General features: G+C 45.8%; 1 protein-coding gene across 3 annotated transcripts; it reads right to left on the reverse strand.

Moving 5' to 3' along the window:
- Positions 1 to 7,443: 7,443 nt before the first annotated feature.
- On the reverse strand, positions 7,444 to 41,298 carry LHX1 (LIM homeobox 1). Of its 3 annotated transcripts, none has more exons than XM_069614689.1 (5): positions 40,352 to 41,298; positions 36,344 to 36,570; positions 34,093 to 34,367; positions 13,843 to 14,008; positions 7,444 to 9,181 (listed from the first exon to the last, which is right to left on the reverse strand). In XM_069614689.1, the coding sequence occupies exons 1-5, from the start codon at positions 40,519 to 40,521 to the stop codon at positions 8,802 to 8,804; spliced, it is 1,218 nt and encodes a 405-aa protein (XP_069470790.1). In that variant the 5' UTR covers positions 40,522 to 41,298; the 3' UTR covers positions 7,444 to 8,801. The 3 variants fall into 3 exon arrangements, with proteins under 3 accessions (XP_069470790.1, XP_069470791.1, XP_069470789.1); XM_069614690.1 differs by having other exon boundaries at positions 34,093 to 34,328; positions 36,332 to 36,570; XM_069614688.1 differs by having other exon boundaries at positions 36,332 to 36,570.
- Positions 41,299 to 72,089: the final 30,791 nt, after the last annotated feature.

Raw genomic sequence — 72,089 nt, forward strand, 5'->3', positions numbered from 1 at the left:
AAGACGGAGGTTGGCTGTCTTACATATTCTCTTGGATACCCACATAGATGGCCAATAGGACTGAATGTATTGGCAGTAGTTTTGATATTAGTGTTTGTGTCATCAGAATAATCATCATGAAGTGTAGAAAGACAACTAAGAAGATTTTAGGGATTAAAGTCCTGAAAGACGTAGAGACTGAAGATGAAGAAACAAAAACACAAAATGCACTGAAATCACAACTGACACAGTGTCCCCTGTTCCAGACATGAATGGTGTTCCAGTATCCTTACAACACCTGTGACTATTGGGGAAAATGGGTTTGGTCAAAACCTGATGGGGACTGCAGCTATGAGATATGGAGCCTGGATGACCATGCAAAATACTATGGACCTCTTGGAGGGATAACAAAGGTGAAGAACGGTGTAGGTAGTGTGGTTGACAGGTCGACCAAAGGGGGGATTGTAGATGGGGGGCCAAATCTAACCCTCATGCCCCCCACATTACCCTCAGCACGAAGGCAGAGACACAACAGATGTTCCTCACTTCTAGGCCCATCACCACAAACTTCAATTTATCGCAGATGTGAGAAGCGTTATTCACTCAGGCAGCCATTCAGACGATACCCAATGAATGACTTGGACAATATGGAAATTACATCGATTGAGCAAGTTAACTGACTACAAAGCCAGAAATCATTGATGTCATCACTGACATCACGATGTAGCCGCATTATACATGAAGTACATATTTATCCATTCATGAGGTTACATGAACATGCACTAGTTTATTACATATAGGCATGAAGCACATGCTTATGACCCACATAGGTAGAGGACGGACACACATACATATCTCTTTATATCCATATCCTTTGCCAAAGCTGAAAATGCAAGATGCAGAAAGTTCATATATTTAGTTTGCACATGCTTGACTGCTATTAACATGCAGAAGCCATAGGGAATGATATAGAAGCTATAGACCTCTGAAATGGATGGCAGAAGAGAGTCTGGCTTGGAGTACATGGAAAACCTGACATGATCGCCGCAGCCAGATGCGAGAAGAAACGAAGCACTCAACCATGAACAAGTGAAGATGGAAAAGTTCCAGTTATGAAGACAATGAGCCACCTGCAGAAAGTCAGGCTAAAATCCTCATAATTATAAGCAGGACAGCTCTGTTTTGTGGTCTCCAAACACGTGACCCAGCCAAACAGGACAATGCCCTTTCAACCAAGGTAGAAGAAGAGGACTGGTCCTGTGGAACCAGAAGGGAAAAAGGCTACAAGTGTTTCCCGCAAGCTGCTGACTTCTTCTAACCAACTCTGGGAGTCCCTGATCAACCATACACAGACAGGTAAAGCAATGAAAACCAACCCAATAGTGCATATGGGGAAAGTTTCATATAACTATAATATATTCTAAGGGGTAAATAAATATTGCCCTTTCTAAAACTGTACTCCGACTCCTACCGTAAGAGTTTTTCCTACCTAGTGTATTCCAGACAAAAAGTGAAACAAGGCTATGGGATGAATAGAAAAATATGTATTCATCCGTCAAAGTGCTTCGTGCAATATACATATATGACATAATAGACAAATATACTAAATAAATCCAAAAGACAAAATAATACAACACTGCTTAAGAATTAACATCAGTAAAGTGAATAGAACCAATTCCATTAATACATATTGATAAAAACAATTGTTGTAATATCAAGCCTACTACGTTGGGGGCACTTTAAATACAAAAATGTATCTTCAGACATGGATGGCAATCCCAAAGAGCAAAGTAAGAACATTATGAATTAACCCTGCAACCATACAGACAAGGATTGCTTCTTTCGTCCGAAAAAGAAAAAAGGAATAAGAAAGCAGCCACACATGAGGGAACGTTCGAAAGCAGTATAATAGGTTCAATCCGAGGACCTTCATGACATATTAGAAGCATCATACAGTTTCTTTGTATAAGCACAGGGCAGAAGTAAACCCTGACCAACGCTGCAGGCCACAGTACCATGAGTACCAGAAGTTAGAACACCAGACCTGAGGACGACGGACATCATACATCAAAACTAGCACCAGTTCCGAAAATGTGTCTATTAGAACTGAACACAGCAGAAAGTACCAAAGAGCAGTAGCTAGTAGGCATTTAGACAACTCTAGGTACCTCAACGGCACTCTATGTAAATAGAGTAAATCGAGGCCTCTTGTTATGCCACACAAGTTAAATGGGACAACACTTATGGATAAAAGGACAACTATGTTCAGATAAACTTGATAAATTGTTGTACCTAAAGTGACCCCACCTTAGTAGGCTTGATGTACAGATATTACAATTGTTTTTATCAATATGTATTCAGGACATTGGTTCCATTCAGTCTACTGATGTTAATTCTTAAGCATTGTTGTATTATTTTGTTTTGTGGATTTATTTTGTATATGTGTCTTTTATGTCATATATGTATATTGCATGAAGAACTTTGACAGATGAATACATATTGTTCTATTTATCCCATAGCCTTGTTTCACTTTTCGCTTGGAATACACTAGGTGGAAAAGACTCTTATTATAAGAGTCGGAGTACAGTTTTAGAAAGGGCAATATTTATTACCTCTCAAGATACATTATAATTATTAGGAATTTTCCCCATACCCACTATTGAGTTGGTTTTCATCATGAGCTGCAAAATGACTGCACGCTCTCAGACTTAGGTGATCAGAGATTGCAACGTTAGGGAACACTTCACACCTCCATGTTCATTCCCATTGCCTTGAAAGGGTACACTCAGTCTGGTAACTGTCCAGGATCCTGGGGATGTGAGGACACATTCTGACCAATCCGGATCCATCTTTCACGTGGGAATAATTTGTTGCAAAGGCCAATGACCTCTCTGCGACCCTGCAGTATTGTTGATTGACACTAGTAGAGGTAGTCCTAGGAGGGGCCCCTAGACATGGCTATCCAATTGTAGAACTAACACATATAGTTCCCATATATATCCTACCGAAAATGACCAATATAAATGTGTGATAGGTTTCTGGGATGGAACCTAAATATGTGACGTCACATCGGGATCAAACCGGGTGACATATGCTTACAAGAGGAGGGCTCCGGAGGATACTTGTTTTCCTGGTGTGATACATGTTATTTTGATTACTAAATAAAAGACAGTAGCTTTGCCTCATAGCTGAGTCTTCCGTTCTTGTGGCGGGGAGTCTTTGATGGGCCAGAGCGTTCTATGCTGATAATTGGGGTGACTGCTAGAGAGCCCTGCCTTCCTATACACCCACCTCCTCCTTGGATTACAAAGAAGGAATCGCATAATAACAGCATTGAAGCCTCTTCGCTGATGCACTATCATGCAACGGATAAAGTTCAAAACACTGAGCCTTGAATACTAAATATTACATGGTTTGAAACACATGAATGCACCTAACCCACCGAAAGTAAACATGGGTGGACATGTATGATTGTTCAAGAGTCAAAGAAGACGCGTAACCAGAGTGTTAGAAAGGTGCAAAGCAGGAGGTTTGCTGCGGTTTGGGTGCAAGACCAATCATGCCATGCAATTTATGGTACAACATAGTATAGAATACCATGAACAACATACTATTCTATGCTACAATGTACCTAAAACCATTAAATTCCATTCATGCCAGTACGTACCATAATACAGAATAGTATAAAATAATATGGACCATTAAATACTATATCAGGGCACTACATACCATAACAAAGTATAACATAATTCAGGGCCTATCATACTACACTATACAGTATGATACAATATTACACACTATGGCACACAGGATTTTGCAATAACATGCAGCAACTTCACATACAGGGCCTGCTTTCAAACCCTCCCCTCTAGTGCATTGAAGCTACCTTTAACGAAAGCATTTAGAACTGCAGCTTCTCACACGATTCTCTATCAATCTTGATCAACACAACCCACCCCTGTCTAGTTCATAGTTTACCTCTGCTGCTCCCATCCACACACCATTCAGACATGGCTGACAAGCAGGGTCTTGGCCACCCTCACATAACTTTAATGGCTGGAAAGCACACATGCATAATAGCACCTCCCAACGTCTCCCAAATTTGGACTCCGGCCCCTCTGCGGGCGTTCAACCAACAGCACATTGGGACGATAATTATGATGAAAGGCGGTATACAAATGACAAACTGAATGAATGAATAAAATGAATGGCATGCCATACCATACTATACCATTTCCATGGCACACCACAGTGCAACACAACATAGCCCAAAATAACAAAAACTTTCAAGAAAGTATCACTTAATATACCATCACATATTATACCCTACCATCAGCCATGGCCTACCATACTAAACAACATACCATGTCATAATATAACATACCATTAACTACATACCATACCACCCTATATTATGCTATGTTAATATGTATGTATACTGTACCACATCAATACCCTAGTAAGTAAAGAGTGACTAGGCTTGTCCATGTAGTGGTGTACTGTGTGCCAGCCAGGGATATCCAGTCTTAGGACCTCATTACGAGTTTGGAGGTAGCCATGGTGCTATTAGCGCCATGGCTGCCTCCAAAATCGTGTCCGGGTCCGGGTTCCTTGAATGAGGAATTATCGGGCCATTCCAACCTTGGAGGATCCGGTAATTCCTCATTCAAAAAACCCACCCCCATTCCCATTTGAGCCCCCATAGGGCTCAATGGGAATGGGGATGGGGCTAATAACGGGCCTGTTAATAACGGCCCGTTATTAGCTCCTTGGTCCCCTTGCAGGACCCACAAAGGACGTCTGGTCTGACCAGACGTTCAGAGCGGGTCCCGCAAGGGAACCTCGTAATAGGGCGGAATGGGTTTACCGGCACCATTACCGGTGCCGGTAAACCCATTCCGCCAACCTCGTAATGAGGCCCTTAGTCTGTTGTAGGAAAGAACTGTACCAAAATAATAGACATAACATAAAAAATTAGATACTGTACCATACCATAATATACCATAGCATAAGCGATGACATAGTTCACCATAGCAGAACATAAAGTGCCAAACCACAATACAGCATATCATAATGTGACATACCATAAACCATGAAATACCACAGCATAACATATGATCACAAAACATACACCAGGACATACCATACTTTTTCATAATGTACCCTAGAATAAACCATGACATTCTGTACTATGCCATAATTTACCATAACAAAACCAATTCATACTGTGCCATGAAACATACTATAACATTACCATTAAGCGGAGCATAGCAATTTATGTATACAAAATCATAACATAACATTCCACAGGCTGCGTATCACACCATGGTATGTCATACAATTCAATAAACTAGCAAGGCACAAAATAATGTAACATAAACCATGACATACAACATCATAGAATAACACACTATTACAACATAATAAAACCAGGGAATACCACGCCATACTATACCATAACATACCATTAACATAAACCGTGTTATATCATAATATACAATAGCATGTCATAACATATAATCTAACACCCTAAACTGTCTGTCATACAAAGCATAAAGCATGATCTGCTGTACTATACCACAACACAGCATAGTACAAAACACATAAACCATGAAATACAATATCAAACCTATTATAACCGAACATACACCAGGACAAACCACAGCTTACTACACCATCATATAGCCTAACATAATCCCCGAAATGCTATACCATAATATACTACAATAGTATCTATCATCTACACACAGTACACCAAACCATGCCATACAATTAACCATGACATACCCAGCCACAGCATAACATTCACATAATATATCATAGGCTACCATAACATACACAATTGCATAACTATTATGCACATAATATGGACTATATGGACATAACATACATCAACTAAGACACCATACAATAACTCACAGGCTACAATGAAACATAAGCCGAGATATACTATATCATACCACATCATACCCTAACATAAGGTGGCATGTTGTAATGTAAGGTGCCAAAAGACAACCCATACAATAGCACAAACTAATTCAGCATCACTGGATTGGGCAGTACAGACTTTAAAGGAGCCCTGATTTGTGTTCCATCTGAAAGTCCAGATTCCCGCATGAAAGCGATAATGCACAGTGCTCTTTCATTTCCAGCGTGCTGGACTTACACGGAACAGAGCGCGCGCGCAGCTGCATCACTGCAAACATAATCAAACGCGAACCACTGGAAGGCTGTTTCAAAAAAAAAACCATGAAACGTGTTACCAGTAACACGCACGAGCAAAGTCACAGGCGGCAAAGAAGGTTTCTTTACAGGTGGATACATGTGTATGCATCATGGTTGCATGCCTGCATTCGCGTGTTTAATTAAACAATCTACAAGGACAGTTAATACGAATGTATTGCCATAAATCTATGCATGCCCGTCTATATACGTATCGATCAATCGGTATTCCAGTCTACCTCTCTACAGGTACAGCTCAGGGCCATAGGGAAAACGTTTTGGGTCCCCCATAACTTTGACAAAAAATGTTTTTTTTGCATAACTACTTTTATTTGACTAGCTATGGTGCAAATCGATGGGTAGTGGGCCTAAACAAAAAACGTGCATTTGCATGAAATCCCCATACAAGCAAGATTGCTTGAATTCGGTGTGTAGCGTTTGGACGCCACTGCTAGGACCTCGAAGCACTGCGGCAGACTGGGCCCGCATTGCATTATGCTGGAACCCTTCAGTTGTGGGCTGCTGTTTTGTCCAGTGATAATCCTCTTGCTCCGAATCTCTTATTCTTAACACTCTAGCACATCACAATAACATGCTGCTCTGCTGTATTCGGGAACCGTTTTATTAACAGAAAACTATGCCCAAAGGACAAGCGAAAATATTACAACACCCCCCCCCGCCCCCCTCACCCCCCGACCTCCCCATCCCCTACGGTGAGCGCTCACACGTCAGGTCTCGCAAAGCAATGACATTGTTGCAGAGCTATAAAAATAGGATTTTTTTTAATGCAGACATAATACTGTGTCATTACAAAGTCACAAATCAGGACACAGCATCACCTGTGTCCGTCCAGGAAAGAAGACGACATAACGCCACCTCGATCTCTATACAGTATGTACAGTTGTCTGGCATGTTTACAAGTGCATTGAATGTACACATACATATTAAAAAAAACAAAAGAAGCCATTGTTCTTCCTTAAAACATAATTCCAAAATAAACGGTATGTCCCACAGTTTTGATCGGGTGAGAGTCGAAATATGTATCTTAATTAAACGTGGTTGGTTCCATACCCATGGATAATCAAATATGTTTTTTCAGTTAACGTGGAAATACAACAAAAAATGGCATTGCTAAATAAATAACAACAGCGTTAAATACGTTTTGGATGTAAGTTCGCCACTACGGACCAAAGAAACTGACCTAAAAGAATTTATGTTTTACAAAATTGAGGAAACGTAATGAACTGTCCAGGAACTTCAAGGTTTTATTAAAAAAAAATCACAAATATATTTTTGTGTTTGTTTTACTTTCATACAGTGGGTGGTCTAAATACGCTGCAGGACACAAAATGATCAGGGTTATAGATCAAGGAAAGACAGAAGAAATTGGACATATAACGGAAAAAATGTTCGCAGCTGACGACTGCATGTTTGACAATCAAATTTAAATACGTGGGCCTTTTTTTAATCCTTTTCAGACACAAAAATAAAATATATTCAGGATATTTCCGAAAGCTCGATGGGTTGTACAAAGATGGTTCACCGTTTACACCTTTCTCCTTTTTAATTACTTCCGGGGTCGCGGCTGCCAAGCAGCTTATATTAATTGTGCTATATATATATAAATATATATAAATAATTGCTTTTTTTGGCAACTGTCAGGTCCCCTCCTCCCCCTCCTTTATTAACCTTCCTTGTAAACAACACTTTAAACAGACGAACTACAGCGCAACCAGACGACCTGCACTCTGACCTTTCACATTTCACAGAAAAAAAGTTATAAAACAGAAAAACAAAAACGAAAACAGTTTTGGTTGGTTGCTCAAAATACTTTGCTTTTTCCTTTAACACCAGGTGTCTAAACAGGATTATTACTAAAAGGTTTAACTCCTGAATCTTTAACATTAGACGTAAACAGTCGACTGTATTTTTGAGTTCTGCAGTCTTTGTTTTTTTCTAGTGAAGGTAGAACATTTACTGTTTTTTTTTTAATGTTGTTTAGTTGCAAGTCTCGTAAGTGAGGCGGTCCGGAAAGACCTTTTGCTTTGAGGATTTATTTTTTGTGAGTAGCTTTTTTTGTGAAGGTAGAAGAGTTGACGTTGAGGGCTTTCCTGTTTTTTCTTTGTATTTCGTTTGTCTGTTGGTTTTATTTTGGCACAAAATGTTAAAAAATAGAAAGAAAAAAAAGAACCAAAACAGGCCGTTTCCTTCCCCACCTGTTGCAGTGTTCCAACGCAGGTGCGGGGTGCCGTTGCTGTTCTGCCTGGCAGCGCAGGGGGGAGTCGTGCACCCCGAGAATCCGGGTGGCCCTGTTCTGATGCGGGGCTCGATTGCGCGTGTCAGGGCCTTGAGGGGGTCACCACTGAGTGCTGGCGTCCTGACACTCTTTGTCCGTACACAGAAAGTGTTCGTCGAAGTTAACAACCATCTCTTCTCCTCTGAAAAACGCTGCCCGCGAAATCCAGCACCCCAAAAATAGGGCGCTGCCAGGTCTCGCCCAGGAGGAAGAATGGCTCCGGGACAGGAGTGAGTTTTGTCCACCATAGCAGGTGGGGTGTCGAGGGGGTGGGGGCGCTCTCTGCCCCCTAGTGTCTAAGCAGCTACCAGACCGCCGTCTCGTTCATCTCTGAGGGGTGCGACAAGTGGTTGCCGTAGCTGCCCCCGCCGTTGACCGAAAGTGAGGAGAAGGGCGGGCTGGGGCCGAACACTTCGGCGGACATGGAGTGCAATGAGCCCGGCAGGTTGGGTTCGGGGCTGGGGGAGTCTCCCGGGGGGTGGGACATGATGTCAGTGTAGCGCTGGGCGTCGCTTGAGGGGTGGTGTCCGGGTAAGGGGTGCTCCATGCCGCCCAGAGGGGTCCCGCCAGGCCCGGAGGAGGGCACGAACGGGAGGTCCACGGGTGTTTGGGCTTGCGAGGATGGGGGGCCTTGAGGGAAGAAGTCATAGTTGCTTCCAGGACCATAATATTCACTTTGATAATCTGCAAGGGAAAGAAAAGACATTGTCATTAATATGGGTATTGATCATCTTTTTGATATTAATACAATTGCTAATTAATATCACAATCATCTTCGTCGTTATCATCATTACCAATATAATTGTTATTGATTAGAATGCAATGCGTCCTTAATATTGCAATTGGTGTAATAGTAATACCTTTCCGGTTGCTTCTTGATTATAATATTAATAATAATAACAATAATAAGGATAATAATAATAACGATAATAGGTCAAGTAGGCACTCATACTATTGGCAGAGAGCAGGTTCTCTAATAAGCTTTGTTTTATAATCACAATAATAGAACATATGTATACACATGATACTGCAATTATGCTTTCATTAAGTGTTACAAATGAACACTAATAACTATGGTACACGTGGGATTGCACATTTTGTCTTCAACATCTGGGGAAGCAGAGTGGACTTCTCTTCCTGTCCGTTTAAAAGACGTAGACAGCCATCGGATGGTGCCAGAGGCACCGACCTCTCGTTTTCCCGGGGGTGCCGGCACCTGAACGACTCTGCTTTAAAGGTGCAGACTGCATCTGGAAATTGTTCAGCGGGCCTCGCCCGGCCGGTTGTGGGAGCGTTGGGAGTGTGTGGGTCCGGAAATGGCCCTCTGCGTCGCAGGGCAGCGGTCCGTGCTCTGGGAACTGCCTTCTTATAAGCCATGCCGGTTACTGATCAACCCATCTGCTCTCTGGTGCCTTTCATCGCTAGCAGGGCTCTCCAAGCGGAACGGGCAGGAGTGGCGGCGGCGGCGTCCTTTTCAACTCCGATCACCTTTCCTGATATAACCACAGGCAAATAAGGAAGCCCGAACCAAGAGATGCTTACATTATGAAGCGCCTTCAGACTATTCCCATAACGGCCAACCAATGACAGGGGTTCCGGAAAAAGTTGCCTCGGCTGAAGGACAGTATAAATATTAATGTACCCCACCTAAAAAGGCCAATTATAAAAGAAACTTCAATCTTAAAAAAAAGGCTGTGCTTGTATGGCAAAAAGGTGTCCGGCTACATGCAGCGCCCATTTGAAGGAGTGCTTAAATTATAAGGCTCCTCACCTAAAATAGTCATACAAAATAAGACACCCGAAGTGCTGGAAGGGCGCTGCTTACATTAACCCCCAACCTCAAAAAAGGCGTCGTTGATAAGCAGCTCCCGCGCAAGGAATGCTTGAGTTGTGAGGACCCCCACCTAAGAGAAGTAACATATAAGTAAGCCCAACATTAAAACGCCATACTTCTGAGAAACCAGAGCATGTGTTTGAATAAGGAACACTCCAATACCAAAATAGCTTATATAATACAGTACCCCAAATAAAAAGGCTTACACTGCCTAAATGGTGACCCTCTGCGCTGTTTGGTCAAAATTGTATATTCCGAAGCAGCACACCACGCAGTGGGAATTGGTTAATATCTTTGAGAGCCGTCCATTCTTTTTTTCAGGAAAGGTCTCCTTTTCTGAGCTTTGCCTCGGGTGAAACAATGAACTCTCGATGAAAACGTGCATGACCGCCGCAACTCCTTCCCGTGTCTTCATGTTGAGGTGATGAGGAATTTTTGAACGAAACAGGTGCGGCGTGTGGTGTATATTTTCATGGGTATAGCACATTTGTATAATATCTAGTTGGGTGTTTCTTCTGTTTCCCCGGAACCCCGTGTTCAAAAATGAATACAAATAGAGGTGTTTTTTGTGTTTATCACAATTCTGGATTAAAACCAAGTAAACGGCCTCTGCCAGTTCATTGCAGGCCTTTAGTTTTGACGTCAGAGCGTCAGACGCGTCACGTGGCTGAAACCGGAAGTCCCCCGCGTCGGCGTGTAAAGACGCGCGGCCGCCATTTGCCTATCCGCGGCCAGGATCTGATGGCGAAGGGTGCAGCCACAAAGTTCTGACGCGGGCGGCAAGGGGTATACTTCAACCATGTTCGCAGCCACGACTTTACATTTTGCTTCCCTCCTGCGTGATTTATCGAGCCGTAGGTGAGGCCTGAAGAGAGTGGAACAGGGCCTACCTCGCGGGCCCTACCCACAAACACCGTGGGAAGCACCGCAACGTTAGATAGGTGTGGTGTCCAGTCCGTGGTTTACTCGGGCAGCCCCTGTAACAATGGAGTAACTTTGTTGAAAATGTTGGGGGGGGACAGGACATCTGAAGAAAAAGTGCCCCAGCCAAATGAATGGGGACAAAATGGTGTGCCATGAAAGTTGGGAGAGGGGGGACAAACACCCCTGCTCCCCCCTAAAATTACGCCCATGCTCTGTAAGAGATCATGGGCGCTGTGGCCTCGTATCAAGAATTTATTATGCGAGCTACAAGTCAGTGTCACTGCTTTCACAGCAGACATTTAAGATTTAAGGGACTATGCCTCCTCCGACATTAAAGGGAATATGGTGCTCCTTGTGAAAAAGACATGTATTTATTTTTTGCAATCTTGTTGGCATTTTAAGGGCACTGAACCCCCATTTATGAACACAAACGATATGTTATAGTAGTTGTAAGTAGGGGGTTCTTGTTAAGGCTTATCTTGTAATGTATTACAACTGGACATTACATGATATATCTGTGACAAATAAAGCCCAGTGCTGAAGGCATACATCTATCCAACATTTGAAAAACCTTAAGAGAGACAATTTGCAGGTTTCTCCACCCCACCACTGACTTACACGGCAGTAACGTTTTTTTTCGGTGTGCAAAAGTTACAAAATGTTGAAGAACAACACTTTGAGCTGGATAATTGGGAGTGTCACTCAAAAATCCAGCGAATTGGTGGGGCTGAAAGCTGTATGATCTATACATGTACGGAATAAATTGACCTGTAATATTCTTCACGTTTACCTGACTTGACTGGTACGTTATTCTAAATGTACATGGTAATAGGTATCGTCACTAAAGGATCATCGCCTAGTTTTGAAGTTACAACTAGAGAGGACTGTAATGTAATCGCCCATTTTTGATGTCAAAAGTAGAATATTACAGGCAACTGTGATATTAGAACTATAACTTTACAAAGAGATATCTACAATGGAATTATGTTAGTATGACCTTTGTAAGTCACTGGAATATTGTGCCTGTAGAAAGCTCTTGCCCTGCTGTCTATTTATATTGCCCCGAAATTGTCAGTGCCTTTTTAATATCTTCAAAATATGCATTTCAGTATAAAGTGCTTGCACATAACACAAGGAGTACTACTGCATAATAATAATTTCTTAGGCATACAAGAATCCAAATCACATGAAGCCTTCTTCCCTCGCTCTTGTTACATCCTTCCCTTTCTACATTTACCATTATTACCTTGATGCAATGTTAGGACAGCATAAGTACGATATAATCACCCAAAAAGCACAACATATCACTATTTCGAAATAACACGATCTTTGTAACTTCATAAGGAGCCTCCATATCTTTCAGGGCCTCACATTGGCCCTCCGCCACAGATGGCACAAGACATGGAAAGCGTCTCATGAGAACTAGCACTTACCCCGAGGTTCTCCTCTTTGGCTCCCCTTAGCACTTCCATTCCGTGCTCTCCTCCAGCACTTGTCCACTCCCCCCTACCACCCGCATCCCCTGCACTTCTCAATCCACTTGCACGTCGGAATGCCACAAGGCCTAGTAGGACCACGACTGTATATTTACTATTTTTTGCCATTGTTATTATTCCCCCTGTTCCCTTCCCATTTAGCCTTCTGGCGCTTTGAAACTCAATTCTGATGTATAATCGCTTTACAAATGCACAATATAATAAAATTAATAAATAAGAACTGCCATGCAAGCGTTAACAAGACTTTCTTCTAATGTTTCATACATGTGGCTTTTCTTTAAAATCCCTCCCGTCATTATCTGATACAGAAACATTAGCCAGGATAGTAGAGAAAGAATCTGTAGGTCCCCACCAAGTCATCTAGCTTTGTATGTGAACAGCACTGGAGCTCTTTGAGCATTATTGCACATTGCTGTATGTTGTTTTCACAATTGTATTTCCCAATGTTTTGCACATTTCTGCCCGGAAGTAACCTTACATTAGAGGGAACATAACATAAGGGAGATGGGCCCTCATTACAACACCGGCGGTAATCAATGGCGCTATTAGCACCATGGTTGCTGCCGGTATTGTAACGAGTCCACCATGGTGCAATGGGGAATTACCACCCCATTCCAAGGTTGGCGGGGCGGTAATTCCCCATGCACCATTGGCCCTTCCTCATTCCCATTTTTGCCCCATAGGGCTCAATGGGAATGGGGAAGGCGGTAATTACGGTACCGCAAATTGCGGTACCATAATTACCTTCAAGGTGCCTTTGCGGGTCCCTATTTTAACGGCTGGTCCAGACCAGCCGTTAAGGTCGGGAGCCGCAAAGGGGCCTCGTAATTAGGCGCTAAGGGGTTAACCGCGTCGCAGCCTTTTACGGCACCGTTAACCCCTTAGCGCCAGGGTCGTAATGAGGCCCATGGTAAGGGCAGGGAAAATGTGACCAAAAATAATTGAAACTTATCTTTAATTTTCATGACCTCATTAAGGAACTCCTTGTTGATTTGCAACAGCCTAACAACATACACCAGCATAATTAATTCTGTACCGTGCGTGCCGCAACTTGTGTGCAATATGCATGTGTGTACTGCTGCACCACTCACCTCCATAGAATGAGAAAGGCCCATTGGGTATGAGCTCCCCGGGTTCTAGTCTGTCCACCAGAGGCCTCATCCTGCGTGGGCTCCTGAAGAAAGCGTGTCGGCGAGCCCCAAGTGCACTCAACTGTTTCATTCGCCTCTCCTTGGAGCGTCGGTTCTGGAACCACACCTGTGAGAAGCAAAATGCACTCGCATGAATCTACAGCACTCAACCTATTTAAATAACTAACTTCAAGACAGATTATGCTCATGAATATTAACAATGATTTGAATACAAAGCACTCTAAAGTATTAACTTGAAGACATTTGACTCACATAGTATACAGTACATATCAGTCAAATGGATACACAGCAGCCATGTCACCATGCAGCCCTCAAATGAATATGAGAACTTGCATATAGTCATCCCACTCATATGGGCATATATCTCTCATAGCAATAAACAACCCTCGTGAAAATACACTACTTACATTAATGCAGCATCCATGAAAAACATGCAAGCACACATAGTTGTGTACATTAGACAGTAAGGGTCTGATTTACAGGATTTGTTGCATGCTGAAAATTGCTGGTTTACTGTTCAGCACGCAAAATTCATTCTGTCGATTCATGGTACTGACTTTGTGTGCCTTTCTGGGGCCTTTCAGGGACTCTGCGCAGGCCCGTTTCAGTTTTTCGTGCAGTGAAGCTATTTGCGCGACACTACACGCAAAGTGTGGGACGGGCCTATGCAGAGAAATAAATACGTGGCGGCACATGCATATTCCTCATTTTCTCAGCAAACTGAGGAAGAACGTGGGCATGTTGAGGGATCAGCCACAAAGTGTAATCGCACGCCCAGTCAATCGCAAACCAAACCGAATTCATGGCACCTAAGCGCAATCTCAGGTTGGGAAAATATACACGCAAACCTTGTGGACTCAACGCCACATGATAGGAGTCGGAGAGCACTGTGTACATAAGATCCAATGCACAAAGGTAGGGTTTACGTAGCAATTTAGGACTGACAGCATGTAGTTGAGGTGCTGATTGAGGTTAGGGGTGCGGATGTGCAGATTGACAGGTTGCAGTCATTTACGGGGGTTTGCAGTCATTTACGGGGGTTTGCACACACATTTACCAGGGGCCGACTTGAGGTACATAACACATTTTTTCAGGGTACAGTTAGGAGTTACAGGGGGGCATTTGCAGCGCTGCCGGGGTGCTGCCTTGATTGCAGTTGGACAGCCTGCAGTATTGATGGGGTACATGATGGCGGGTATGCGGACTGCGCAAAGGTTGCTATATGTGGGTGGATCTGCTTTGCGAGGGGCGTGTCGTGGTCTTTCCGGACGCTACTTGCGCCTGTGTGCCATGCAAATTAACCTGCGGCTCTCCAGACATTTGGACTACAAGTCCCATGCGCTGATGGGAGTTGCAGTCCAAAAAAACTGGCGAGCCAAAGTTTGTAGGCCGATGTGGACCTAATGCATACTGTACACGTTTTATAGAGTCTCTTTCTTGCATTCAGCACGGACAACAAGTATGTTTGAGACAGTTCAGCCTATCCATAACTACAGCAACTGTCACCAACTTTACGATTGCATATATGTAATATGTAAGTATTCCAGTGTATAAGCTCTGAGAGGGCTATATGGGAACATTTATTTGTGGAAGTACACAAAACACTAACATATATATTACCATTCATGCATGCATTATATATGCATGTGTATACAAGCAAATTCGGTATGCAACATTGCATTGCTCGTGTGAACACCAGGAGCCATCAAATGCATTCATTCCTAGCCATCACATGTAGCATTTGCACATTTTAATGAACATGACTATTTTGAACTTGAACAACTTAAATGCAACACACCCACACAGATATACACACTTACACACACTGAAACTAAATCTCTAAAGCTAATGACATTGAAAGTAAGGTGCTTGTTAGATCACATCTAGCATGGGATCTGAGCCAGATTAATGTGCACATGTTATAGGAAACGTTCTGTTCAATGTCATGATAATTTCAATGCGCTTGAGGAAATAGTGAGGACATCTCGGTTGTCTAAATAGCTAGCAGTATACAATGCTGTGTGCCATTCGTAGAGGTCTATGCGACATCAGAATGCATTGTTCCCCTGTCCGCAATGCCTTAAGAGTTATAAGAAAATGCAACCAGACAAGAGTACAAAGAATGGGTGCATATTCATCAGAAAGGCGGGTCCAGCTTTTTCATGTCTGCAAACTTTGGCGTGAGGACGAGCAACTGCAATGTGTTGAGGTCTAGGTGTATTAATTAGCACATGGAAATTATTATTGACCTCCTCTCAGACAATAAGAATGTTTAGAGTCCAGTGAGTAACTACGGGTATTGGCTGTATTCTGAACACCCTGTCTTTAGAAGCAGACTGCATTCTGATCATCCTGTCTTCTTCAGAAGCACACAGGGAAACAACAATGCAATTTTTAGGCACGATTTTTATCAACAAGAAACTTCTTCTCTGGGAGGACCTTTTTTGGCTGAATAATGCTACTTAACAAACAAAAGAGAAAACTGAAACATTTTAAAATACTTTCATATTCTTGAGAAACCATTTACTTTTACATCACACCTAGTGCATGCTCATGTTAAACGTGTTCCAGTTCAACAAGGTTGCAATTAAAATGCTTAACTTATGAAGAAAACCATGTTATTTAAATACTAGAAAATAAAACCACGTTTAAGTTACTGCTTCAGTTTCTCTATTTACTTCACCAACTCTTAAAGTAACATTTTTTAACTCACCACCAAAACTCCAAAACCCATCGGAAGGGGTCATTATCACTTGGGATGATGACCCTTCCCCAACTTATGTTCCTTGGCTTTACTTCAGCCATAACTTGGAGGAAGCTCATTATCCTGTGAAAACAACTCCTCCCTCAGTCTACAGGGCTATATGATAATAACCGGGACTCCATAGGAGCCGACTTTGGGCCCGATTCACAGAAGCATTTTATAATGGCGCAATCCCATTGGAAAACGCTCTGCTGTAGAGCATGGGTAGTGAACCGGCCTTAAAGCAAGAGACCCAAATTCTAATCCTGACTTCACCTTATTGTGTGACCCTGGGCAAACCAATTTGTCTCTCTCTGCCTTTCACTTTTCTGCACCGAAAAAAATACAGGGACTATATATAAAGAAAAATCCATTTACATTTAGATTGGAATAATCCTAGCTAGAAATATTGTATTCAATGTTGAACATATTGCATAACAAGATTAGATTGGAAAGAGCGAGAGGCAGAGATCACATCTAATACAATTCTTTGGCTTTTCGCAAGGGTTTCTGTTGCCTCATAGTTATCAGCCACAAGCTCGTGCATTGTTTAGGAGTCTTGCATTAGATTTGCAAATTTTCTTCAGTGCTATATTAAGGTTAGCAGATAGTAGAGCTCAGTTTGACAAGTTACCAAACAGTACAATCCTTTCAGGTTTTCTGGGTATCTGCAATAAATCTGATAAAAAAAAAACACTGAAATACAATTAATTTCAAGGCAGGTTATTTGTATACTCAGTCATTCTGGGAACCTGATGGAATGTTGCTGTTTTGGTGATTTCGTGGATAAACCAGCCTAACCATAGGTGGCAGTCTCTGTGCAGGCACATTGTAATTTGTGACGTGAATTCATTAAGTTTTAGAAGGTAGACCCTTCCTGCCAACATACCAATATGCATCAGAGAAAGGCCTTGTCTAACCTCTAACACCAGTTGTGAGCGAGCTTTAAAATCCTCATTTGGAATCTGTCAGGCGGGCAATACGGTATACGGGCCGACCAGCAGCGCTGCATACAGTCTACCACTGATGTCACGCACTGGAAGTTCATAAGGCCTGTGAGAGAGAGCGCTCATGACTTGCAAAATGCCCGTTCCCGTCCGATGCCCTGAGTCATGCCGCAGACCTACTCCGATTTCGTCCACCCCACTAACCAGTCCCGATCCTCTCCTGCACTTACCTTCTTTACCTAGGAGGAGGGGTCTTTACTGAATGCAGGTTCTGGTGACCACTCTTGGCATACGTGGTCACTGCCTCTCACTCCCAGATCCCTGTTCTTTATCTTCTCCACTTTATTTCACAGAGGTGCTGGTTATGGAATACACAGCTGCCTTTTCTCATTCTGTTGTGATACTGAGACGGTTATCTTTCTTCTCAGAGCGTTTGTCACACTATACCAGAATGAGTGTGATTGAACGACATGCCTGTTCTACAGACTGGGTGAGTTTGTGTGCTTTAACGGTGCTTTCTGTTTCTTGACTGATAGGCCCTTTCTGTATTAAGTTTTCTGGAACCCTTTCCCTACTCTTGCGTTGTACTGTTCTGTTACTACAAAGGGAGGGTTCTGCTTCCTGTATGCCAGCTCTGTTTCTGGGATGATCCGTGACCTTCTGATCCTGGGGCTGATCAAGAACTATCTCCAGTAGTGGTATCAACAGCCAGAACTGTCCATCTCATTGTCTATGCTCCGCAGGGTGGTCGGGTAGAGGAATAGGGAATATCCTCTAGTCCTGATATTAAAGGTCTTTTCTGGCTTCTCAAGCCCCGCTACCTGTCTGCAGCCCTGCTCACAGCTCTAAACATGGTGTCCCTGAGACAGGTGTGAAGTCCAGCCCTAGAAGGATCCTGAAATGCCGAATATTTTTTGGGGAAAACTCAGTGGGAAAAAACTGGCAATGTAAAAACGTTTTACCATGGGGAGACTACACCTCCAGTTTGGTGGAGCGTGGTACTGCTCAGGGGCCTGTGCCACCCTATCATAGTCCCGTGAGCATCATCCAGTGAGTCTGTTCGTAACAGAATCATGATTCAAACCATTGGAATAATAATAGGAATTGGATTGAATATATTAGAGCTGATTCAGAAAAGGATTCACACCGACCCTAGAAAGGCCAAATTTGTCTCATTTGTCCTCCAAAAAATCATAAACCAAAGACAGATATTTGTTTGAATTCAGTTAATTTGTTTAGAAGACCTTACATCTTAATGAAAGGAAATAAAACAGAAGTAAAATAAAACGAAATTAGGACAAAAAAGAAAAGGCTGCAAGAAGTTTGATCCAGGCTGAACCACCAAGTGCTGTAACTGTTTGAGCATCTGCAAGGTTTGAATTTTGAAATCATTTCTAGTTTCAGCTTCAAAAGGTTTCAAAGTCATACTCATTTGAACCATCATTGTGCAGATAGATTTGGATCAAATTTGTTCAAGCTCGTCCACCGCTTATATAACTTTTCTATGAAAACGTAGAATCATATATTTTTACTTTAGAAAGGCGCGCACTTTTTTGCATGTCAAACTACTGTACAAACTTCCACCATTCACCCTCCGAATTTATTTCTGCTGATGTTGCATTTTTGAGGCATCCCTGATGCCTATGAAGAGGCTCATTTATGTAGAGCCATGGCTAGCATTCATATTGGCATGTGATGGGGCAGAGACATGACACATACAGGTCTTCTGCCAAAGCATGGAAGGAGGTGACGCCTGGATCTATATTTCACGGCCACGTGCATGGTGGGTCCTTGAGCAGCTGGCAGCTTAGTAATCATATCTGATCTTCTTTATGGATTTTAATGCTATTTTTGAAACATTATCAGTAACACATCAAGAGTCTCTGGAGGGATAGGGGGACTGAGGACTCTTTAAAATATCAGCATGCCAATACAAATCCACCAATGTGTCAGTGAAGGCAAGATCTTTGTGGAAATAAAGTTTTATGATAACAACAGGCTATTTATATGAGGTATGAAACAGACAACATTATTCTGGGCCTTGTACATCCAACAAGCTAGTTATATCAGGAAATACCAAATGCATTTTTATAATGTGAATGGCTTGCATATCGTAGGGAAATGCCCTAAACTGTACCATGCAAGGCTCTAATGCTGTTGGTGCTTCTGCAATGTGCCTGACAGTATGCCCAACCATTAAAATCCATATGATCGAAAGAAGTTGGAGGGTCCTCGTTGGTGTCAATCAGAATCACACCATCTGTGCCCATTCATAGCTGTCAGCAAGACCCATGTCAGCCAGCTGTAGCCCCTACAGCTTGGTTTTTATTCTTTGAACTCTGGTAATTGCAGTTTTGTTTTTCGATTTTAAATGTAGGAGTAAGGATCAGGACTGAATTGGCCTGACATGACCCTACTTCAAAGCCATGCAGCCCAGGTACCAAAGCGTTTCTTCCTTAATTGTGTACACTGATTTGGGTAATGGTTACAAAGTGGAGGACAAGCATGGTACATAATAGAACAGAAAGAATTGTAGTTTTAAGGGTCTTGTCTAAGTTTCTTGAGAATCAGGCCTAGAAAGTGGTTGTATCAAATTGTCAAAAGTGGTAATAACATACACAGAGCATGAAGTCCTACCACCCTAGAAGCGGGACAAGCTATTAGTACATATTAAAAAAAAAGATAAAGCTGAAGGACAGTATGTGTTTGAGGGTCCATATTAGTCGGAGAAATGGACAGGCCTGAAAGCTCTATTCATCCATTAAGCTCAACTTCGCCATTAAATTGGAAATGAAATTGGCAGCTTGTGAGAGCCGATTTATAACTTAGGTGTACCAATGGCTTGTTAAACCACTGTACGGAAGATTCAAGAATCAGTTATAGGCAAAATGAAAGTGGTGTGACAGACAATGATATATGGTGGTATGAGGTAATAACTTACATTATCAGGATGAAATGTCAAAGTTAATTTATTTTCATTGATAGCTGTTTGTATTGTGTATATTTATTGGGATACAATATAGAGAAGACCTTTCTAACTATAATTTTCTTGAAAACGTTTGTTTTTTAATAGATGAGAGATGAGCTTTGCATCTTGCAGTAGCTTGATGGGCGAAGAATAGTAGTATGAGCTTTTATTTTCTCTGTCATCACCCACTGTGACCCAGAAAAGTGCCTTCACACAAAGGAACACTGTTACTTTGTGCATTATGACATCACCCAGGAATTCTACAAGAGGAGCTGAACAGGTCTGATGGCATATGAACTTGGGAGCTTCTAATACATGATGACATCTGGGGACCAGACTCACTGAGCCAATGAATAGTAAAATCCTGCTGGGTGTTCTAAATTAACAATAAGATGAACATTTGTTCAAACGTTTTAGTTGTGAGTATTGCAAAAACCTTCATGGATTTGGGTCGGTTGTCTATCCGAGCCATACACACACACACATGCATTTCATACGAAAGTATGATGACATGACACAATCAAACATTGGAAAAAGTGAATCTTCACCTGTGTTATAACATCATGCAATCTCAAATTTCAGACGAGGAACTACAACTTTGAGATATCCCAAGATCACACAATGTGAAAGTGATGTTTCAATTGTATGGTGACACCTCATGATCAAAGGTCCAACGTATTCCAACATGTAATCAAACATTCTATAGAAAACCATCAGGTTTTTGATGACATGTCTATCACACAGCCAAACCTTAGAAAATGGTATGATGATATCCCAAAATCAGATAATACAAAGAGGAGCTTGCACTTTATGATGCGATGTTACAGAACCAAGCATTCCAAAAGGAGCTTTCACTGTTTAATGACAAACAGGAAAATCCATAAAATGATCTTGATTTGTATGATGACATCACAAAATCAAACCTTGCAGAAAACAGGACTTCAACTGTGTGATGAAATCACACAAACAATGGAAAAGAGGAGCTTCAACTCTGCCCTAGGATCTCACAAAAATTGAAAACGATGAGCTTATTTTGTAACATGACACCACGTAATCCAAGGAGGAGCCTTCGACTGTGATGATGTAGTACAAACATTGAGTACAAGAGGAGCTTAAAGTGAACATTCAAAAAGAGGGGCTTCAACTCTGCGATAACATCTCACAAAAATGGGAAAAGTGGAGCTACGACTGTGATGACATCCTACAAACACAGCAAAGCAATGACTTCCACTTGACCATTAGAGGAGAGAAGCTTTGTCTGCATGATGGCATCAAACATTCCATAGGAGAAGCTGATTTATATAATCAATCAGACATTCTATAAAATAAGCTGGATGTGCACTGTTCATGATGACATCACACAACTAAGCATTCTAACTATGCAGATGAGGAGAGGCCAACACCCTGCGAGGCTCAACTGTTTCAAGAGAAACTACTCGATTTTGCCCAAATGAATAGAAAGGTAGGTTGGTTTCTATTTTCTCTAATATAGGAAATTAAATTTAAGGAGAGTGGAGGAAGTCAGTTGTATGACAGTGAGAGTGCATTGCCGATGTGGCAGCAGTGGTATGGAGGACTGGAGCATGTGTTAGGGTGTGCGAGAGTTCCATGGCTTGAAATGTGTTTGCATGAAATTGCATAATACCATGCACCACTCTCTGTCCCGGCGTGTAACCTTTAATGGTGTAATAGTCCTAGTATGAATTCCACAACTTGGCTGTGAGCACATGGAAGCCTTCACTGACCTTGCTCTGTCTTGTGAGGAAAGGTCGGGAGTATTGTATGATTATTGTTGTCGTTTGTAAATCGCTCATCTGCCGGTGACCAATGTGCCATGATACATTCAAAAACATTACTTCTGCGGCATAAGTATTATCTTCGCATATGATATTTTTATAATGCAGAATACTACATAGCCTCTTTCATATTGTTAGTTGATGAATGGGAAAAATCCTTTGCAATGTGTGGTAAAGTGTGGCAGACTCAACCTATTTCGCATAATACCCATTTTGCAAGCTATCCCATAATTCTGCACATCTCACATAATTCTAATTTCCAATAGCACTGCACACACAGTCAGCATAGCACTTTTGGGATGTATCTAAGACTTTGCCTAGTAGCAGAACCTCTATGTATTTACTCTATTCTGTTGATGAGGATCTACAATTTTTGAGCATTCGAGAATCCAAAGAAAAGATCTGAATGATTTCCTTATGTGAAGACTAGGGACCTGATTCACAGACGTGTTTTATAATGGCTCAATCCCATAGGAAAACGCTCTGTGAATCACTATCAACCTAACTTTGCAAGGGATGACAGTCATCTTTCATGGATGTTCAACAATGATAGACATGTTTTGCCTTGTTCGGGATTCATCAGTGGGATCTAGCTGACGTGTTAAGAGAAATTAAGCATGCCATGCAGCCAACACCTATCATCATCACAACTGAGCGAATCTCAGGATGATAATACAAAAATGATTGGTTCAAACCAATATCCTAAAGACTCCACAGAGCCCAAACACCCATTGCACCACCACTCTACTCCTAACAGAACCCCTTTTGTCCACTCTGACCTGCTTCCGTTCAGTGTGGAAGATCTCAGACTATACCATGTTAGTGCACCTGATCACAATAATGTACTTAAGTGCCGGACATAATCGGGGGAAAGGGGGACCTCCGGGTTTAATTAATGTATTTATTATTGGTGCCACATGCCAGTGGGCAGGCACTTCAGGGAGCAGAAAGTTACTTGCCTCTTTTTGTAGGGTTAGGCTGCTTTAACAAAAGCACATACTTTGACATTTCTATCCTCTGTGTACTTGGTAAGTTTAGTCTTCATACTCAATAAAAGTATTGGTGCTAAAGGCTCCCGCTTTTATGCCATTCCCGTCTGTATGTATCCATATGTATTTGTTGGTCTTTCTTTCTGTATTCATCCACATTTATGTTTTGCTGTATAAAAAGAAAATTGGGAAACAGTATTTTCCTGCATTAAAAAAAATGCATTTATTAAAGCTTGCATGCAGCCATATAGGAAAGAAGTGCCAGCTCCATTTTTGCTATATACAGCAATTGCTGCTGACTTAAAATATATGCTGTCAGCAATTTGAAGAACTTGAATGCTATTTTGATAAAACTTTGACGCGCTCCACGCAGCCAATCTGCAATGGCCTGCAATCCATGATTGACAGCCTAGGGAACCAAGTAGAAAGACCTTTTTTTCAATGTTTTCCTTTTTATAAATAAATACAGACAGAAAGCAGATTGGTTTTCATTTGTAAACTGGGAGCCTCTTTTATATTGCTCTTTTGGTGATTGAATTAAGGGTGCCATTATTAGGTCACTCAGAGGTACAGAGTCCGGATATGTGGCCGAGTCAGCCCTCTTGGGATTCAAATATTTGGCATGCAGATCACACACAGACCTTTTAATCGATTTTACCACAATATGCTGGGGTAGAACACTGCTTCTCCCTCAGTTCCCCAACTTACGATCTGTACGTATACATTAAACAAAGTGGAAAAAAATGTTGGTGAAGGTGTAATGCAGTGAAAGTGAGGAATACCCTGCAGCAAGAATGCAACCCACTGAGCGATCTCCCAAGCTCTGAAAAGTCTAAATGTTCACACAGGCCAATGATAGTAAGAACCACACGTGTTTTGATGATTGAGTATGCTTCGAAACATTTACTTATCATGAATTCCTTTGGAAATGATAGGCATAGTTGTTGGTCATTGCGAAAATCCATCTATATCAGTAATATTTAAACTGTTTTATACTGCGCCCTCCCTTGAGTGCAAATATTGGTGTTGAGACCATCTTTGAGTAAAAATAGTCTTTCCAGACCCCCCCAAAATGCCATATCTGCTTATATTTTGTATTGAAAGCAGTCACTGTGCTTCCTTTGTGAAGAGCCTTGCGCCCCCCTGGCCATCCTTGGGGCCCTCTCGGGGGGCCAGCTCCATAGTTTGAAGACCACTGATCTATATTGTACTATTCCGTAATTGTCCTAGGCCGTATATTTGTCAACATACCGCTTGTCCAGCAAGCTTCAATATACTGACAGGTTCATGATTTTTTTTTAACTATACAGATAGTTACTTACAAAGGGGAAGTGTGTTTATGTTCTTTGATACACATGCACCTTATTATAAAGGATTGTGCAGCACGCAAGCCTTTCTTCATTTTTGACTTTTAAAGAACGCTTTTCTCAAATGTCTAAGCATAGTTTTTTGACAGGTGTTATGAATGTGATGTAGCTCAGAAAAGGTTGCAGCTATATTAACCATAGTTCTCCACAACACCTGTCAATGCGTCGAGTAACGATATATATGGACCACTCCATACTTCCATGCTGCCCCCAGCCTGACTCCGTGTGGCCTGTTAGATACCTGAGCCCGGCCTTGGTGCCACACAACATGTCTGTGAACTTTCATGGGGCTCTTCCGTAGCAACAAACCAAGCCCTCATTGTGGTGTTCCTCAAGGAGCGAGTTACTCTTCGGACTTCTAGCCCCCAGGAACACTCAATCATGATCTACTTTACCCGGCTACCCTCAATGTACCGCTGTCAAAGCACCTAGAAGTGGCTAAATAGCAGCATTGCATACTTTACAAAACCCTAACTCAAATAAACAATGCAAAATATTAAACAGTCAATCGATAAGTAGAGTTTAACCATTTAAAGCTTTTAATTTAACTTTACGGAAAATTCATGAAATGGTTTTGTTACACTGAAGAACCACACAGTCTACATATTTTATAAAAAGGTCCAGACTCCCCAGCAAATATGCAGCAGCATTGAGTTAAGAATTAAACAAGCTTAAAATCATTGTAACGTGTTTTAGTTTACATCGATCTTTTCTAGGAGAATTTCTGCAAGCAGGCTCCTGCCGCCCGACCCCCATGAAGCCTGTGGAGTAAATTGACTTTTAGAGAATTGCCGTCATCCCGAAAGAACTATCCCTGTTTCCGGCAGCGTATCTCCATGGCAACCAAACTTCCGGGTGCAGAAGCGTGAGACCGGAAACAGAGTTGCCTTCTAGATCTTGTGGGCTGGATCTGGTACTGCCTGTTAAGCTGCTGTGCTTTTTAAAATGCACACGAGGCCAGACAGAGTTCCCCCGCTAGCTTTTCTGGTGGGCCCAGGAAAACCTAAGCGTGGAGTGGGACTATACGCTACTGGGGGAGTAAGGATAGCTCAGGGGCAATGCCTATCCCGCTCGCTGGTATTAAGCACTTAAGGTCCTTATAAACCAACAGTAAAATCAAATAAATCAAATCATTGTCTGGCAGAATAAGTGGCACTGTGAATGTACTCATTGTCTTCACTATTTAGTGGAATTTCTGACACTTTATCCATAATTATATTTGATTTTCTTTGCCCTTGCTTGTGGCTGGTAGCTGGTGACGGATGGTCGGAAACTATACCCTTAACTCCTGTGCCCTGCCTAAAAAATGCACTGAACCCATGCAGTGTTCAGCCTGGGTGACTTCAGAAGGAACTGCTCGATCGGCACCGCTAGGCTCCCTGATTTTTTAGGCCCATATTCACAGAGCGTTTTCCAATGGGGTTTTATCATTATAACACGCTTCTGTGACTTAGGCCCTGCAGGCGAGAGCACGATGTTGCATTACTAGACATCTCATTGTTTTTGACTGCGGAATTGAGGCTGTAGAAAAGGATTATAATTGTCACATTTGTATTTTCTTCCATTCTCTAAATGCTATTAGGTTGAAAATAAATCCATCCAATGACCATGTGATGCTGAAAGGTCTGCTATTGCGTGCTCCAGTGGGACAACTGGGACTGGAGGTATGTGTTGACCATACATCCATAATACGTACACCCTGTCCAGCTCTGTTGCCTAGATAGAGCAACGCGGGTGCGGTGCTTTGACGAGCAGGCTTTCTGACTCTTGCAGGGCAGTAGCTGCACTGATCTCTGGGTCCTAAATGCAGAATCAACAAGCGTGGGGGTTGTGGTGTTGCAGCCTGGCACAAGCAGGGCATGCTGGGAATGGGCAGCCTGTCCTGCAGCGGATACCTTTCATGGCCTGTTTCAGGCAGAAATACCAGGCCTTGGGAGTAGGGACACATCTAAATTACTATAACAGACATGTTTATGCAAAATAAGAAGTGCCTTTTTGCTAAAAACATTGAGTTCCAGTTTCTCCACGCACTTCCCCGTGTGAGTCTTGCAACGTCTATCTTCCTTCTTCCTCTTGCTCCCGGTATCCCCTCTCATCCATCCATTAATACTTCTTCCTATCCATCTATCCTTCCTAACGCCCTCACCAACTCCCTCCCCTAGTTCCCTCTCACCTTCTTTTTATTTTTCGTTAATCTTTTTGTTTTGTTTGTCTTATTTGTGTCATTTAATGTTTATCATTCTTTTACACTCTGCCCCTCCCTTCCCCCTTTCTCTTTTTTACCTGTTGACGGTCACCATTGCTTTCTTGATCCCTTTCTGCTTTTCCTTCCACATTCTGTATCTGTTGGTGAGATGGCTCAGTGAGGTAAGCACTTGCCTCAGTGTACTTAGAGTGTGCTTATTGGCGAAGGATTTGAACTCTGCATGCCCAGCCTTCCATCTTTCCCAGCTACAGTACTATTTAACTGGCCAGTGTGAGTTATTGCAATGCTACAGGGTTGAATCCTGCATGAAGTTCTATGTAAAAACATCTTTCTTTCTTTCTTTCTTTCTTTCTTTCTTTCTTTCTTTCTTTCTTTCTTTCTTTCTTTCTTTCTTTCTTTCTTTCTTTCTTTCTTTCTTTCTCCTTATCTGTACTTATTATGTTTGTTTCCTTTTCTCACTTTCTTTATTTTGTCCATGTGCTCTTTTCTTCCTTCCACTTTATATTTCTGTCCCTTTTTCTCTTCTTTTTTGTATTTCCCATGTTTGATTCTGTCTTTCCTCCCCATCCACTTGTTTGTTTCTCCCTCTAGTACCACTATTTACACATCAACACCAATTGAACAACCACTAAGCTCACCTCTTTAGCCCTATCACACTCTTCCACATCAGCAACTAAATAGACACAAAGTGATGTGGCCTATGAGATCGCTGTGCTTATTCACATAAGTGTTTTAATGATAAAAACCCCATTGGAAAACGCTCTGAATAACGTGCTCCAAAGTTTCTCTGCCAAAACCATAGAAAGCAGATTTAGCACACAGGAACTGGGTACTTCCAACCTGCACCTATCAGCACCACAGGTTTTGCATCTGCCTCTCCCACTGTCCCACAAATTATCTCCTCTCCCTTTCTTACAGAGCCAAGTGCAGCGAGGCCACCAATAGTGGCAGAGGGGCGCTACATATCTTTCCTTTCTGTCACACCTTTGTTCTCTTTGTTTCTGGTCGTCTCTTTTCACATTTCTTTTGAGTGTCCCCTGTTTCTTTTATAGTTTTCACAGGTGTTATCTAATTTTTCCCCACTGCGATTTATGTGATTTCCCTGTTGCACCCATTATTTGGTTCCATGTAATAAAGTTGCAGCAAAAATGGCCGTTTAAAAAAAAATCACGGCAAAAAGGTTGTGGTATGGTCCCCGCAGATGTTGGGGACCCCCCGCAACCATTATACCGCACAAAGGGTGCAGGGGACACCCTCGCAACCCTTGCTCCCCTTGAGTGGTATAATGGAAACACTTTTACCGGGTCACACCACAGCCTTTTTGCCGCTTTAAAAAAAACTGCAATTTTTCGGTGACCATATTACTGGATTACCCGTTTTTTCTCGTAAGTACTGTGTCATCTTCCTTGATGCTTGAGTTTGTCTTTCTAGCTTTCATTTTTTAATTACTCAAGTTTACCCTGTCTCGTGCCTTTCCATATCTCCTTCTCTTTTTTCAGCCTTTTCTATTTACTTTGCGTTCATTGTCACGTTTTCTTGTACGTTTTCTTGCCTCTGTTTTTCATCCTTTCACTATTTCTTCCAGAACGTCTTTCTCCGTCTCCCCGTGTTTCACCGGTCCTCGTGTCCAATTGTCAGCGAATATGGGCACCTAAGGGTGCAGAGTAAGGCGGCCCCATCACCCCGGAAGTGAAATACAATCTCACAAGTGGAAAGATACATTTCTACTGCGCCTCAAAGCATCCAGATCAAACGTTTTAACTAGAAAACGGATGTTCTTCTGTTTTCATACCTATAACCTGGGTGGCTATGCTAAGGAAGATACAGGAAAAGCGTGGAGTTGTATCCTTTTAATAATTAACTCGCCCTTATAATGTACTGAATGCCATTTAGGATGCTTTCGAATCTGCGCCGGACAGTTTGCGATTAGGACTAAGTGCGCCAATGCACCGCATAACGACCGGATAGAAGGCCACACAGTGCAATGGGAATAACGACTGCGGGTTATCATGACCCAGAATGAGAACTCTCTGCATCGTACAGCTCGCCTGATGTATATCTTGCGAGTGTGTTGCATGGTGCCGATATGCAGTCCTGCCACTAAGCTGAATTGCTTTTTGAGCGATGCCTCCTTTAAAGCACGTGAAAGCAACTGCAGTTCCGGCAACACGTGGCATATACCTTGCACATCGGAACTTATATCGCGGGTGTTAACGCAACACATCCGGTATGAGGTGTAACAGAACCCTTGGACGCCTTAGCTCTTCAGTCTGCGTTTTAAAAAATGTTGACATAACGTGCATGTTTTCACTTAGCTTTCAGGCCACATTTGCATTATCACACCGCTCTATCAAAAGAATACACGCAACACAAGCCTTCTCCAGCGCCTCTCTTGGCTATGCCCTTTAGCATCATTTAAATAGGCAATACATTACTATTTATAGTCCCGTTGATTTAGTTGAAATGCTCTTTTCAAGTAGGAAATGCGTCCTCGGGCGCAGCATCGACATTAGACAACCCACACCATGAGATTGATGTGTGGGGTGAGAATGGGAAGGCGCGGCGAGTGGGATGCGGTCGGTGTGTGTGTGGAGGGGCGAGGAGCTCAGGGGTGTCTAGAGGTTGGAGTTCTACGCTGCCAGAATCACGTGCATGAGAGAGGTTTGGTTGCTTCAGCCTGGTACAGGACACACTGCCCACGGTGTCAGGGTATGTGACTGTCTTATCCGATTTATCTATAATCCGTTTGCCCCATAATTGGAGCTATGTTCGTCAACAATCTAGAAGAAGGTGCATTCCCTTGCTGAGCTACCTCCTCGGGTTATGGCGGTAGCAGTGAGCAATCACTCGCGTTCTGCTCTTCCGCCATAGCATATGCGTTTAATTAAGAAACATTCCTCCCAATCGCGCACCTGACGTTGCCAAATTGAAATGGAGACACAGGACGTATGATGACACTGTTCACGGTGTCAGATACGCCCCTAGTGGGGGTCACGGGGCATGCGCGCCGAACGCTTCCCAATACACCTCATGGCTTTGACATTTTTTCATTTCTGAAATGAAAGTCCATTTTAATTTGTGGTAAACATTTTTTTTAAAGTGCACCGCATGTCAACAGAGCTAATATGAATAATAATAACATCTCTTATAATAAAGGCTATACATAGGAATGACGAATACGTTTTAAATCGTCATCGTGACTAAAACCGAGTTCCTTGGTGAACCAAAAAGAGAAACTCTGAACAAATCACACCAATTTAAATGACATGTAAAAAGTGGGATTTCTTTTGAGGCCTCGACCCTCCTAATCCCTCTTGCCCCCCTTTATTTGGGATGGAGGGGACTAAGAAAAAAAAGTCAAACGCCATCGGATTCGTTTCCATTTATGCTGTGTTCTAAGTGGTATCCGATTGGTTGCTCACTTTTCCATTCTGAATTTCGCCGATGAAGCAAAGGCAGAGTGGGGGCGTGAAATGTGCACACGTCCCCAGAGAAGACGCGCATGTAAACACGGGAGCCATCTTTTGGAGCTATGCTATGCATTACGAAATTGCATGCTTTTAAACACACTGTTGTTTTGATGCCGGAATATTTCATTAAAGCAAACCCTCTCCTTTATTTCAGAATTCAGTGCAACCCACGTCTTTTTCGTTGGGCACAGCACACTATGCAAGGTGAGAATAAACGCCGTGTTGGAGAATGCCAGTTATGGCGCGTTGTATAGCGTGGCCTGGTAATATATTTCACATCGCGCCGATCAGCGGGCCTTGCTTCAAATGGCCCGTGCCCTTCACTGGGCTCCCAGGCTTCAGGTCAAGAGCGCTGGAGTTAATTCGTGTTGCTTCAAGATGCTCTCTAATTATCCCCGCATTGAGACCTTCCCCGCTGTAAGGGTCCCTTAACCCCCCCATTACGCCGGCTCCGCAGGGTTCATAAAGCGATCCATAATTCCAGCCCATCGCTCCCTCTTATTTACCCATTAGCCCGCCGCCCCTCACATTCAAGGTTATTAATTCACACACCGTTTGCAGATCTGAGTTTTATGCATGGCCCCGCTGTCCTCGCCACCCACACTTGAAACATCATTTATTTTGTTTAAATATGCGCCGTGCAATCGCCGGAGCTGAGCTGTAATCACGGAACTATTGGGGGGCCTAGAATATGCCATCAGCGGTGGCACTGTGGAACGAGCTCAACGGCCCACAAGAAGGGGGTTGTGGTTTGGGAATTTGTTCTCACAACCTTTTGTTTCAATTGAAGGAGAGTACCTTTTAATGTTTACACAAGCAAGATAATGCCGAGGTTCCATTTTTTGGTGGGCGTTGTGAGAAGCGGGTGTTTTACTTGGCTGTAAGGCTAGGATTGAGTCAGTCTCATGCCTGTATGACTGGTGCAGGTATCCCCCACATGCTTGAAAGACATCTGGCTCGGTGAGAGTCACTCGACGAATGACCGGTCGGGTTGGGAGCGAGACACTCGACTGTGTGCTCTGTGGTTGGACGATCGATAGGCCTGGGGCAGAGAAAATCACATGTCCGAGTGACCGGTGGCGGGGCTGGGGACCCAGTCACTCATCTGATGTGTCAGAGCGAGTCACATGTAAGTTTCCATGAATGTCGGGCTTGCCCACCCACATGTCTGAAAGCCGCAGGGCTGATGTAGAGTGGGTCGCGTTTTTCATGGGCCATAGGTTTGGGACAATCTGGTCTCAAGTGAGTGCTTAACCCGCCGGGTTTGGGGAAGGTGCATTGCTCTTCCCGCCTTTCAAAGACAGACATTCTGATCACGCCGTGGAGGCCGGTTTGCCTCCGGCCGTGTGTGATGTGCTTTGTACTTTGTCTTAGTTTTGACATGTGTTCTTCCCTTCATGTCGTGCATCGCACAGATTTTAAAAGCCCACAGGGGATGACGCCCAGTCCCTCAAATGGAGCGCAAAGGGGCTTGGTTTATAAACATATCTGCATATTCTAGTCTGATCGTATGTGTATCTGGCTCGTTGCTCATCGCCCCAGACCTAGCTTGACCCGCAGAGAGCTCCTGCACTGCCTGCTATCGGCCAGGGGGCACCTATAGTCCCCGCGCCGTTTATCATCAGTCAGACCGCTCTCGGGGGTATGGCGTTTGCTATCTTCAGCCAGTCCGCACAGACCCTGTGCTGTTTGTTATCAGCCAGGCCGCACCGCAGCCCCCGCGCCGTTTGTCATCACCCAGGCCGCGCCGCACGCTCCCGTCGTGTACTACCGCACACGTCTCCCATGCTGCCTGTCATGAGCCAGCACGCACGCTGTTTTCGTGCGGTGTGTCATCGGTTCCACGGTACACAGCTATTGTGGCGTTTGGCCACCGGGCTGGAGCAGCACGGAAACGCCCTGTGCCGTGAGGAGGGCCTGGGCGAGAGGGAGGGGCGATGCCACAAGAGCGCCCCGGTAGCATCTTGAACCATTATAGTTTGCAGTGATAAGAAAGAACGAAATAAAGCAACGCCCCCGAAGGAAGACACTAATCGACGAGTAAAGATTAAAGTTACTATATTTAATGTCTAATTATTGTTACGCTTCCAAAACTGCTGTTCGCTTCTACTCGCTTCTCTTCCACGAGCGAGTCCTTCATTTCCTCTACAAATTCTGAGGACATTGTGAAATATATCGCCATGGCACCCTTTCTAAAGCGGTGTACCGAGGTAGCATGTGTATTATCGACACTTCTTTAATTGTGCAATACATTTACAGAGGAGTATTATTTCTATTAAACAAAAGTGCATTGACAGACGCCAATATATTTAAACATGCACCCACGTGATAGTTAGAAAGTTGCAACCTTGATACGCGGGTGAGTTGCCTATAATGCAAAGTTACTTGATACTTTTAAAGCGCTAAAGCGCCACTGCGTGCATCGTGGCGCTGAGCGATGTTCGGTTTCCTCGGCAATACACATCAAGCATAGCGTACGTTGCATGCGCAATGAGACGATGATTGCAACGGTTGACCCGCAGTGTAGTGAATAGTTTACGTCTACACACCCCGTCACGCCCGCACACACACACAGTGCAACCATGCGGGCGCTCACTCGGGGTCTGACCCCAGATTCATGGCTGCAGGAGCATGGCGACCCATACTGCACGCCGGCAGATGGGCCGCCCTCCTGCTAGTTGGGGGCTGTTTCGTGTCTGCGGTCAGCGAGTACAGCGCTGCTGTCTCTGGAAGCGTGACGAGCACGCAGATCCTACCTCGAGTTTTCAGTTCTGGAAGGCAGCTCCGCCACGATGCTAGTGGTTCAACTAATAGGGAGTCTTAATATTTAAAATATTTACATAATTGTAGAGATATTTTTACCTTAAAATACAACTCTTAATGAAACAATTAAACCAGAATGTATATGTGGCAGTTGGTGCCGTCACACGGTTTATACATGAAGGCAAACCAGGGTAGAAGGAGCACTGAAAAATGACGCTCAAATGATATGGAAAACCGTTCTTTAAAGGTGTAATCCCATTGAAAAAAGCATTGTATACTAGGCTCCTAACAGTAGCGACGTGTGCAATCGTTACCCTTGACATAAGCGCCTCGCCCCTTACAGGATCTACTCCACGCGTAGTAAAGCGCTACGCCACGTGACTCTCATACAGCGCCATGTAGCGCTCGAGGGGTCAGACTAGTGTGGCCTGTGTGGCCGGCAGCGTGCGCCTATCCCTCACCAGTAACTTGCTTAGACGTGCTCGCTGGACTTCAGCACTATATACCGCCGTATAATGTTTATATCGCATGCTGGGCAACAAGGGTGCAAAGAAGTCAGACTGTCTTTCAAGTAGCGCTTGGCAAATGCGACACAGTAAACAGTAACTTTATCGTCTGTAAACCCCGCGTTTCATATGCTTCAAGCCCAGAACAATAACAGCGGATTCATTTCAGCTCATAATTTGCTGTATAGCGCTCTGCAGAGGAAAACTATGCAAAGCGCTCGTTACCCACACCATTCACCTTTTAATTCAGAATAACAGGGATGCGCCGCTGTTTCCTCCCAGGAAGTTCTACATTACTGTCTATAAGGAAGATGAAGACACGCTGCATGGTGACATGATCATACCATTCCCGCTGCGCTTTAAAAGCGCCTCGAAGCCCCGTTTGCATGCAGGAAGGGCTGCATGCCGTTCAGAGATACCAAAGGCTCCACTCACCTGTATAACCCGCATGTTGAGGCCCGTCTCCTGCGCCAGCTGCTCCCTGATGTGCCGGGTGGGCTTTGGCGTGGCGGCGAAGGCCGCCTTGAGGGTCTCCAGCTGCTTGGCCTTGATGGTGGTGCGGGGCCCCCTCCGCTTGGCCCCCAAGTTCTGGTCGTCGTTCTCGTTGCTCCCGGTCTCCTTGTCCGAGATGTTGGCGCTCTCCGAGTCCTTGGCGTCGTCTTGGGACGGGTCTTGGGAGTCAGGAGACAAACTAGGGTCACTGCCTGTCACTGCCAAGAAAGACAAGACTGCATCAAGAAGGGCCCGGAGGTCTGGTTGGGGTGCGTGTAGGTGCGTGGGGCTAGTATTGTGGGATCAACGGAGAGGACATACGACCCGCCTCCCAACCCGGCATTGCCATCTTAAAGATGCCTCCAGTGTTAAATCGCTATTATTATAACGATGGATCATTAGCGCATGACTTTCACTTTGCTTGTAAGTGCCCTCTCCCCAATCTAAAATATCGATTTATTGTTAGACGAAATCGCCTTCATTGTTAGTTTGTGAAAACATCATACGTGTCCAGACCCGTTCATGTTAATTCTCTAAAAGTGCCCTTGCACGCCCGAACATAGCCCGCCCAGGAGTGGCATCTTTTCTTGTCAAAATGTCTTCGGTGTTAAACCAGTTTAATAATTTACTTTTTATTGTGTCTCCAAGAAAAAGCCATTTCCTCTCCTTCGCGGGACTTCTTTTTTTTTATTTCCTGCACCGAAGATTTTTACGATGTTTTTTTGGGTAACGTGTTCCGTCTTTTGATTTAATCGCCCGGGGCTAACGCTGCACAGAGCGGTGCAGTTTGGGGGATGTCTAAGAGAACAGCATGCTTCACTGCGTGCATCGTGTTACGTTACTGGAATGTATAGCGCTTACCGCAGACATTGCATGGTCTCCAGGCGCTCTGGCGGATCAGAAAGATGTAGAAGGCCTACAGGATGGGGGAGTAAGTTTCGTTTGGGGAAAAGGGGACACCGGCCCTTTGTTACACCCTTCAGTAGGGGAGGGGTGAGGCGTGGGGAAGGGTCGCGTGAATGAAGGAGTCCCTACATGTACTGAACACACATGTGTAGCGTGAAGCGCCACACCGGGTTTGATACAGTACACTTGAGCGTGGCTATGTGCCAACAGCCGGCTCTCTCCATTTGACCTGGGGGCCACACGCACTGCTCTCTTTTATCCGGGGATTACCAGCAGACAGACACGCTTGGATCCATGGATGCAGCGTGTCTGAATATTTAATGGGCCTATATGTTTCTTTATGTGTGTACTATTATTCCAAATAATTAATCTTTGATTGACGTGCTCACCGGTGGCCCGCATAATTCGCTTCTGAGCGGTCCCGGATCAGGTCTGTCGGACTGCACCGTTGTTGTTCAGGTTATCTACTTGAATGTTTTTATATTGTTGCAAATGTGTGTTGTTTTACTGCACTGCTCAGATCGCCTATTATATTCTCGCACCCTTAGCGATTGTTCAACTTCTAGAGTGACGCGGATAAATCGCTCCCTTTTACCTGGTGATTTACCGAGAGGGATTGGGCTCTTTGAAAGCACCTGGCTCTTTGGGTCATCTATTTGTATACATGCCAGCTGTTAGACACATTAACCGCTCTCCTTTACCATGTGATTTATTTGGGGGAAAGGCGGGGTAGTCTTTGACTGCAACGCAGGTGTCTGGGCCATTTATAGGTATACAGTTATATTTTTACATTCTAGTGATTTTTCATTCTATTGGTCCGTGGTTACACACATACATCGCTTTTCTTTGCCTGATGATTTACTTGGGGAGGTCCGCTTCGAATGCATGGCAGGAGTTTGCGCCAGTTTTATGTATGCAGTTATATTTTCTCACCCAGGGCATGTTTAATTCTCTTGGCCGGGTGTTAGAAATATAAATAGCTCTCGTTTTCCTTGTGATTTACTCGGGCGAGGGGCTCATTGAGTACATTGCAGGTATTTGGGTCATTTTTATATATGCAGTTATATTTTCACACTCTAGTGTTGTTTCATTCTCTGGACCGGGTGTTAGACATATAAACCGCTCTCGTTTACCGGTGATTTAATGGAGAGTGGGCGGCCCCTTTCAATGCATGCAGGAGTTTGGGCCAGTTTCATGTAAGCAGTTATATTTTCACACCCAGGCCCTTTTTAATTCTCTTGGCCGGGTGTTAGACATATACATCGCTCTCATTTACCTGGTGATTTACCTGAGAGCAGGCCGGCCTCTTTGGCTGTGGCGCTGGTGCTCAGATAGTCCTCCTTACACACGAACTTGTTCTCGTCGATGATGTACAGCTCCTCGCCCGTGGACAGCTGCTTATGGCACATCATGCAGGTGAAACAGTTGAGGTGAAACACTTTGGTCCGCGCCCTCCTCACCAGGTCGCTGGGCGAGATGCCCTGGGCGCAGCCCGCACACTTGGTCCCGAACCGCCTGGCAGAGAGAGAGAGAGAGAGAGAGAGAGAGAATGGAGGCGCTAGGCATTAGTACATTCCGATCGATCAGGGGCCAGCACATGTTATGTCTATCACATGTGTTCTACCACCACTCACAGTACACCACAAGGGGGCATCATCAAGGTAGGCACTGGCCTGCCGGAATCCCGCGCAGTCCTAATCGGGTCAGGCCAGTCCATACCTGCCATCATCGCCACTCGGCTTGGGAGGAAGGAGCAAGGCGCTTCCCTTTATTGTGGCCTCTGTGACTTGCACGCGCTCAGCATTCGCACAAGAAATCCATACATGCACTCCACGGGAAGCTTGAGGTCCGCGGACAACTTTCCAATTCCCAAATGAATTCAAACCAGGGGAAAGGTGCGTTTTCATCGCTTGATGTGTTAATAGATAGATAATAAACCATTTCTAAATGCACTAGAAGTAACACTGGGACTCCCTTCACTTGGCCTTATTTACAACGCGTTTTCAGTGGGATTACACGATTGTACAACGTTTTTCAATGGGAAAGTTCAATTGAAAAACGGTTTATAAATAATCGTCTGCGTCTTAATGGTAAAGTATGTATTCATGTTTGGGTTAAAACAGGGAGGTGTATGCGCGCTTTAACAATACTGCTGTTTATGCATTTCCTAGTTGCAAATGCGTGGTTTGGTTCTTCACCTAACCCTCGACGAGGTTTCTTGCTTTTCAGCAGTATCTACATGCATCCTTTAAACACACGATCTAGTATATTTTGTAACGTTTGCTGGTCGCAGTATCCTCTGGGATGCGAGGAGTGCGATCCCAACCCGAGCAGGGCCTGTTGGCGTGTGTCTGTAAACACGCACACATAACTAATAACTCGATACTTACTTGAGGATATATGCTGACATATTCTTCGATAGTTACCTATTTTAATTCGGCTTTCCTTGAGTGTATAAATGAAAGCATCACGTAGAAAGGGCACCGAATGAACCGCACGTGTAACCTGGGAGCGCCGTCCCTTTATGTGTGTGGGGATTAGACTATATGTGCATATGATGTATGGCACACGGGATTTGTGTAAATAAGCCACGACTAGGCCTCCGTTTTGTTTGGAAAATAAGGCTCGGCGTGGGCCACGCGGCAGGCCTCTGACGCACGTTCTGGCAGCGCGGGATCGTGCCAACACGATGGGCATCGGCGGAGTGAAAGAAACAGCGGCAGAGCTGCCTTTGGACTGCGTTCACGTCCCTGAGGGTCAAAAGACCTCTCCCCGCGGAAAGGTGCCGAGGCGCCGCAAAGCGCCGCCAGTGATATGCGCAACATGGCGGCCCTTTATTGCGTGAAAGTAGCCCCGCGCACGCTTTCAGAGTTTATAGTGAAAGTTCTCTGGTCCTATTTAAGATTGAAAGTGTGTGCCCGTCGCCACAAGTCACTTACATATAGAGGGAGAATAAAACATGTTTTGAAAGGGGCTTTCCATTGTTAAAAGATTTTTGTAAATCCGGCCCTGTCTATAACATCTTTAAATCACACTCACGCGCGACTGTACACAGCACATATTATATGCATGCGTGTACGGACATTCGATGTATGTGTATACACATTGCGTTTTAAATTACACAAAACTTGAATAACACAGATAGGGGGCATGGTTTACAAAAGCCTTTTCCAACGGGAAAGTCCCATGGACAAACGCTTTGTAAATCAGGCCTACAGACATGAAACAGGGCGTGCGTGTATTCACAAGGAAAGGACAGCCATGCCTGCATGAGCGTGCATTTCTTTTTAGCCGTCTGCGTGTGGCGTCCTTTGCAGCTGTGGGCTGGAAGCCGGCGGGGAAACTGCCTCCCGCTTGCCCCTGCACACTACTTCCATATTCAAATCCAGTTATCACATATTTCCTAGAACTCACAGCTGGCCGTCACAGCGGGCGGGCAGACGCGCACCGCCCCGACGCACACTTCCCCTGGCTCGGCCTGCCCTGGGATCTGGTGTGTGCCGTCTGCCGGAGAGTGTCATGTCCTATTGTGTTAGCAGAAGGCAATACACACACCGTACACAGCAAATGGGCGCTGGAGACAAGTGTGCATGCACGAGTGTTCAATATCATTCGTCATCTTTCAGAATGCAATGATAGCTCTTAATAAATACACTCTTAAAGTTAGAAAAGCAACAGGACAACCGCATGACTATTTTTCGCAGTGAAATTGCGGCGTGGTGTATGTGCGTTTCGGCGACTCCAGGCATCCAGACTACTGCCACGCCCGTAAACCCTGACGGGTAACTGTTCCCCGCTGCAGCCGAGGGTGAAGTGGCCTTGGTGTGAGCCTCTGTCTGTCCTCACAAGAAGAGGGCTCGCGGGATGGGCCTTATCTGACCGCGGACGGCGTGTCCATCGATCAAATCATGATGCCAGCCCTCTCCTCTTGACCCGGGCAACATCGCGGGAGAAGTCGGCAGGGACCTACATTAAAATGCCATTTGCTTAGCTGCGTTCCAGTTTGAGAGCCTGTTTCGGGCTTGATTGCGGCTATTTCCCCCTCTACCAAAATGAGAGGAATTTCGGTTAATAGACGATAGCAGGAAATAGTTAAATAAATATCATTCGTCCGCACCGGAATATGCCCAGGCCGTTTTCAGATCACTCTAACAGGATGAACAACCTTGATGTCCGCAGTTGTTCTCAAAACGAATTCCATTGTCAATCCAAGTATTCGCAGCACTTAAAGCGCCAAGAGTGCCGCAATAGGTGCTATCCAAGTGCTTCCGAAGGAAATCTAAATGTTTTGGGACATCCCGAATCTGGTATGTGGCCGCACTATAAACTCGTGTTTTTTTCAGATATTAGAATTCCGGTCTGTTTTCCTTAGGCGCCCCCCCCCCCCCGCCCCTCTCCTCGCTCCCTTACTGGCCTGCTACACATACGCTCAGGTGGTCTCTAAAACGGAGCGCGCTCTGCCTCAGCGAGGAGAGCGGGATAACCTGCGAGTGCGAGGGCAGTCGCCGCAGCAGCCACCGCGGGACTGCCCCCGGAGGAGGCTATCCTCAGAGAGAAGCGGCCGGCCCGGCCATGCCACTCAGTGCAGTGATGTCTAGGTGCGCTGTCCACGCGGAGCATGGCTCTCTGCGTGCGGGCGGGCAAGGGAGAGACAGAGGGCCTCATTTGGCGAAACCAGGCCCTCGTTTCTTTTTATACCCATTGAGAAAATGCACTGGAATGCATTGTTAAACAAGCCATATAAAGCACACGTATGCACACGCACGCATGGACACACACGAACATGCAGCAATGACATATGAACAGCGTCTATAGACGATGCATAGGCCTGTGCGTGGTTGTGTGTGTTATAGAGAGACCTAGGGCCTGATTTAAAACATGTTTTAACATGAGGAAAGTCCCATTGAAAACATGTTTGCAAACCAGTCACATAGTCTGTGTTGATACCCTATGATAGTATGCACTTGAATCTAGTTTTAAACAATCCATACAAGGCACGTGTATGTACACACACACACACACACACACGCTAATTTCTGTGCAGCGGACCGAGAAAGACAGACAGGTAGGGTAGCAGATGGCGAGAGAGACCGATAGCTGGGTGTTTTAAAAGCGGCGGATGGGGAGAGACAGACACTGTGGTTTTAGGTTAAAGAGGATCTGAGTTTTGAGGGACTGGAGGATGAAGAGGGGGAGGTGGGTGCTGTCTGCGATTTTTACAGAGCGAGTGGTGTTAACTGGACCAATACACACACACTTAGAAGGTGGTTTAATCCCTGAGCGCCGCAGTACTCACCGAAAGAAGTCGTTCTTACAGTACAGCTTGCCTTCTCTGGAAAAGCATTTCTCGGTCAGGTTGCATTTGCACTCACAGCACTGAACACACTTGACGTGCCAAGCCCTGTCCAGAACATTCAGCAGAAAGCGGTCCAGGATCGGCCTTTCGCACGCCGCACAGTGCACCATTGTCTTTGGCTGAGATATTTACGAGGGCCCCTTTTATTCCTCTCCACAGATGCCAGGTGCGGCCGGGGTGGGAAATAACCAGAACTCTTCTTGGATGTGTCCTAGGCGAGGCAGGCCGCCTCAAAGCGACGAAAGGACCAGCATCGACAGTGGTGACGGCGACTCCTGACCACAAAAACTCAGACCTCAAGGCGAAAAGAAGCACCTATGAATCACTTCTTAATATAACCGAACCCCCTAAAAGCAGGAGGTCTGTCCGCATCTCAGATGTGAGGTAGCACAGTCTAAATTCAAGGTGCATCAGCGTGCAGAGAGAATGACGAAAGTGGCACAACAAAAACCACAGCAAAATCAAATGTTTAAAAAAAACACAGCAACAAGGTCAAAACAGGAGCTTTGGGTTGTTGTCTAACCTGCAGACATCACTCCCAGAGTGGCTGCTCCAGGCTCGGGTTGTCAAGAGTCCGTGTTTTTTTTTTACTGGGAAATCCCTGTTTTCTCGTGCTCTTTACTGAGTTGCTGGCAGACAGGTGGGCACGCGCAGAGCCGCGCTCGGTGTGCCTGTCGCTGCTCCCAGCCGTCCCCGGATGCGCCCGTGGAGGTGTGCCCGCTTCTCCCCCTGCAGGGATCCGAGTCTCCGAGGTGAGAGTGGGTGCCTGGCTCTCCCTGTCGCGGCCCGCTCCCAGGCTCGCGCTGCTCTGCTCTGCTGCGGCTCAGGCCCGGCTGCTGGCGCTGCCTCTCTCCCTCTCTGTGCCTCCGATGCAGCCCGAGGATGCTCTGCCTGGTCCAGGCCAGCTCCAGCCCTAGCCTTATGCACAGCGCGGTGACGTGGGCCTCGGCGTCAGCCAATCGGCTGCGCCCCCGGCAGTCCATTAAGCGCCCTCCCTGGGCTGCTGGCAGCACAGTGCCACCCTGCATAGAGAGGGCCACTGTCAAAGTGCTTAGGTAATGAGTAGGGTCCTCATTTTTCTATTCAGCGCCCGAGATATTGAAATGTATATATGGCTGGGGAGGTGGATGGGAGCCACAAATGCTGGCAATATTCCTTGTGTGTGATAAATGCAGCGGCGGGGGCGTCCCGAGCAAGCAATGATGCAGCTGGTACGTATACATATATCACGTATATGCTTCCTCGTATATGCCGCGCGACATACACCTTTGTGTCTTTGCATGCATGGCGTGGGGGGCGGGGGGAGTTGCTTAGGGGCGGCATACGCCGCTTTTAGAAGCATTCTCCTACCTTAGCAGGGGACGTGTGCTCACAAATATGCCGTGCTTGCGAATGATGGATGCCACTTCTCTCTCTGTCAAGACACCCCCACACGAAGCTTAGTTATATCCCCGACTTGGGAATCCCCGAACACGTGGCTGTGGCAGGCACGCACGCACGCACACGGACCTATGTGCATATATGCACACACACAGACGCGCGTGCTCCCATTGGGGCATGGCGTATTTATATACTTTTGGGTGTATGCTCCTTATAGCAGGGTATGGGCGAGTACACCTATACAAGGTCACCGCGCCATTCCATATTATTCTGCACACACGTGGTGTACAGCTTAGGACTTTTTTCGAGCATTCTCCTATAGTAGTGAAAACCTGTTAACAACGATGCAAGGCAAGGCTGCATTTGTATTACTATATCTCCCTTAAGCTCCCCCAAACAGAAACCTCGTCCATCCATCCATATAAATACATATTAAAGAATTATGCAATGCAATTTGTGATTGATATCACACCCCCGCTTAATTATATATCTAATTATCGACCTATACAAGAAACAGTAGACATACCTTAACTATGGTTGTCTGGGTATAGACGCACTTTGGTGTATACCCTATTTGATTTTGGGAGGATCATCTGTACATGTAAACGTTTGAAAAGTATTCTTTGAAATTGGGGCAGTTGTGGGAAATCCCTTCATTTAGCTGCAAGAATTGCCGGATATTCGGTGAAACGAATACTGTGCAACGGAAGCCCTGGAACACCTTGCAGGAGTTGGATACATAGACGGTACGGATTTATTTATCAGAGAAACGAGATTTCCTGTGCAGATATGTGCCGCGGTCTGTCCCAGGGACATCCCATGAAGTCGCCTCCCTAAAGGCAGCAGTGAGAAGGAGGCGGGCCTGGCATTCGCCTCACAGGGATTCCCGGCGGTAGACCTTGAGGGAGTTGTTGAGAGGGCAGGCTGTCCTGTCTAACCGCGGAGCGGGCGAGGGCAGACGGGGGTACTTGCCACTTGAAGACGTGAGTTCTAGCAGCTACGTCCTCGATCGGTTGGGGTTATTTGGGCAAGTCAGGGCGGTGGGGAGGGGGCTAGAACCAGATGAAATTGGCCTAACTCCAGCACTTCGTGTACAGGAATCCAACATTTCTATTGGCGGTACTTGAATAAAGCATGGGTGTTGAATCCCAAATGGTATAACGTTCATTCATTCACTCACTCACTCGAAATAAATCCGGAGTTGATATTCAAGGCGCCTGTAGTTGAAGAAAACATGAGCGAGCACTCCAGTAAGGAATTTAACGTAACCGTGTCCCTTATTGTTCTGCACTGTCACTCGCTTCTCACTCATTCAGACATCCGCTCCATGAATAGAAAGGCGAAAGTGGCATTGGGCAATTCTATTGGTTTCCAGCAGTTCCACCTCCACGGCCTACACGGGCCGGTGTGCTCTATAGAGGAGTGCTCGTTTGCGCTGCGTGCTTAGCCGGACCCCAGGGTCCGTTGCCCTGGACTCGGGCACGGCCGGAGGGACACTGCGGGCATCTTTGATTGTTTAGTGGCAGCCTGTAGAAGGGTTAAAGCCCCCCCCCCCCCCCGCCAGGCAAGCATAAGCAGGGAGGGGCGCTGCATATTTATCGGGGACACCGGTGCACCAATCCACAAATCCATCTGTGCACACACAGGGGACGCGATGTGGACCGTCTGCGACCTGGGTGTTGCCGTCTGAAGTGGAGATGCCGGCTAACCCAATAAACTAGGCGCTGGGGTCCCGTGGACATCGGCATTCCAAACATTTACAGGCTTACACTCGTGTGCAAAGAGAAGAGGCGAGGCCTCAGCGGTGCCCCCCCCCCCCTGCGCCGGTGTCACTACCCGGATGGGCCACGGGATAAACCACTCCTCGTGTTGGATCCGACGGAGCTTCCGCGGGGGCTAGCGAGGCCCTTCGCCAGCACACATGTAGGTTCTGCAAATACAGCGTTTGCATTCCCCCAAGCGTTTGCGTCACATTTATATAACACCCTTTCTCCTTCAGATATTTGCAAATACATATACTTTTCTATATATTTCGTTTCCGTTTGAAAAAAGGGCCATCGAAATTGCATTTCGTTTCTCCGCCCTGTAAACCCAAAAAGCGGACCTCGGGCGGGCTCCAATATACCGCGGCCCTAAACAAAACGGACAACGAAGGGCCGAAGAGGTGCCCTTCTGCTTGGTGGTGCTTTGCTTTCCAGCCCATCGTCCTCCAAGGCCCTGCCGTGGTTGTGACATATTTAGCGCGAGGATGTACAACTCACAAGCGTAATACGTTTCATCACCAATCAAACATCACGTGTGGAGGGATGACGCTAAATTAGGGAGGGGGCTGTAGACCCCAGGCTTGCACTGGGACGAATGATTTCGTTTCCTTTCATAAATTGCTTCCTTATAGCGCTTCACGCCGAGGACAGCTTCTTCAAGGCGCTTTAAAGTGTGCATACGAGGCGTTCGCCAGATGCACTGGTTGCCTTTTTTCTTGAGCCAGGCCTCACGTGTCATGTGTCACTGCCTAGAAATCAGGAGGAAAAATGCACGGAGGGTGGATTGTGGTGAGTGCTCGGATGTCTATTGGTTTGTATATATTGTTTTGTTGGTAGGGATTCTGCGGGGATGGTGAATATTTGGAGAATGCGTGGTAGTGCATAAAAGCTGCACCGGTCGTGTATAGGGGGTTTATGTATGGTGTATGGATGACGCATGATCCGCGCGCCCATGGGTGTGCATATCCGATTTCTAAATGGCGTAGAGACGGTTCGTGGTGCGTCAGAAAGGGTGCATTGCTCATGCAAGCATGGTGCATGGTGGTGCACTAGCAATGCCGCATTTCTAACGCGCTTCCAGCCTTCTGAGGAATACATTTCCGGATCAGAGTGCATGCGCCCCCACAGCCACTTCTTTTGCCCTGGGGTGGGGGGGGGGGGGGTTAACCTATCTAAAGGCACCGCTCCTGCCTCGACGAGTACGGGGTAACAGGAACTTGTTTCATTACAGGATGGAGAGCAAGGGCTGTTTGTGACTCTGTATAGCATATATCGTTATGAATATTATTACTACAAATATACGTTGATACTGATTAATATTGCTACCAACGAGAGTAACACTAATAACAAATACAAGCGGTAATAATATGAATTATTATAATAATATCATCATCCAAGATGCTGCCCCTAAAGGCCGCCGGGCCGCTCAACACACCCTTTCTGGATGTCAGCATTTGTCCTGTGCATTGTATGGCATCACACAGCGCATGTTTGTGTTGCGCTGCTATCACGCGTTTGGACATCCAGTGGCTGAAGACAGACTTGTGGAGGCCCGTCTCGCTGGCGCAGCGCTTGGTGGGGCAGGGGCTCCTTCTGGCCTCCCCCACCTGCCCCTCCTCTGGGGTCCATCCCTCTCAGCTGTTTGTTTGTCGCCCCTCTCCGTGTATTGGTAAATGTGAAAGGGAGAGCGGGCGAATCAATAGAGCCGCCCCCAGCACATGGGCTGCTTCTCATGAGAGGGGGCGGCGGCTGTCTGGGGCTGCACGGGCCTATAGAAGCCCCATAGGGTGACAGCTGTACCCCACTGTCAGGGGACCGCTGCCTTTCACCGCCCCAGATGACATGTGCCGGGATGAATACGAGATCGGGGATGAGGACCCGACGCCCTGACTTCTGTTCTTCCCCCTGTCTCTTTTTATTTGTAATGCCAACGTCGGGGTGTTGTTTGCCCAAAGCCTCGGAAACTGCGGCCCGCGGGGGGTGTGCGTAGGACCCGCCTGCGCCGCACTCCACTTGTTTTCTAAAGCAGGACCTTGCAAGTTTACATAGGAATATGTTAAAATGCGACCTTACCCTAGAAGATGAAGGAATGCCTGCCTGTCAGTCTTTTCCTAGCAGTCATCTATTTAGGCATTGCATACTTACACAGACCACATGCGTATATGCGCACCTCCCTACGTACACACACTAATATGGCTAGTGATAATTGACTCTTGTGGCCCGATTCATGGAATATTTGCCCCGTTAAAAGTGACTTTGCACGGCAGAAAATTGACTTTGCACTGCTGAAAGTGTATTTAGTCATTACAAAGTCCAGGAAAAGTCAGTGCATAGTCATGTTTATAATCCACTTTGCACTGAATCAGGGATTGTGTCGCCAGTGCAAAGTCACTTTTCAGCAGTGAAAAGTAATTTTGAACCCGGAAAATATTCCTGGAGGCATTCAGGGCCTCAGAAGAGCTAGAATGTGTGCCTCTGCAGACCTCCACTTTTGATGTTCTGAAAGCGGCGTGGATGAAGCATCCAGCGGTCTCTCTGTTCCTCGTCCTGCTCACTGGCCGGCGTTCCTCGCGTCCAGCGGTCCCAGCAGAGGCATCTCTCTGTTCCTTGTCCTGCTCACTGGCCGGCGTGGATGAAGCGTCCAGCGGTCCCAGCAGAGGCATCTCTCTGTTCCTTGTCCTGCTCACTGGCCGGCGTGGATGAAGCGTCCAGCTGTCCCAGCGGAGGCATCTCTCTGTTCCTTGTCCTGCTCACTGGCCGGCGTGGATGAAGCGTCCAGCGGTCCCAGCAGAGGCATCTCTCTGTTCCTTGTCCTGCTCACTGGCCGGCGTGGATGAAGCGTCCAGCGGTCCCAGCAGAGGCATCTCTCTGTTCCTTGTCCTGCTCACTGGCCGGCGTTCCTCGCGTCCAGCGGTCCCAGCAGAGGCATCTCTCTGTTCCTTGTCCTGCTCACTGGCCGGCGTGGATGAAGCGTCCAGCTGTCCCAGCAGAGGCATCTCGGCATCACTCTGTTCCTTGTCCTGCTCACTGGCCGGCGTGGATGAAGCGTCCAGCTGTCCCAGCGGAGGCATCTCTCTGTTCCTTGTCCTGCTCACTGGCCGGCGTGGATGAAGCGTCCAGCGGTCCCAGCGGAGGCATCTCTCTGTTCCTTGTCCTGCTCACTGGCCGGCGTGGATGAAGCGTCCAGCGGTCCCAGCGGAGGCATCTCTCTGTTCCTTGTCCTGCTCACTGGCCGGCGTGGATGAAGCGTCCAGCGGTCCCAGCGGAGGCATCTCTCTGTTCCTTGTCCTGCTCACTGGCCGGCGTGGATGAAGCGTCCAGCTGTCCCAGCGGAGGCATCACTCTGTTCCTTGTCCTGCTCACTGGCCGGCGTGGATGAAGCGTCCAGCTGTCCCAGCGGAGGCATCTCTCTGTTCCTTGTCCTGCTCACTGGCCGGCGTGGATGAAGCGTCCAGCGGTCCCAGCGGAGGCATCTCTCTGTTCCTTGTCCTGCTCACTGGCCGGCGTGGATGAAGCGTCCAGCGGTCCCAGCGGAGGCATCACTCTGTTCCTTGTCCTGCTCACTGGCCGGCGTGGATGAAGCGTCCAGCTGTCCCAGCGGAGGCATCTCTCTGTTCCTTGTCCTGCTCACTGGCCGGCGTGGATGAAGCGTCCAGCGGTCCCAGCAGAGGCATCTCTCTGTTCCTTGACCTGCTCACTGGCAGAGTCACTGCCTTGGCTTCCTGCTCATTTAGGGAACTCAGATGTGCCCTCAAGTAGGACTTTTAATGGCAACAACCTGCAGATTAGTGGGTTTTATCTTAATACCAGGAGATTGGGGTAAGAGGTCTGCAACCTTGAGGGTCTCCAGATGTTTTTGACTGCAAATCCTGCATTCTTTCGCCATTTGCTATACTGAATTTGGCTGAAGGGAGTTGTAGCCAAAAAACCCTGGAAAACAGAAAGTTTCAGACCTCTGCATTAGGAGAACATAGTGTAGATGTATAAATGTCTCATAGGGTAGCTTGCAGAAGTGACCCAGAAACAGGAGAGGTAGGGTTCAGGATTTTAAGATGGTCTTCTTGGGATTCAGTTCTGGTCCTTAAGGTTCAGAGCTTCTCCTTCACATACATGCCCATATAATATGCAGTTCTGCATCAGATGCATGTTTATATAATATGCAGTTCTCCTAGCTAAGATTCAGCGAATCTCCTTTCAATGCATGTATATGATATGCAGCTCTCCTCCAAGGGTTTAAGCGTTTCTCTTTGAGATGCACGTCAATGCAAGAAGCAGTTCATCCGTCTAAGATTCAACAATTCTCATTGGGATGCATTTCTGTATAATTTGCAATTCTCTTCCCTAAGATTCAGCTATTCTTCTTGAGATGCATGTCAACATGCAGTTCTCCTCCATAGGTTTCAAGGATTCTCCTTGAGGCATTGTTTTAGATACAGTTCTCCCTTAGATTCAGTGATTCTCGTTGAGATGTACGTATTTAGGATATGTAGTTCTACTCCATACGTTGCAGTGATTCTCCTTGAGATGTATGTCAATATAAGATGCAGTTCTCCTTCCTGAGATTCAGCGGTTCCCCATGAGATACATGTCTATATAATATGGAGTCAGCGATTCGCCTTGATATGCATGTCTATGTAAGATGCAGTTCTTCTCTATAGGATTCAGCAATTTTCCTTGAGATTCAAGCCTGCCGTTCTTCTCCATTAGAGTCTCCATTAGATGCATGCCTGTGTGATATGCATTTATTTTCCCTAAGAGTCAGCAATTCCTCTTGAGATGCATGTCATTATAAGATGCAGTTCACCTCCGTAAGATTCAGCTATTCTCTCTGTGATGCATTACTATGTACTATGTCGTTCTCTTCCCTAGGATGCAGCAATTCTCCTTGAGATGCATGTCAATATAAGATGCAGTTCTCCTCCCTAAGATTCAGCGGTCCCACATGAGATACATGTCTATATAATATGCAGTCAGCAATTCGCCTTGATATGCATGTCTATGTAAGATGCAGTTCTCCTCTATAGGTTTCAGGGATCTCCCTAGAGATTAATGCCTGCATACTGTGCAGTTCTTCTCCATGAGAGTCAGTGGTTCTCCTTGAGATGCATGCCTGTATGATATGCAGTTATTCTCCCTAAGAGTCAGCAATTCTCCTTGAGATGTACGTCAATATATGATACAGTTCTCCTCTCTAAAATTCAGCAATTCCTTTTGAAATACATCTCTATATAACATGCAGGTAGCCCCCTAAAATTCAGAGCAATTTCTCTTGTGAGGCATCTCTGCACAATTTCAAGTTCTTCTCTTTAAGAATTAGCGATTCTCCTTGAAATGCATCGCTATATAATATGCACTTCTTTTTCCTAAGGGTCAGTGATTCTCCTTGAAATCAATTTCTACATAATATGTAAGTCTTCTCCTTAACAATCAGCGATTTCCCCTTGAGCTGCATGTCTGGATAATATGTATCTTCTAAGATTCTGCTAATATCCTTGAGGTTCCGATCTTTTGAAATGCAATTCTTTATAAGATGCAGTTCTGTCCCTAATATTCTGCTCTTTGCTTTGAAATTTATGTTGATATAAGATTCAGTTGATCTCCCAGGTTCATTTGCTCTTGTGGAGATCTGCACCTTTCCTCTGTAAGATGCAGCTTGTATATCAGAGATGTATTGTCTCTCACTGGGTTGCATTTTCTTCTCCCTGCAATAGAGCAGGTCTTACTGGGATGCATATGTTCTCTATGAGACGCAGCTTGTCCCATTAATTTGCACCCATTCTCTCTAAGATGGATCTCTTCTTACTGAGATATATCTTGTCTCACTAAGATGCAACGCTTCTCCCGGAGATGCCACCTGAGATCTCACCTAACACCTCAGTCCACACACCCTTCACACATCCTCCACTCTCCACCCTACCTGAGAATGGGTGATCTGCGCCATACTATTCCCTCACCTGGATGCTTGTATATCCATTCCTACCTAATTGCATTCCCCACCCTGTTGTTAGCTCCCGCCGCTCTCTTGTTTCTCTACTTCCCTCACAATGATTGTGAGGCACTCTGTTGTTTCCTGAAGCTAGATCCGCACTCATAAATACCCTAATACCAATAATAATAATAATAACCTATTCCTCTGAGCTGCACATTGTACTGTTGAGACGTAGTTAGTCTCCCTGAGATGCTTTTCTTCGGATTGAGATGACGCCCCCCATTGAGATGCATTGCTTCTCTCTGAGATGTTGCCCTTCCATTGAGATGCATTGCTTCTCTCTGAGATGTTGCCCTTCCATTGAGATGCATCTTGTTTCCCTTAGATTCAGTTCTTTGGTATCAGTAGTTTACTTCTCGGCAGAATTCATCAAATATATGCAAGGGTTGGGTTTAGGGTAGTAGCAAATGTGGTGGTTATGGGAGGGGCTGCATATTTTTGAGGCAAAATCAACCAGAAGAAAAATGTAGATGAAATCAGATTCGATGGATTGTGTTCGATCAGATCACGTAAATCGAATTCTTCTCCCAGAGATAGACATTGTATCTCTGAGATGCACTCCTTCTCCCTGAGGCGCACCGTTTCTCAATGAGATGAATTTCTTCTCACTTAGATGCAGCCCTCCAAACTGGGATGCATTGCTTCACCCGGAGATGAAGTCCTTCCATTGTGGGTAGGATGATGAGCCTGCTGCTGGGGCTAGGATTGGTAGGATTGAAGTGTCTTGGGGTAAGCAAGCATTTCCCTCCAGCTTCATCCCCCTCTCCTGCCTGGGTTTGGAGGGGCAGAGCATGCAGGAGTATGATGAGTGCTACTCCACTCAAACCATTCTTCAATGAGGGGATGGTACTGCTGGACCCCAGCACCACCATCACCTTTACTGAGCCAGTTTAATCAAAGCCCCCCCCATACCTCTGACCATCGCCCCCTGACACAAAGCAACTTGAAATGGGCCGGGCAAGGGGTTGCTTCATTGCAGAGGCAAGCTTGACTATCTATTTCTCCTTCAAAATCCTGTCGCTTAGCTCTCTTAATTTCTCCTAGGAGTCAATAGGATGCTTCCTGGGGGTGAGGGCAGGGGCAGGGGTGTGGCTTTTTCACCAGCGCGTGCTCCACCCCAACTCCCCTGGGTGCTGGATAGTGGGTGCAAGGTGTAGGAAGAAGATAGAGTAACCATGGTTCAAGTGAGCCCTGTCAGCTTTCTGTTCCTAGCACCACCCCATGACTTCTGAAAAACGAAACCATTGCGGAACGGTGTCTTTTTAAAATAAAAGTATAGGAACAATAAAATGTAAAAAATAAAAGTAGAGAAGCACCGCTCTCGCCCACTTTGACCACTTTTTATGATGAATGCAGAGAACTGACAGGAGAGGGGCCCAAGTCCCTTGGACAATTCCACTGTCAGGATGTGACAAATCAGCTTCCGGGGCACCAGTGGCCCGGTGGTGAATATCAGTTTCTAAATCATCAATCAGCCCCATACCTCACCAGAAGGGAGCCGAACAGACTGGAATAACAAGCAAATTATAAACCTCTGTGTCCAATTTTGGTAACGTGGATGGAACAACAGGCTTATCTCGGAAAGGTCGTAGATCGTTGTTTAGTTGCAACAGAGCGAAAATGCAGTTATTGCCCAATTATAAAAGGGACTGTCCAGTCAAGGTTGTATCAAAAATATCTACTTTATATATATTGCAACACTAGCAACACTACAAAATACAACCCACCCGGCAAAGGAATGCAGAGGACAGACAGTTTCAAAGAAGGAAAAGGGATGCATTATGGATACTGACAGGAGGGTAGTCGGTATGGTAAATGACCACAACAATTTAAGGTTTCTTGGCTTCAGCACAAAGGGAACAATGGGTCTTTAAATGTCTCTAGGGGCCTTCGGTGAACGACATGAGGGACAGAACCACAATGTACCTTGTGCTGTAGGTGCTCTTGGTGCTGGACAGAGTCGAGCCAGCTTCAGGGTGCTTTGCAGACATTTGTGCCACAATTCAGGATGGTAGTCAGCCGTGGCTATCAGGCGGCAAGACGGTTCAGTGAACGAAGCTGGACGAACGCTGCAGGCTGGCCTACAGGGCGGCTTAGGGTCAGGAATTGTCTGAGTGCTGTTCGGCGGTTCTGAAGCACTGGTCGAGATGTCTCGGATGCCTTTAAGCGACGGCGGCTTGATAACGGTCAGCATTGCCGTCGATTGCAGATTGAGGAACTCGAGTGGCTCGAAAATGTCCTTTAAGGCGGAGGTCAGTAGATGCTTGTTGAGGCACTTCTCCCAGCTTCTTCAATGGGGTTGTGTCGTCCTTTAAGGCAGCCGGCCCAAGGCTGAGGAGTGTGTTGCAGGCAGCTGCCTTGTTCTTGTTTTCGGGTTCAGAAACATACCTAGAAAGCTTGCTGCAGAGCCTAGCATAGCATTCTCTGTGCTGGCTGGGTACCGGTTATGGAGGGGCTAGAGGGTCCTCTGGATATGGTATCGTCCTCTGTTCCCTGGGAGATGTTTTGGTGGAGGGATATTGCTTCTCTCTTTGGATGACCTGGCCTTCCTTCACCAGCGGAAGATGTAAAACAGACTATACTTTCAGCCAGGTTCCATCGATGAGTTCTTCTTGCTACTCTTTGAAAAGTCTTCAGATGATCTCCCAAAAGACAGGCTCAGCCTTCTTTTAAAGCCTACTGGACCACAGTGATTAGTGTAAGCTAATCCTACCTTAATGAACCAATCCTACGGTCCCTACCAACTATCTCCTGTATGCGTGAGGTCATAACCAGAGTGCTTTGCAACAGGAAAGGTAAAGGGGTGAACACTTGTGATACTAAGTCCCACCCATCTTCCTGTCTGTTGTTGATTAAAAAGTCTGTCTGGTTAATCAATCTCTCTGTGGTTCCTGATTAAAGCTGCAGGTCTCCCCTGAAGCTGCGGTGAGACCAGATTCTCTGGCTCAAGCAAACCACATTCTCGTATCTTATGAATGGGGTCCCCTTGTTGGGTGCACTTCTGTAAACACACAGTCCCAGACATGACAGCTCACTTTCATTGATACTGGTGGTGGGAGCTGACATCAGGTTGACACAGTTACATATGAGAGGCTATTGGGGTTTCCTTTCTCCTTTGTTAACCTCTGCAGCCAGGTCCTATGTGGGCATGTTTGAGGTACACTCTATTTGTATGTTAATCCCTGCCACCAGCTGCAGGGCCCAACAAAAGAGCCGGGTGGAGCAATGGAATCTTTGTTAGTTAATCAAGCTGGCCATGGCAACTGGGAAGCTTCGTCCTCCCCCTTCATGGAGAGGACATAGTTACTTTTGGCTGTCACATTACAACAAAATATGTTGTAGCCTGTAGGCTATGTCTACTCAGAGTACAAGGGTCTATGCGTTTGTCATGGCTTGAGCATAGGAAAATGTGTGTAGATGAGTCCCACACATTTTCCTGAGGTTGGTCTACCATAATTCCATTTTATTAAAAATTTCAAAAAGCCCAGGTGAGTATACACCCACTGTGCGGATGGTCGAATTCCTCACACAGGGACTGGTAGGCAGTATTTCGAGTGCAAGGAAAGACCCTCCCACCAGGGCTCCAGGTAAGATTTTGAAGTGAGAGTATTTCGCTCCCTATTTTTTGAAGTTGGGAGTACAATTATTTTTTCGAATAAAAATGTAAATCCCATTACCAGGAGGAGAATATTTAGATGAGCAAATAATATTTGAACTCTAAATGGATATAATTTATTTATTCAAAGTTTGCGTCTAGTGATTTATGCAAATTCAAATGTATTCATTTTTACTTTAAAGTTCCCCTCAGCATCAGGCAGTAATAATAGTTAGTAGTGCTCCTTCTGGTGGCACTGATCTGCTTGTTCCACTGATTGGCAGTGCTGGTCATTGCGCCGGTTTTTCCTGGATCTGAGATCCGGCAAAATATGTCTAACCGGATCGTAGATCTGGAAAAACAATGACCTGCCCTTCAGGGGTTTAAATGTCTTTTTTTTTGTTGCCAAAGCCGAGATTCAAACACAGGTCTCTTCACCCTCTAGATTACTTGAACGCCTGGCCAGGGTACAGGTGAAATGCTTGTTAGGATTGCATTTTGCAGAAAATATTTAAGCAAGTTGTGTATGCTTAAAAGTTGTGCACCTTTTCTGCTTTGCTTGCAAAATCGTAGGAAATATTTTTCTTCTTCGACTCCACACTCTCCTTCTCTCCTCACATCTCTGACGTCTCTAAGAAGTCACACTACCAGCTGCACCTCGTCAGAGGTATTCTCCCTTTCCTCTCCTTCCCCCAGAAGCTCACTGTCTCCAGAGCCCTGGTTCTCTCTAAGCTGGACTACTGTAACAGCCTCTATCTAAAACTGCCTGCCTCTACTCTCCGCCCTCTGCAACTTATCCAAAACAGGACTGCGAGACTTGTCCTTGGCCTCAAGCCCAGGGATCGTATCTCTCCAGGACTGAAATCTCTGCACTGGCTCCCAGTGGCTGCGAGGATTAAGTTCAAAACCCTCTGCATTGTCCACAAGGCCTTCTGGGGCCGAAATATCTTCAACTCTGTCTTCCTAAATATCTTCCTTCTCGAGCTCTTCGCTCATCCGCCTCCAACTCCCTCAGGGTCAGTCGCTTCTCCAAGCATCGAGTGGGCGGTAGATCTGTCGTCAGCAGGGGCTTCCCTCTGGAACAGCCTTCCTGCCTACCTTAAACTTGAAGAGGACCATCTCCGGTTCTGGAAGCACCGCAAAACCTTCTTCTTTGCTTCTGCTTTCTCTCCCCCTCTCCCCTGCTGAATTCCTGGCTGATACTGCACTGGTTACCTGGCCACCCTTCTGTTCTCGGGCCCAGGCCCCGCCAGCTGCACACCCGCACTGCTTCCCTGGCAACCCTTGTACCTGGGGACTGTTTTCTGTAGCCCTACAGTCCCCTACCAGCACTTATCTGCACTACCCTGCACTTGGCGCCTTCTGGCCGTTACTATCTTGTTGTTCTACTATCCTATGTACTGCACTTCCCCCTTCCCTCCCCCTTCCACTTTTCCCTTCCCCCCTCCCACACACTTGTGCGATCTGAATGACACTTGGCCTAGTAAGATCGTTGTCTGTCTTCCCTTGTTCCCCCTCCCTTGCCTCGTCGCGCCTTGAAACACTTGTGTATAGGCGCGTTATAAATGCCATATCATATCATATCATATCCTTGGTTGTTTTTCAGTTGTTAATAATTAATCTCCCGAAATGGAAATGTGTATTTATGGGGGTGGTGGAGGAGGGGGGATTAGAAAAAATCTCCCGCTTTCGCCAAATCTCCCCATCCCCACACGAATGAGATCCCACAGTTAAGAATGTCCAATTCTAGCACTGTTGATTGGCTGTATCAGTGGAATTGTGTGGGTATAAGCAGGTGCAGGATCTTGCGTATCCTTTATTTTCAATTTTTTGTTCAGAGTATTTTTACTCCATATTTCTTTCCCGGGAGTTTTTAGATGTTTTTAGGGAGGAAAAATGATTTTTGTATTACACCTATCTGTTGGGCTGCTTCCCGCAGGCTGCAGTTGAGTAAAGGCCGGAGGATAATGCCTGACGGAGATTAATTGTATGACACCAGCATGGTCTCACAGAGAGTACCCCTTAGTTAGAGGGTCTAGTGGCATAGCTCATAGAGGTCTCTGTGTTATGGTGACTGCACAGAATGGGCAAGGTTGCCTGCGACCCCAGAAGGTTTATGGTGCCTCTGTGTGAATGGTGGGGTGTTGCAATGCTGCTTAAAGAAGAAACCATTCTAGATGCAAGTGCAGAAAGAATGACTGATTTGCACATATGGAGATAGCAGCCGCTCCTTGGGTGGACATAAGCCTTGAGGAGATAAGCCTGCCGTTCCGTCCACGTTACCAAAATTAGACAAGGAGGTTTATAATTTGCTTGTGTTTGCAATCTGTTTGGATCCCTTGTGGTGTACTAGAGGTGTGGGGCTGATTGATGCTTTAGAAACCGATATTCATCAATGGACCACTGGTGCCCCGGAATTTGATTCCTCACAACATGCTCTGAGATTAAAGATTCAAGCTATGTTTCTTTAAATGTTGTAGGTACCCTATTGCGGATTTGTGTTTGCATGGGGTTTTCTAGAAATATAGTAAGAAAAGGTAGCAAATGCGGTTTGTTTCGCAAGAAGAGCATTAGGGAGGACCTGGGTCCCAATACACACGAAGACAGCCATCAGCCTAGTGCAAGGGTAAGAAACCTGTGGCTTTTGAGATATTTTGAAATATAGCTCACGTATCCCTTAACATTGACTATCTGGTTAGGGCTGATGGTTTTTGTAGAACAAAACATTTGGCGATCAGAAGGTTGCAGACCACTGATCCCTTTGTATGTGATCTAGAAGACGTTTTTCTTGATTGCGGGGTGACCAATGAAGATGTCAGTTTATGGGGGCCTGCTGACTGGAAAGGGCACAATCAACCTCCCAATGTATGTCATGCCTGCCGAAAGATAAATAAGCGCCTGTCCTCATTGGTGCCCTTTCCGTAGAAAGGGAAACAGGGCCCTGCCCGTCCAGATGCAATCTGCCTTGCCCTTTGGGAGATGTCAATAGGAAGACACGCAAGTGCCCGTATCACGTAGGTGCGGTCTGCTGAAGACAGAGCTTAATGGGTGCCATGTTTACAGGCAATAGCATAGGAGTCCTGCCCTGAAGCAGGTACGTCTACAGGAAGGAATACAGGCACAAGGACCCTGCCACCGTAGTTGGCAAGGTTACAAGAAGAGACACATTCCTAGTGACCCCATCTTTAGAAATGGACGGGTCTATTATCACAGGTATTTTACTGAAGTAACCACTGCACACTGGATGTCTCAATGCGTGTTTATGCTCCTCAAGTCGTATCTTTACATACCAAGAGCTCGTCTGAGGTTAGCATTGGGCTTATGTTGCCTCTGGAGAAAACAGACAAATAAATCAGTTGGGCTTCTGGCACTGCTGTTGTCAACCTACTGGCGAGATGCGGGCGGTGATCTGGAACGCTACTGCTGGGGAGGTTTGGGAAAATACGCTCAATCTTTCTCCTTCCCTAGTCCATGATAACAGGGCCCTAAAAAGCCAGGTTAAACGTGTTCTTATCCTGCAGGAAATTGACTGCAAAAGGAAGTGTAGAAACAAAGGAATTCTTTGTACTCAACCCAATAAATGTTATAAGTATGGGAAATCTGTCCCCATTTTCTATCCTGTGAAGACTGTATCTTACACGACAGCAAAGTCACAGGGATGATATCTTGCTCTAGATGAAGTCGTAGTAACATCCAACTGATATCCAGGTTTCCTGAACATCAGTTCCTAATTTCAATGTTACAGTTCTGACTCAATGCAAGGTGATGGAAGAGCTGTGACTTCATAAAGGTCCTAGCCTTTACAAAAAGCTAACGCCTATGCAATCCCTCATCTTTCATTGACATTTATGAAGGTGCAGCTCCCACCATTTATGGGGAATGGGGTAGTTGACAGGAGAGAGGCACAAGGTAGTGGAATTCTCAAATGATGCATTGGACATCCAGTGAAAACTGTGCCTAACATTTGTAAGGTGCATATAGGTGTAGATAACCAGAATTCCTAGGTGATCGTTAGTATAGTGTCTCCGCTTGCCATTGATTAGCAAGGTGGCTCAACTGTACTAAACCTTTTTATGAGCGTTTACCAATGCATTTAAGTCAATGCCATATATGAAAGACTCAAATCTGGTGTTATTAAAGTTCTCCAACTGTTTTATTATGGCAATAATGACAGGTTTTGCAGGCTTCACTGGTCGGTGATGGACCGGGGCATAAGATCTAGGCCTGCGTAAAGCTCTTGCAGCGCACTGTTCATTCAAAGAAAATACTGACTTAAGATGGCTGCCACAGAGATGGAAGGTAGGGCTCTATCCAAAGCCCCTCTTTCCAGTGGGCCAGGACAGAGACTGGAGCAGCCACGGCAGTTGCTGCTGCCAAAACAAGAGGGTGAGTGGAGTAGGGGGATTGGGGGGTGCGGGTAGGGGAAGAAATTGTGACCGGAGGGGAGAGGCAGGTGGAAGGGAATATTACGGGGTGGGAAACCTGCTTTCAGGCTGTTCTGAACGCTGGCTGAGATTGTGGGATTCAGCCCGCAGTCCGAGCAACCTGATTGGTTGGCTCCCCCGCCCTAAGTGCTAATTATATATGTAAGCTCTGTAAAACAGGAAATCTATAAATATACACATTTGCGTAAAGTGCACTAAATATGTACCAATCCACCAGAACAGAGTTTTACCTTCTCACCAAAAATGATTATTTAAAGGTGGTTGGGAACAGGTTTTTCATCTGAACCAAAACCAGTTAGAGCGACGACTCACGCTAAACGTATGTACATAAAAATCCCTACTACAGAGCACCAGGCTAAGCATTACATGGTGCCACTGAAACCCTGCTGACACCATGGCTCCTGTTAGTATGGGCTACCAAGCCTCTCATTTCCTACTGGAAACCAGATACGTCTTGGGTGACATTTTACACCTTCCACTCTCTGAAGGAGAGATAGTGCCTGAAGCTTTGAAACAACGCTACATTTTATGCACGCTTTAACTGTCCCAAAATACTACAGGAGTGCCCAAGCAGACACTTCTGCAACCTGCTTATCTGCTCATTTCCTTATGCCATAATACATAATGTCACAAATATCTCCATACATTACTCACATACGACAGCTGGGTAATTCCTGGCACGGAATGACTCCCTACAGTTTTGGTAATCTGCTACCCTCCATCTGCTGGGCCACTTTGGGGCACTCTAGGGGCTGGAGATATTAGGCAAATCCAGAGTTTTAGCACATGCATGGTCACTGAAAGAGCAAACACCCTATATAGTGCTCGCAAGTCACATATTCTATGTGAAACCAAGGCATTATTGGCCATGTCGATAGACATTATACTCCAGCACACAATATAAATATTATGTCTCTTAACTACAGGGGTTTCCTAAAACCACCCGAAAGCTTGGCTCAGGGAAAATAACCACAACTCACCGTTACTTCATCTACTTTCATTAACACAATACTGTCATTAGCCAAAAAAAACGACCATCTGTGTCCAAAACCCACCAGGGCCTATGCTGAGGCTGGCAGTGATGCATTCCACCACATGAAATTTAGTAAGACATACACATTGCATAAGAATGTCAGCAGTTGTTCTTTTACAAAGTATTTTATTAAGATCCTAGAACGTATCGCAAAAAAACAGAATTACATATCAATGAACAAAGTCAATGAACAAAGTACGGATCAACAGTCATTGCTGAAAGTACATCCATCCATGGTAACAGTCTCTAGTACATTAAAAAAGAGGGATGGGAAGGTAGAGCTTCCCAAAAGAGATGGGAACAGGGACAAATAGGGAGGAGGTGCAAGGAAGAACAAAAACAACAATAATAGACATTCAGCAGTAAGAAGACACACATCAATCATCAATCTGCTCTCAGTGGGAGAATGTGAAGTAGATGAGGTGTCTGAAACCTTTGGCTGTCTAGACACATTAGTCTACAGCTATCACAGTCAATAGTGGGGGATCATGGGAGACATAGTCCAAAACATCTGGTGAGCCGCAAGTTGCAGACCACTTCCCTATTGTAGTGGTAACCAGAAATCATAAAAGACACATAATTTGCTGTTAGACGGTGAGTCCTAGTAGATAATACAAAAAACATAGTGTCAAACTACATGAAATCCATTTCATATCGGAATCATTTTGGACTTAAGATTCTCCTAAGCAAATGATTAATGTATGAGACCTCCAAAGGAGGCCTTCAGACCCTGAAGGGTCAGAGTTTAAAAAGCAGGCATAACTGGAAATGTATTTCAAATCAAGACCTCCAGTTGTTTCACATTTCACAATATTTTACACTACCAGCGAATAATTACATGTTTCTTGATTTCTTTCATAGAATGGTAATTAGCAATAATTGAGATTTTAATGCAAGTTCTCCAGGATTAGATCACCTTATATCGCAATAATAGAATTAATCATCTGCCACACCACAAACCAATATTTTGCCAGGCTTGGACATTGCAGGAGCATATGTTTAAATTAACCACGATCAGATAAATACTGCCAGCAACCTTCTGAGTCTTTCACTTTAGCTTTCTATAGCTGTCGGGGCGACCACAATATGAAATTATTCATCTCGGAGAGAGAGGAAGGGCCTTGTGTGATTGAGCTATTTTACATACTTTCCCCCAGCAATCAGGCACAGTCGACTCCCCTATAGATGGAAATCATTTATGGCCAAGAGGAGACTGAGGAGAGAAAGAGTGCTCTTGTAGGGCTTTGTATGCCTTAGAAGCCATGTGCCCACTTTGAGCCATACCATGGTGCCGGAAAATATTGGGGGAGGGATGCTTGAAGAGTTGTTGATACAGAGTCATACAGATATGCACAAAGTAACCTGGCTGTAATGAAAACAATTCTTGTGTAGGAAGGTCAAATGTGGCTTAGACTCAAAGGAGAGGGTGTGTGTTTCTAATAATAAGCCCCTAACTCAATGTATGCTACAACTAGTACGTTTTGGCCAGATCAAAGGCCTACCATCAGTCTTTGCATTTTTATTACCCCAGAAAGGTACCCAAGTGGACGAGTGAATATTCCCAGAAAGGGCACTACTTTGGTCCATCAGGGCACTGGCAGTGGTATGCAATGTTGCGATCCGGTACAAGATCCCCACAAACTATAAGAGCAAGTAAAACTAAAGGTGAAACTAGTTGCCGGTCTAGTACTAGACATTTTGAGGTACCTTGCTTTGAATGTTCTTGAAGCCACAACATCTCTTGGCTAGCTATAAATGTTTGTATAATAGCATGCTAAGTCAGAGAGGAATTTGTAGCCCACCAATTTCTCTGGCGTCTTCAGATTGTTCAAGGCAATCCTGTGTTGCTTGTACTGTCACCCTGGCATGCAGTTCACAGTCACATTTCATCCCATTAAATAGACATAATTCTCTGATGGAAGGATCTGCAGACAAAGAACAAACCGAAACAAAGTGCATGTAACACATACATGGGACAAAAACACTAAAGACACACGGACACCCCTCAGTGGCATACTACACGTTCAAACAACAACTCACAAGACAACCATATTTGCTTTCTTGGCACGTGGCGTTGACCCTGTGTGGCAGGGACCACTCTGGGCCACACATGCCGGACCACTAGTGGCCTTGGGCATGGCATCACCCACTGGAGCTGGGCCAGCTTCTTCAGCTGCATGACCCTTACCCTTTGGTTCTGGGGAAGCAGCTTACACAGCACGTTCCTAGAGGATTGGGCCTTGCACAGCATCTCCCACTGCACCCCGGCCACCTCTGCCACCGCTGCCACCTTTCCCTCTTGCGTTCTTTCCACTCATGTTCCACAATAAGCAATTATTTTCGCCAATAAGCGTGAGGAGGCTGTGTACGTGATGTAAAATGGACTTCTGTAGCCCACCAAGTTTCAAAAGTACCCCAGGTGACTAAAATACGGTATGCATAATGCACAGGCACCCCAAAACAATGGAAATAGCATACGCAGGACCTCCTGGATACCTTCCGTAAAAAGATAATGAGTTACGCGATACCCAGTGGCACCCACCTACACAAAAAATGTGTACACGAACCCCGTTATGTCACAGTTAAGGTAAGAATAGAGATACGCGATACACAGGGCACTCAGACTAGGAAAAGTGTGCACGTGTCTCACCGTCAGCCTTGGAAAATACCAAAGTAGACGTGCGTGTGCGGGGAGGCTAAATTTACCTCCACCTTCACACACACAACTTGTGATGCGTGTTGCATGACTTCTATGGATTCGTCAATGACGCAAATGCATAGGCGTTCCATGCTTTCCGCATAGGCGCACAGAGTGTCAGCTCGCAGGATGTAATTTATCTTTATTCCCATCATGAGACAAGGGCCTTTACTGTGCTGGCGTCAACAGCGGATGCGTGTCGCACACCACGGTACCTCCTTCACACACTGCTGCTAGGCTTGCCTCTTCTGGCCCTGCTTGGCCACATTCACCACAGTACTGCTGCTGCATGCTTGGGTCTGAGTGCCTGCCTGCAACCTGCACTGTTTTCTTGTGCCAGCTGCCACACATTTGCCTGCAATCTAGTGTTGGCCCTGCCACCACCTCCACTGTACTACCTGGCACGACGCAAGACTGAGGATGTGGGATGACATCACAACTGCCATCAATGCGAAGGGGGTGGCAGTCCGCACCAGGGACCAGGTGAGGAAATGTTGGGACTATCTCAAGTCCCGCAGCCATATCAAGGTGTTGACAGCCCTCGAGATGAAACCCACCGTGGAGGTGCACTGTGCAGGCTGCCACCACTTCCACCGGACACAGCTGTGGGTACTTGAGAGGTTCTACCGGGAACTCCACTTCCAGTACTTGGCCTGGAAGAGAAGTCTGGATGACGCTGGTGAGTACCCATGTGGGATTATGCCCTACGGCGTATGTGTGGCATGCTTGTTTGCATGTGCCACATCCTGTTTGTATTTTATGTGTTGTGAGTTGCAGCTGATTGGCGTCTCATGGCAATGGTAGACATTAGTTGTGTATGACATAGCATAGTAGCAATTGCGTGTTGACTCGTGTATGGTGCAGTGATGTCTTGTCGTTGGTCACATGCAGGGTGCGTGCATGGTGGAGTTGCTTTGATATGACAGATGTGGAGTGGATGGGTTGTGGCCATGTGAGTAACATGCATGATGTACAATTCTATGTGTGGTAGGACTGGCAGAGCATGCAAACATGTACATCTGATGGATGTGACACAGGTGCTCAAATGCCTGCATGTGTGCATTGTGTGTGACTGTTCATGGATGTGACATGATGACTGACGTGCCATGTTAATTTGTCGTACCACCCCATCAAACAACATCAAGATGGCGTTGGTGCATGCGCAGGGCATACTGGAACAGGCAGCTGCACCATGGCTGTTGTCATGGCCACTCTGCCCTGGGCCAATTACAATTGAGGAGCCAAGATGCACACAGGTCAACGGTGACCAGGCAGGAGGAGCACTGCCGCTCAAGGGACATGGTGTGTGTCCAGGTGGAAATGATGATGCTGCTGGTCGCGGAGAGGGTGCTTGTGAGGCACAAGTTGGCAGGGCCACGGCAGAGGCAGTGGAGAGGAGGGCACAGAGGCGGGTCCAGATCCTGGAAGAGGCTTTCAGGGATAAAGGGGTGCTGGAGAGGAGGATGAGGCACAACCTGCAAGCCATCCAGGACCAGGCAATGGCCCGCCTCCAAGAGGAAGAGGAGGAATGTGAGTCAGCTCTGGATAATTGAAGGGACGAGCAATGAGCCGGCATGCTGTATAAATAGATAATTCCTACATCCATGTTTAATTTTGTGTGCATGGGACTAATACAATTTTCTGTTGTTAAACACACCTTTTATGTTGTCTCTTTGTTAATGGCAGCACGTGGTTTGCATTAATTTCACTATGCCTTTGTAATGTGACTGTCAGGTGGTTCGTGGGCGTGGCTATGGAGATGTGGCATGCACTCATCAGTCTTGCATGCAGTGTTGTCTCCCGATGCATGGACGACTACCAACACAGAACACTGCATACTGTGTGTGCTTTCATGTCATGCTACTCATCAGCCACTGTGGTGCATGGGGGTGCTGTCGGAGGTGAGGGGGGTAGTCTCCCTTGACCACTCTGTAGGTGTGTTGCTATACGCACCACCACTACTCTACAGGATAATTTGTGCAGCATCTGCCATGCACAATGTTGCAACATGGCGTGGTGACGAGGTGGATACAGTGGTGGCCCCCCATCCACACCCACAGTTCTGCCACTTCTGTATGTTTGGGCAAAGTGCACGTGGAGAGGATGCATGTACACAGCTTCTGCAATTGTATTTCATCGAAAATCCCTCACCTGTGGAGTGCATATGACCCTGATACATCCCATGTGCCATTCAATGATAATGGGCCAATCCACTGTGTCCACAAAACCACCCTGAGAAAGTGCCCTTGGAAGTCCTAAATTGTGTGCATCACTTAGAACTGAAAGATCTTTCATCATGTGTTTCCAGAGTAAACCCACTGAAGAGGGAGTACGCCATTACCACTATGCCAAACTATCCATCAAATCACCTCTATTTCACCTAAACCATCCCATATGTCATGTAAAATGATCATCAGACTGTGGTATGTTATGTAATGTCAAAAGAGATACATAAATGGCTGATGCACAAGGCAAGTATCTTAAAGCGCTCAACCATGGGTGGAACAAGGGGAAAAATAACACTTGTTCAGAGCTCTTCATTTTCTAGACCCATAATAGTCTGTACAGGGTGAGTAAGTGCATAGTATTCTATTAACAGTGGATGTAACAGTGAATCTGTTGGACGACGATTATACAATTTGTACCAAGTGCCTCAATGTGCCAACATGCAGTGAGTGAGGACAGGGTGGAACAGACAGATGATCTGCAGGCATGGTGCAATCAAAGTTATTAGCAGCCGAAGAGGACCCAAGAGAGGTCTAGTTGGTAAAAACAAAACCCAAGAGTTACTGTGGTATGGACTCTGATTATTATTAATAGAGTGGGTAACAAGGCTGTGACAGAAGACAGAAGGATAGAGCGAAAAAGAGATACTATCCCTGCCTACAGTGCACTCTCAACTAGGTTGACGGTGTTTGTTACATCTAAAAAGGCACCAAATTGCCTATTCTTTAGCTTGAGCAAACCGTTTTATATCGTCCTACTTCCCATTAGTAAAAATAAGTTCTGTATGGGAAGTGGTGACTGTATTGTCTTTGTGTTGTCGGAATAGGAATCTATCCTCTTCCTTTTGTTTGTGTCATTTTAACCCTAGCAACCCAGGGTCAGTGTGACAATCAATGGGTTATTAAAGAATTGTCTATCCCGTTAGATGCCACACGAATCTCCAAAGAGGAAGAATTTATCCTTTTTACCTCCTGGAGTGCTTCGTCTTTTACTTGTAGTCTCTTCCAATTTAAACTAATCTGGAGGAGAGTGGTATTGGACTTACAAGGCTGAATGTATTACACATCATAGAAGTTGGTAATTTCATTCTTATTCTGTCACTATTAGACAGGCGTTGTAACACCGCAACCTAGTTGAGAGTGCACTGTAGGCAGGGATAGTATCTCTTTTTCACTCTATCCTTCTGGCTTCTGTCACAGCCTTGTTACCCACTCTATTAAAAATAATCAGAGTCCATACCACATTAACTGTTGGGTTTTGTTTTTACCAACTGGACCTCTCTTGGGTCCTTTTTCGGCTGCTAATAACTTATAACACAGATGTGTGTTGCCTACTCCTTTTGTGTGAACATTATCTACTAAGGGCAATACCCTGTCAACTTCGTAGAATTTGCCCTATTGTTTGGTTATAATGGTGCAATCAAAACCAGCAAGTGCACAGATGCTTACAGGGGAGTGGCAGGTGGAGGGTGGGAGCAAGTTCGGGGGTTGGTCCAAGTGCATCCAGTGGGTGGAGGCGGGGGTAAGTGCACAGAGATGCAACTCACTAGGGCCATTCCACAAGTGCAGTGAGGATGAGGCTAGTGCAGGTCCCTAAAGCAAGTGTGCCAAACACTGCTGGCGGTGCCATGGACTTGTGAGACCCTGAGGTACATCAGGTGGCCAGGCATCAAGTTTTATGGAGAAAATGAGGCAGAGAGGGATAGAGCAGAGGGATACTTTAGCAGGGAAGAGGGAGAGAGAAGGAAGAGTATAAGAATAAACTCCTGAGGACTTGCATGAAGTTAAGGAGACGAGACTCCAAACAGAGTGCAGCAGGGAGGCCATTCCAGTGGGAAGCCCCTGCTGAGGATTAAGATCTTCCTTCCAATCTCTTCTTCGAGAACTGGCTCACTCGAAGAAGATTGGAGGTACATGAGGGGAGGATTCGGGAGGGAGAGGGTTTGGGTATGAATCGTTCCAGATAGGTAGATCCCAGGCACCACACACACTTGTGGACAATGCAGAGTTACTCAGATGTGCCACTTGCAGCCACGGGTAGCCAGTGGAGGGATTTCAGTGCCAGACAGATGTGCTCCATGGTCTTGAGGCCAAGGTTAATTCTTGTGGTTATGTCATGGTCGAGTCAAAGAGTGGGTGGATTAGAAGCTGGGAGGTTGCTAAAGAGCCTGTTGCAGTAGTCCAGCCTGGAGATAACCAGGGCTATGGAGACAGTGACCTGCAGGGGGACAGTGAGAAAAGGCACAGGACCACTTAGGAGGTGTAGCTGATAGTTGTACTCTCGAGAGATATCTGAAATGTGACATGAGAAGGAGAAAGTGGAGTTGAAGATGAACACAAAGATCAGTATCCTTGTATGTGGGTGCAGCTGTAGTGCCAAGGGGGTCTGGCCAATGTGAAAGTGGTAAAGCTGGAGCAGGGCTCCCAATGGAAACTATCTCTGTCCTGCTGACGATAAGGCAGAGGGTGTTTGCAGCACACTATGACTGAATCGTGGACAGGCAGTCGGATATGAGTGATGAAGAGGAGGCGGATGAGGGTAGCCTGAAAGAAAGTCTGGTGTCAACCACATTACACCGAAGGGTAAAGGTGAAAGTGCTAATCACACGTGTCAAGGCAGTCATGCGCACATATAAGAACCATGGGGAGAGCTTGCATCCCTGGGGAATGCCACTGTTTGAAAGAGCTTTACAAGAAGGAAATGCTTTGAATCCCATCTGGGATGGGTGGTCAGAAAGAAATTAGGTCAACCACGCCATAGCGTGATCCGTGAACCCTGTGCACCATAAACACTGTAGTCATCCCCTTCTGCAGTGGTGGATCTGAATAACTAACATGCAGGTGAAATGTGTGATATTACATAACAATCAATATAAAAGTAGATCTTACCTGTCCCCTCTGCATGTTGACATTCAAATTGACTTCCATGAAGTAGCCATAATTAACTCATATAAGGATCTGCAGACAAAGAAATACATGAAACATTGTGCATGTACCACATATATGAAAAGAATCAATAGAAGAGCCCTGTGCACCCCTCAGTGACATCTAACACATGCAAACCACAAGTCCAATACTGCCATCAACATATGTCCCTGCACACATGCACAAACACCTGCACACTGCATGCAATCCAAACACACAATACACACACACTGACACTGAACAACATCACCCACACTGGCAGTCCCCCTCAATGGAATGCAGCAAATGTGCACGCAACATATCCACATACATTACACGATGTCACATATACAATGCACACCTCACTCACCATGCTGCATGAAAATTTGAAGAGAGCACATATGAAAATAATAGATCACCAAGAGAACATGGCCCACCCCTGGAAGACTTCCAATGCCATGAAAAGGCTGTACATCACCTGTATAGTATTGGGACAGTGCACTGCACACAGTCATGTAAGCACATCATCAACCTACACATGTGTTTGCCTTTGTTTAGGCACTCATCCAATACATAGACATTTTTAAAACTGCGCCCAGGCCAACAGGGAGGGGACAGGCAAATGTAGACACTGCAGTACTGAGAGAGATCAAAAATGCAATCTATACAGCAAAGAAACCAAGACAATGGGCCTCATTAAATAATCGGCTGTAGCCTTATGGGAAAACCAGCAGGCTGCTGCCAAACTTGCAAATTATTCCGGCGCCCGGCAATGGGGAAATGCAGGGGCATTACAGCCCTGGCAGGCCCTGTAGTTCCCCATTGCGGCGTGCCAGTAATAATGACTCCCCATTTGAGCCCCATACGGCTCCATCGGAATGGGGAGGCCGGATGCACCAGCCCCATTTATGAATGGTGGTGGTGCATCCATCCAGGTCTGCTCGAGGGTGCCGGTACGCCTGCCAGGTCAGTCCTGGCGGGCGTGAAGGCACCCGCAAGCAGAACTCGTAGTTTGCCGGTCCGGTAACAACGGTACTAGCAAGCTTACCGGTACCATTGTTACCGGACCGGCAAACTTGTAATGAGGCTCAATAACTGTGAGCCGGAGACCAACCCACAATGCCTTGAGAGTGTTCACAACATGCAAGTGTACAGGTGAGGGTGGTAAGGGAAAAGGATCTGATTAGTTAATGTAGTACATCTCGTGGTGAAAATGTCAGATGAATGATACATAAATGTACGTGCTACTTGACGTGGTGATGCCGACTGTAAGTTCTGTATATACACTGTACAATAGATGATACATGTGGGTGATCAGGGCACCAAGGACACATAAGGGCCATGTACATGATGCAAGCTACTGTAGCACTAGCATGGAAGAGAGTGGGAGAACAAAGTGGATAAGATAAAGGACTTGATGATTATTGGGAACAGAAGGAGGTTGTGCTCAATATGCAGAGGTAGAGTGAGTCCATCACACAGAAGGCAGCACACATAGGAAAGTGACCCACCAACAGCCCAAAGTGTGTCGCACACAGGGAGTTGTTGCCAGAGTTTCGCAAGAGTACATAAGTGGACTATTTGATCAGTAAACATTGAAGACAGTACATGGACCTAGATAGCCCTTTGGATGATAAACAGGTATTACCATGCAATCCGTGCAGAGTCAGTGAGACCCTTAAGGCTTCATATTGCAGGAGAGATGTGATCCCTGGGCCTGAGGCAAATGAAGAGTCTTCTATACAGAATCTGGGTAAGCTGTAGGGAGTCGCAGGGTGGAGCAAGTAACACTTAGGAGTAGGCTGTAGCAGTAGTGAAGCCAGGAGAGAACCACAGCACGTGGAACTATGCACCTCTGTGTGAAGGTGTGGTAGGGTACTGTTACTTTGACTATCAAGAGCAGACACTTGGGCCTCTTCACAAAATCACTAATATGCGGCATGAAGGAAAGGGGGTAGTTGATGATGAATACAAGCTTCCTGCCATGGGATGAGGGGGCAGGGAGTGAGCCCATGGAGGAAGGACACAGTGAATGCCAGAATTAGGCTGCAGAGGATCCAATAGGAACACTCTAATTTTAGTATGGCGTACAAGGTGAGGCCATTTGCAGTGCACCAGACCAGGATGGCTGAGAGGCCGTCATGGGGAATGAGTGTGCAAGTGTGTAATTCGGAACATTGGTGAAGAGTAGTGTGTCGTCAGCATAGCACATTAACTTGTTGTACAACTAGGCAAAGAAGTGAAACAGCAGGCAAATGTGTAGGTCAAAGATGCATGTCAAAAGAATGGACACCTGCAGGACGCCACAGTTGGCGGATGAAGTTCGGTAGAAGAAAGGGCACAGAATGTTCTAGTAGGAATGGGTGTTCAGTAATTAGCTAAGCAAGTCCACTTGCCGTTCATGTAGCCTTTCAATGAGGATGGAATGCCTCACTGTGTGAAAAGCAGAGGAGATATCAAGGAGGCTGAGGACAGCAGGGGATTATGAAATGAGGGATGCTACCATTTATCCATGTGTGTTCTGGAGAGCAGTGTATGTGGCTCTGGACCATTTCAATGCACACTGGTGTCCATGGACATCCACAACAACGACCTTATGGCTGTCGATTTGTGGGAGTGCAAACTTGTCACGCAGTTTCCCCAGGAAGGCATAGAAAGAAATTTGCCAGTAGTTTGCTGGTCAAGAAGGCTCGGCATATGGCATAGTTATCCTGGTGCGCACAAGGGAAGATGGAAGATGGAAACTAAACAGCAGGAAAGGAGTGGCTGCAGAGTCAGCAAGAGCAGTTGCCTGAGAGGAGATGTTGCCATTAATGGGTCTGTAGGTGCAGCGGCACACCATTTGTGATGACGCCTTCGTGGAGTAGTCAACTCTGGCGACTAATTCAGGGGAGACATGAGTGAATGAGGAGAATGAGGAATGATGAGGGTGAGTGGTGGGGGGGCAGAGTTGGGGAGGGCTGTGTGTGAAGAGCCTGTAACAAGTATGCTTAGTCAGGCATGTATATTTGCAAAACATATGGGATGCAAGCGCATTCCAACGGGTACTGTGAAGAAGCTGTTGCAGAATATACAGTTGATGGGTTGGCAATTACTGAAATACTCACCTCTTGCACCACAGGCAGAACCCGCCTTCATGTCACAATGTACATCTGCCCACCGAGGGAGCTGCAATGGAAGACATAAGCACACAACACAAAGCAATGTTATACATCCATCCACGATGAAATCATGCTAAAAGTACACTTTTAACCACCAGACCATGCTCAATGCAGACTTCTTTGTCACACCATACCAATGGTCAAATACTGCATTCATTCGAATGCAGCATTACCATGCACCCAGCTGCGTTGCACTAGAAGCTGCAACCACCATGGTGCAGCATGCCTGTGAAAATCATGGTAATGCACAAACACCACTATCCCAAATGTGCTGGTACACAACATGTCCCCCAAAATATCACACATAGCAACATGTTTGTGACTTGCAAATGCTGGTGCACACCGTAATAGTTGATCCTTAATCTAGACAGGCCAAATGTGACATACAGCCATAATCCCACAAACACTGCTAGGGATCTGAAGTGTCACTCATTAGACATAAGAACACCATGAGACAAACATCATCCCAAACATCAGCACCTGCCACAGGACACAAACAGTTGACCATGCTGCACACTCCCAAACAACCACGAAATCCCCACTCAGTTAGAAAGCACAGTTATCATAATCAATGAACAGTGGTCCCAGCAATCATCTGAAGAACATGAGCATACCCATCATTAGAAGTATCCCGGGTAAAATATGCCCCCCTCAAGGAATATTATTTGACTACAATGTAAGTCAATCCAAAGTGAACACACACAGTGCTACACTCCCATGCAAACACCACACAAGTGTCAGCAAATGCCATGCACTTACCTGTCCAAGGAACTCACCTGCCTTGCATATGATGCACACCATCAGGAGATTCTTCCCCTAAATTGAATACTATGCAGAGTAACAGCACAAACAACATGCACATACATGATATGACATGACTACTTAAAGAAAACATACATACAACACAAATTGCCGGAGTAACACATGGTGAATGGAAATCGATAGTGATTAGTCCAGGAGTACAGTGTACCACAACAGAGAAAGGGAGAGTGAGTGACACAGAGAGGGAATCCCAAGGAAATGTCAGCTCAAGGAGTACACTGCCCAGTCGTCAGATGTACAATGACAAGCTGTACAGCACAGTAGGGGTGCCCATAGAGGAATACACATAGGTAGGTAACACAGTGACATGAGCAACACTTAAATGACCATACTGGCATGTCAGCATGCAAAGGACAATTAAGACAACTAAGACATGCAGCAAACATGCACACCAATGACGCATGCTCAACATGCAAGACAGTGCTAAACCTTACCCAGTGACTGTGCTGGCATGGTGTCAATCCCACATCACTTTAAAATGGTGCAGGGTGTCTCCCCCGGGACAGCAGTCACCGCCACATCATGGATTACTGGGACAACATGGGAGAACACATTAAAACAGCCATTGTGAAGAACCATTGACACAGCACACACATGCAATGGGACACCAATCCCATAATTACCTGCACATGCCATCCTGTGCACCACCATGCAAACATGCTAGTTGACTTCACTAGGCATGCCTGCACGTACACCACAGCACACCTTGAGTTGGCCTTGAGGTGTTGGCCTTGAGGTGCTAATGGCACACCTCAAGGGAAATCAAGAAAAACATGAAAAATAATCACATCCAGGAAAGGGCAAACCAAAATATGCTATGTCAACATCCGGCATTGGGGTGTAAAAAAATCTAATAAAATAAAATAATAACAAGAATAAAAATGTCCATCATGGACCAGGGAGAGGGGGCCCACCCAGGAGGGGGAGGGGCAGGGTGCAAGTCAACTCCCACATGGGTGGATGTTGAAAAAAACAGTTCCCTCCATGGGCTCATGGACCGCATGGCTATTTTGGACCGCGAGGCATGTCTCTGCTGTGACCACCTTCCTGGGTAGAATCAGAAGGTGGTAGTGGTAAGGGAGGCTGCCCATGTAGTGCCCTGACCTGGTCCTCAGTGGCAGCGGCCAGGCGGGACACTGATGAATGCATCTTCAACATTTTGTTTTATTTTTTATTTATTTGTTTATATAGCACTGTTCGCCCGCGGGCATCAGGGCACAACATATAGATGCCACGACAAATAGAGGATGTTAACATGTGACGGGACAGTAGGGAGGAGCAGAGTAGCTAGGCTTCAGGTGGGAAGGCTGAAGATGAATTATTCATTGGAGTCGGTTTCGAACATGAAGCTTTGGAAGTGATCATGCATCACCTCACGGGATGCACAGATTTACACCAAGATGGTCTGCCTCAATAGTTGCATCCCATGTTGGTACTGTGTCCTGCGGCCTGCCTCTTCCACTTCAACTGAAGCCCTGTGGGCCAACAACTCTCGCCTAATGGCTTCCCTGTGGGCCCGACCCTCTGCAAGCATGGATGCCTGCAGAGACCTCAGATCGGCCCGTCGACTCAGGCTGTTGGCCTCCATGTGCAGCCTGTGTGAGCAGCATGTGGACCGCAAAGCCTGCAGCTCGTGCTCTAACTATGTTTCTGGTGGGATCAT

Source organism: Ambystoma mexicanum, chromosome 9 (genome assembly GCF_040938575.1).
Source record: "Ambystoma mexicanum isolate Mex_15411 chromosome 9, UKY_AmexF1_1, whole genome shotgun sequence".
Classification (NCBI taxonomy): Eukaryota; Metazoa; Chordata; class Amphibia; order Caudata; family Ambystomatidae; genus Ambystoma; species Ambystoma mexicanum.

What these genes read in the sequence shown, in the direction of transcription:
- LHX1 (XM_069614688.1), bottom strand. Translation starts at nt 40,521, where the DNA reads ATGGTGCACTGTGCGGCGTGCGAAAGGCCGATCCTGGACCGCTTTCTG. An exon ending in TCAACATGCGGGTTATACAG is followed by an intron (nt 14,009 to 34,092) that starts GTGAGTGGAGCC and finishes TGCTTCTCACAG; the next exon opens with GTGTGGTTCCAGAACCGACG. An exon ending in GCCTTTCTCATTCTATGGAG is followed by an intron (nt 9,182 to 13,842) that starts GTGAGTGGTGCA and finishes TTTCCCTTGCAG; the next exon opens with ATTATCAAAGTGAATATTAT.